The sequence below is a fragment of the Camelus dromedarius genome, chromosome 30 (genome assembly GCF_036321535.1).
Source record: "Camelus dromedarius isolate mCamDro1 chromosome 30, mCamDro1.pat, whole genome shotgun sequence".
Classification (NCBI taxonomy): Eukaryota; Metazoa; Chordata; class Mammalia; order Artiodactyla; family Camelidae; genus Camelus; species Camelus dromedarius.
In genome coordinates this window covers 14,979,588-15,051,676 of record NC_087465.1, presented here as the reverse complement: position 1 = coordinate 15,051,676, position 72,089 = coordinate 14,979,588, and the positions used below count along the sequence as shown (strand labels likewise).

Sequence of the window (72,089 nt, the reverse complement as noted above, 5' to 3'; positions counted from 1 at the left end):
TTGTCTTGAAATCTGTCAGTTTCTTAATTATATGAAATGGAGGCTCATTAGGGAGTCACCAATGTTTTCAGGCAGATACAGAAGCTGTAAGATTGGACATTATGATCACTATCTTTAGACTGAGATATAGGTTGAGATAAAACATGACCTTCTTTAGGTTAGGGTCACACATTGATTATAAAAGCAATGAATCCAAAGGGGGATGAATTAATTAATTCATGCATGCATGCAATCTATCCCTCAGGCTTCATTTGGTACCTATACATTGAGGCATGGCACTAAGCAGAATGAAAAGTTATTGTAATGATTTAAAAATTATCTAAACACATGATATAGGAGGGTAGAATTGCCTGCCATTAAAGAATTTGAGAATTTTGGTCAGAATTCCCATGGAAAATCTGAGATCACTGAACAGCGACGAGACATCTACAATGAAAACATAAAAATAATATTTCAGTAGTTTGTTCAAGATGAAAGAGACTATTGCTCTTCCAGGCTTCCAATAGTTTTTTCTCACTGGCAGGATTTTTACTAAGAATCTTGCAAATCAGGTTCAATACTTGCCCATAAAAAGAAAGAAATTGATGTGTCTTTTAATTTTCATTTATTCCCTTCTGAGATTTTTGGCTAAAGTGGACTTATATTATAAAATACCTAGCTGTTTTTATTGTTAATTTTTAAGTAAGGTGATTAGACTATGCAGCCTTACCGAGATTTAATTAATCAGATCTAAGACATTGGAGTATTCAACCTATTGATTTCACCGCTTGTATTTAAGATAGTAATTCTTTTTCCTCCCTAATGTTGCCGACCCTACCAAGTTGGTCCCCAACAAGGCACCTTCCACCTGGTATTGCTCACGCCAACAGAACGAGACATAGGTAGGTTCAGAAGAAAAGGAAAGCTTTATTCTTTGGTCAAAGAACGGAGAGGTACGGGCTCACGCTCTAAAACACTCGCTGTAGGCTTTAATAGGGTTCTTTAAGAGAGGAGTTCTCGCGAGACAGGCGCAGCTGTGCCGCTCAGGGCTCTGGCTCCAGATTGCAGTGCCCGCTGCGGCATCTCTGTGCGCGGCCTACCGCCACCTTGACTGAGCATCGCGCTCAGCACTTCGGCTCAGCCCCGCCGGCCCACCCAGCTGAGGTGTAAGTCGCCACCGTTTTGCACCAATAACTTCAGCGCAAAGCTCTCGGTGCAAGGCCTCTGCACTTGAAACTCCGTGAGCAAGTGACTCAGCACAAAGGAAGAAAAGGTCGGATTTTATTACCCAGATTGTATTTTTATTTCCTGGGAGTGATTCACGAGCTTTGCCGGTGACACTAACTTCGTAAATTTGTTTAAAATGTTGATTTTTTCCCCCAAACTGACAGATTTTATAAAACTGATTATAAGGTCTTCTCTTAGTAGAAGATGGGCATAAATGTTGCCACAGAACGCTCTGGACTGAAAATATACCTCTTGTTTTCGGCTTTTTTTTTTTTTTTTTTTTTTTTTTTTTGTCACTGAGCGTAATTATTTTGAGATTCATCTTTGTTGTGTGTATCACGTAGAACATGTAATTCATGTACATAAAACAATACTGAGGTGAGCACCGAAAGCCAGTCACAGTTGCCTCTGAACAAGAAGGGGGAGGGGAAGCCGCGACAGAGGAGCAGAGGGAATTCTGGGAGCCATGGAGCTGGTCCTTGTCTTGATTGTGCTGACAGTTTCATAGGCACATTCATATGCCGACACTTATCAAGTTGTAATTTTTAAATACAGGATGTTTACTGTATGCTAATTACTGAGCAAAAAAGCTGTTAGAACATTGCTTAAAACACATGAAAATAAGTTTTTCACACTTTTTTTTTTTTAGAAAAATCACTCCAGTACTTCTTACAATTCAGGTCCATTAAATTCATTAATTGCTATCTTATTTTCAGAAATTTTCCCTCTGGGAGTCTATAAAACAAGCAAACAAACGATTCAAGATTTTCATTACATGAGCAAACACACATCCAGATGACAAAACCTCAGTCCAAATCATGGCTCATTTTTAAAAACTAATAAAAGCTGCAAATAACAACTTACACCCACTGAAAGGCATAATAAGCCCCTAAATATGAAGTTTATCGCTATGTGGTCAAGTTCTAGCCCTTGTAATATTTAGGGACACCCGCTTCTGTTCAAGCCTTTTCTAGGAAAGCACTGTTGAAATCAAAACCAAAACAGACCATGGCTAACTTCAGGCATCAGAATTTCTCCTCTGGGAATATCCAGCTTTTATTAAATACCAGTTCTCTCACTGACATCATCAAAATTAATTAATAAGTAGATTAGTTAATAACTAGCTTGCAATGCCTTAATTTCAAATTTAAAAAATCTTGGAGTGTTTTGCCATATATTGGTATTGCCATTAAAATATATTTATTTATATATTAATATAAACTTTAAATAAATTTAAATGTAAATTTTAATGCATTTTTAATAGTAACACCAATGTACTCTTGGTATATACAATGCAAACATATTTGATTTTTAAAACATTCTGTGCAGTCTTAACATGTGCATTTTTGGCTAGTGGATACTTCTGGCCAATAGAAATTTCTTGATTCTTTGTTATGAAATGGCCCTCATGCCCCGGATACAGCCCACCTTAACAGTCCATCACCTGTCTCTCTCTCTCTCACGGAACCCTTGCTTCAGTCACATTATGCTACTTGCTGTTTCACAAGTGCAATGTACATTTCTTTGGTTCTATCTCTTTTCCTATGCTGTTTTCTTTCCCAAGTCACAAAGCATACTTGAAAAAGCATTTTTCAAAAAATAGATTTAAATACTGAATGAAATAATTTAACAACAACAAAAACCAGTGTCCAGTGGCTCTATACAGAGTGCACAATAAATGGTAGTTAGGTAATATTTTCACTGTTCCTTCTTGGCTTTTACATAACAATAACAACAGAATTATCATAGTATATTTGGTATGAATTTTAGTTGTCCTTTTTAGTGTATTTAATCCTCTATTAGACTCTATCCTTGCAAAAGCGCAGGGGCAGACTGTACCTAATTCACCTGTACCCTTGACAGCTAACTGCATTATGCCTGCTACTGAGCACTTAAGATGACGGATTTAATTGACTTGAAATATATAAAGGGTTTGGAGATACTCAGTGACTCGTAGGGCACATCACCTTGGTGGATTATAAGATATCAAGTCATACCCTCCTAGTTTTTCCCTTTTGTTACAAACAGTAACTGAACCAAGTACAAGAGTATTAAAAGACGAGATGCGTTTACACACTTAGGGAAGTGTAATTCATGCGAAAGTCTCAGGGAAAGAGTTCCAAGGAGAATAGGTCCAGAACTGAGGATGGAAAATCCTGAAACAACGTTCTGGACTATTGTTAGCTCAGGGTATGCTATGAGATACGCAGATCAACCCAAGAAATTGCTATCTTTTCTTCAGGGGCAAAGATCATGTGAAACAGCCAATACTTCTGGAGATATTTCTGTGGGTGAGACATTGTTTGAAGTCCTTGATAGATAACTTTCTTAATAATCCCAGCAGCCCTATGTGGTTATTATTACCCCTGTTTTATGGACGAGGAAACTGAGACACAATGAGAATAAATGACTTCCCAAAGTCTCAAAGCTATATTCAAATAAGGATTCTGTCCTCAGAGTCCTAACCACTCTATTTTGCATCTGCAATGTCTTGGAGCTTTCAGAAAGCTGGTATGATAGTAAGTGTGGCAGACCCCACTGGAAAAACTTCCCAGGCTCTCTTCTTTATCTTTAACACCCAAAGAGGCTATTTTTTGTGCTGCTATGTAAGCTGAGACCACAGAAGTGCCACAGAGATGTCCCTGAGATAGTTGTACATGCAAAAAGACAGACTATGAGGACAGGGTATTATCTGCAGTGTGTGGAAAAATCTCACGGAGGTATTCCTTAGAAACAGTGTGGCAAGAACACCGAATGGGCCAGGGAGACCGGGATCATGAAACCAGCACTCCGCTCAGGGAGTGAGCAAGGCCTCAGCACCGTGTTTAAACTTAGAAACAGAGCAAATCGCTCAGGCACTCAAACACTTTTCCAATCACCATTTCAATAAACTAAGTGGTTCCTTAAAGAGCATGAGGCGCTAATGGAACTTTAGAGAGTACAGGCTGTCCAATTTTACATTCAATGCAGTGGAGAGAGTGGGGAAGGCAGGGAGCTAATATATTAAAATCAGGTGAGCCCACAGTCATCGCTGCCACAGGCTGAGGGAGAGTCTCTTGCTTTTTAAGTTCTCCAAGAGTTAATGAACTAATATCCTGAATGCAGACATGCATTATACACAGGTCAGAGAGAGTGTAAACTTTTTTCCCTCAAGTTCTCTCTAAGCCAGAAACTGGTTTTCTACCTTTTGAAAAATTATTGAGTTGAAGCAGGCACTAAGACCTCTGCTCAGGAACCAGCCAAACTGCCGACGGTGGTTAGTGGAAATGCTTATTTGTTCTGGGAAGCAACGCTAGTGGGAGAAAAAAAGGGCAACTTTTGAACAAAATGCTAAAAAGAACCAGATCTGAGGAAACTGGTGAAACTGAAACTTTCAATCCAAAGAAGATAATAATGACTGAATGGAAAATAATCTTCATACTCTCCTATTTTGATTTCAAGCATTGGAAATTCTTTTATGGTCTAGAATTGCTGCCATCACAGTGGATAATTGTGCCCGATTGGCCGTTGTTTATTGAAGTTATTTCTTCTCTTAACCTCGCTTTAACTGATTGTAGCACACACACACACAAAATTAATTGGGGAAATTACTCTAAAGATAACTATTTCAAGTGAAAGCCCCTCAGCTAACATTGGACTCCTCTGGCTTCAAGTGGGAGAACCATCTCGTTTTAGAACGAGGAAGTGAACTAGAGGTAGGCGTGGCTACTTTCTAAACTGAGCATCTGAACTCTGCTCAAGAGGATGTCTTCTGGGTACTGATATGACCTTGCTGATGAACAGGCTGGTTTACGTTTTAGAGGAAATATCATTGTAGATAGGTGCCCATTCATAATCCATGTCCAAAAGTGCCATGTTCCCCATTCACCAAATCCGGGTGGGGGAAAAAAAGATCCTACAAATTAGAACTAGAAAGATAGACTTTCTGACCTACTGCTGGTCCTGAGTAAGGTGTTTCCTACGTTTGTAGTTTAATAGATTCCTCTTCCCTCCAGCAGGCACAATCTCTTGGTTATATGTTTTAAAGTAGGAATTTTAATTTTTCTTTGAACTTCTCTCAATCCTCCATGGAAACCTCTTGGAACTCTTTGCTTTTTTGTCCAAGTGAAAACCATAAGTGAGAGTGCAGTGAAAATTGTATCCACTTTTTTAAGTGAATTAATGTTTTATAACATGAAGTAATAGCAATAAAGGTATCTTACGTTCTTTCCTTTCATTGTTTCTGAAACTCTTTGCTTTATCAAAGCATTTATTTGAACTATTCATCAATGTAAAGTGTAGTGCCTCCAAAGCAAGCCTCAAAATTCAACTTTTTCTTTTTTTTTTTTAAACAAAATTCAACTTTTTCTTTGGGTAATTGCGAACCTGAGATAGCCAGTAGAAAAATTCTGTTTCATGATGAAACAACAATGAAAGAGTAATTCCAGAGGAAATGTTAACCTATTTTTTGGAGCAAGAGTTAACAATTTTTTTTAATTACAAAAATATTACCTTGCTCATTCTTTGGCTTCTATTTAATGTTCCTCAACTCTCAGTCTACTAACCCTTTGTCCAACTCCAGACATCCAATTAGTCTTTTGGAATAACAATCTACCACTTAGCCAAAAATCTAAAGCTACCTATATTGTAAGCCATTGTACTTAAATTACATATTATTTCCATTTCTGTATTCATATTGGAATCTAGCTAGTTCCAGCATCTAGAATTGTGATTTTGGAAACTATTTCTACTCTCTCAAAATTTTAGAATGAAAAAAGATATTCGAAACAACTAAAACCAGGTTTTAGTTAAGTGCTAAAGGTTTTTAAACTGTAGATAAATGTGAATACACTTTAATTATCATATTAAAATACTATATATTGGGATTTTTTTTCTCAACTATCTATCTATGAATGCTCAAATTACCAGAACATATAGTAAGCTTTTAAACTTGGGGAAAATCTCTGCTTGACAAGACTATTAGAAATTTGATAAGAACTCTAAATGGGAAAAGTTTAATTAGCAGAATTACCTACCAATATTTCAATGGAGAGTGGGGGCAAACTATGGTAGTTTCATAAATATTTTACAGAATTCAAATTGCAAAACTGAAAGATTTATTTTGATTTAGGAGGAGGAAAGTCAAAATGTAAAAAATATTTTATACTACAAATAATACGAGTACATCAGAAATTAAATTATATACAGCAAAATGCCTAACTTTAGGGAAGGATCAAAAACATTGCATAAGGGTTTGATGATATAGTGTCAGAGGGTGGATCCAAAAGCAAGATCATTTCTCTCTCTGTCTCTAATTTAATTTAATTAATTAATTTATATTTGGGGGGATAATTAGGTTTACTTAGTTAATATTTTTAGTGGAGGTACCGGGGATTGAACCCAGGAACTTGTGCATGCTAAGCATGCACTCTACCATTGAGCTATACCCTCCTCCCCAAGATCATTTCTCTTGGTGCAATCATGGGTGAACATTGCAATATATGGAGAATCCATCTAAGACATGGTTCTTGGGTTTCTGTGCTCCAGCTACTTTCACTTCTATAATCACTTGTGTTATTACTTATTTTAAAAATGTTTACTGTTGTTATTGCTTATAACCAGTTACTCAGTCTTTAACTAGGAGCAATGCCATTATTCAATATTTATCGAATTTCTGCTAATTCACTAGCAATCATGTCAAGAAATCTACATACAAAATTCAGCAGTGGTTAAGAACACAGTCTGGAGTTAATTTGCCTGGATTCCAATCCTGTCTCTGCCACTTACCTTGTTTATGTTGCACAACGATTCCTCCAAATCCTCTTCAGATGTAACATTAGAGCAAAGACACAACCCTGATTCTAGCAGATCAGTAACATAAATACCTTGAAAACCCCTCATATTTAAAATTACTAAAATTCTATATAGAATATTTATTTGCTTTAATTTGTCACTGAGCTGACATAGAAGAAAGGAATCTGAGAAATATTATAATAAAAGAGGAAGCAGGTGGGCAGTCTCACAGGAGACTTCGCATAATGCTGGACCCCATCGGTGTGTGTAAGAGAGGGTGAGAAATAAACCCACCACACAGGAGGGGACAGCTGGAAAACTTGCCTGACTTGAGCTTGGCACTAAGTGGTCAGAACATAAAATCGTCCTTGAGAATTTGTAACCACAAGCTAGTTCTTGCACGACAGATGTTTCTAGTCCAAATCCACTTTGTCTTTGCGGTCTGAAAAATCTGAATCAAGGAACTTAATTTAAGATAGTTTCAGATTGATATCCTCCCTGTGGGACTAACTGGAGCAAAAGAAGCTCCTCTTAGAAGGACTGGGCTTCAACCCAGGCCTCAAATAATCTACAGATAACGTTTCTGGTTGTGTGAAGAGGGTCGGGAGAGGGGAGCTTTAAGTCAAAACCACAACAAAAACAAACCAGAAAGAAATTCATATATTTGAATTAGCAGATGTAGAGCATAAAATAACTATATTTAATTTCATCAAGCAATAAAAGAAGCCTATAAATATATAAAGGGAATAAGATGCTATAAATAATAACCAAGCAGTTATGAGTAAAAACCAATTATATCTTTGAAAATAAAAATTCAAGTGCTCGCTTCAGCAGCACATACACTAAAATTGGAATGAAAATAAAAATTCAAATGGATTGTCATTGTTTAGAATTTTAAGTCTATCTTTTTCTAATTGATTTATTCAATAATTCTGGATATAAAAACTTCCAGAAGTGCATCATAAACTGTTTTTTCCAGATCATGCTTTGCCTTTTTTTTTATGATTGAAGTTGATTTACTATATTATATTAGTTTCAGGTGTACAGTATTGTGATTCATTATTTTTTAGCTTATACTCCATTTGAAGTTATTACACTGTAATGGCTATATTTCCCTGTGCTGTACAATATATCTTGTAGCTTATTCATTTTATATCTAGTAATTTGTACCCTTAATCCACTACTCCCATCTTGCTCCCTCTTACCTCTCCCTACTAGTAACCATTAGTTTGTTCTCTCTGAGTCTGTTTCTGTTTGTTATATACATTTGTTATATTTTTTATATTACACATATAAATGATAACATACAGTATTTATCTTTCTCTGACTTATTTTACTAAGCATAATACCCTCCAAGTCCATCCATATTGTTGCAAATGGCAAAATTTTATTCTTTTTTATGGCTGAGTATTAGTCCATATATATATATATCACAATTTTTTAATGCATTCATCTGTTGATGGACACTTGGATTGTTTCTATATCTTGGCTATTATAAATAATTCTGCTATAAACATTTGAGTGCATGTATCTTTTCGAATTTGTGTTCTCATTTTTTTTCAGATATTTATCCAGGACTGGAACTGCTGGATCATATAGTAGTTCTATTTTTAGCTTTTTGAGACCTCCACATTGTGTTCTTTGGTGGATGCACCAATTTATATTCCCACCAATAGTGTACAAGGGTTCCCTTCTCTCCACACCCTCACCAGTATTTGTTATTTGTAGGCTTATTGATGATGGCCATTCTGGCAGCCATGACGTGTGATACCTTGCAGTTTTGACTTGCATTTCTCTAATCATTGGCCATGTTGAGCATCTTTTCATGTGCCTGTTAGCCATCTGTATATCTTCTTTGGAAAAAAAAAATGTCTGTTCAGTTGTTCTGCCCATTTGTTTGGGTTTTGTTTTGTTTTGTTTTGATATTGACTTGTATGAGCTGTTTATATAGCTTGAATATTAACTCCTTATTGGCCATATCATTTGCAAACATTTTCTCCCATTCAGTAGGTTGTCTTCATTTTGTCGATGGTTTCCATTGCTGTGCACAAGTTTTTAAGTTTAATTACGTACCATTTGTTTATTTTTACTTTTACTTCTTTTGCCTTAGGAGATTGATCCCAAGAAAATATTGCTGTGATTTATGTCAAAGAACTTTCTGCCTGTGTTCTCTTCTAGGAGCTTTATGGTTTCAGTTTTCACATTTGGGTGTTTAATCCATTTTGAGTTTATTTTTGTATATGGTATTAGGAAATGTTCTAATTTTATTATTTTACATGTAGCTGTCCAGTTCTACCAGCACCATTTAAAGAGACTGTCTTCATTATTTGCCTTTTCATTCTCTTGATGCCATCTTTTGATAAGCAGAAGGTCTTACTTTTAATAAAGTTCGATTTATTAATCCATTTGTTTAGGTTTAATATTTCTTGTGCCCTGTTTAAGAAATGTTTGTCTACCCCAAAGTTATGAAGATTCTCTTAGGTTTCTTTCTAGAAACTTGATTATTGTTCTTTTCACTTGTCTATGAATCTGTCTCAACTTAATTTCGGTGTATCATGAGAGGTAGGGCTTAAAAATTTTTTCAAATGGATATTAAATTGACAAGGAACCATTTATAGAAAAATATCAGCCTTTTCCTAATGAACTGCATTGGTGCCTGTGTCATAAATCAGGAAGCATATATGTTTCTGGACATTCCATTCATTTTGATTTTTCTATCCTTGTGCCAATACCACCCTGGAGTTGCAGTAGTTGTAAAATTAGTCCTGAGATCTGGTAGTGTATTTCTTCCATTTCATTGCTCCTTCAATTCAAGATTTTCATGGGCATTCTAGGTTTTTTGCCTTTTCATATACATTTTAGATTCACCTGATCAATTTTCACAAAAATACACACTGGAATTTTATATGGATTGCATTGAATTTGGAGATCAATATGGAGGGTACTAGTATCTTAAAAACGTTGTTTTCCAATGCATGAAAAAGATACGTACATTTCAATCAACTATTGAATGAAACTTCTCTCAGCATTTGTGTTTTGTATGTTTTTAGGTAAATTATAAGTGAATTTTAAAAATTTCATTTAGTTTTTGTTGCTAATAAGAAGAAAATCAAGCTGACATTTAAATATCTAGTAACCTTGTCTCATTTACTTATCAGTTCTAATTATTGGTAAATTCTTTAGGATTTTTATGTATGCAATCATGCCTTGCATTAATAATGGCAGTTTTAATTTGTCTCTTCTATATTTTATGTATTTTTTCCTTTTGGTTTATTGCAGTGCCTAAGACTCAAGTACAAATATTGACTAGAAGTGATGATAATGTACATTGTTGTTTTATTCTTACCTCAGTAGAAAATTGTATTCAGTATTTAACCACATAAATATGATGATAGCAGTTAAGGCATTAGTCAAAAGCCTTTATCAACTTTAGGAATTTCTCTTCTTTTCCAAAACAATGAAAGATTACTTTTTTTTTTTTGATAGTGTGCTAATTTTTATCAAATGATCTTTCTGATTCTATTCAGATGGTATATGAATTTTCTTCTTTATACTAATAACTGATAATTATATTGATTGATTTCTGAATGGTAAAGTTTAAATTACTGAAGTGAATACCTACTGGTCATAATAACATACTATCATACACACACACACACACACACACACTCTCACACACACACACACACACATACATATATAAAACTGGATTCTATTTGAATACTTTAGTTAGGTTTTGTCTCTTGTGTTGAAATAACTTCCTAGACCCAAGATGGAGCAGCTACTGTTGGGACACCAAATCAGCAAACCTAAACTTAGGTAACACCCGTGTTTCGTGTTTCCCTGAAAATGCTCCCCTTAACCAGAAACAGAGTACATTCAGTCAGCCAGTCCCCAAACACCAAGCCAAGTCTGAGCCTTCTTACCCCAAACAAGATTGACATGTGGCCCCAGCTATCAGATATTTTCTATTTGTCTCTTCCTTGTTCTTAATTCTCTACCCCATAAAATCATCTTGGCTTCTGCCCAATTTTGTAGTTCTCTGAAAGGAGACTGTCCACTTTACAAAGTGTTAAATAAATTTTGCTTGTATCACCTAAACTTTTTTCTTTAATCTTTTTTTCTGATGTGTATTTTTTGAGAAGTACTGGCCTATAATTATTATTTCTGGTAATGTCCTTGACAGGTTGATGTATCAAGATTATGCTGGCCACATAAAACAAATTGGAAAGTATTCTTCATTTTACATTTTTTGGAAGAGTTTATGGAATTTTACTATTACTTCTTTCTCAAATGCTTGGATAATTCGCCTGAAGTGTTCTTTGAAGGAATGTTTTTAATTGCCAATTCAATTCAGTTAGTTGATGTGTTGTTATTAAGCTTTTCCATTTTTTCCTATGGAAGTTTTGTTATTTTTTTTTTAAGTATTTTACATATTCTATCAGAATTTTCAAATGCATTGCTATTTATTTTTCATTTTATTTTAATATTTGCAGGATCATAGGGTTTCCAGTTTTTCATTCTTAATATACCTTGTTAAAGGGGTATCACTTTAATTAATCTTTTCAAATAAGGGCTTTTTAATGTGTCTATGCTTTCCATCATTACCTGATATCTTTCATCAGTTTTTGCTCTTATATTTATTCTTTTTTCTTCTATAATCTTTGAGTTTACATTGTTGTTTCTCTATGAGATTCTTGTGATAGAAGCTTAAATCATTAATTTTTAACTTTTTTCTTTTCTACTATATGCATGTAAAGCTATACCTTTATTATTGAGCCATTACTATCACCCAAATGTTTTCATCATTTTTTCATTATTGTTCAGTTAAAAATATTGTATTTTTTTCTTTTTCCTTTCTTATTGAAGTATAGTTGATTAAGAATGTTGTGTTAGTTTCTGATGTACAGAAAAGTGTTTCAGATTTACATGTATATACATATTCTTTTTTATATTCTTTTCGCTTATGATTCATTACAGGATGTTGAACATAGTTCCCTGTGCTATACAGTAGGAACTTGTCATAATCTATTTTATACATAGTAGTTTGTATCTGCTAGTCCCAAACTCCTGCTTTGTCCCTCTCCCACCCACTTTTCCCTTTGGTAACCATAAGTTTGTTTTCTACATATGTGAGTCTGTTTCTGTTTTGTAAATAAGTTATTTGTATCATATTTTAGATCCCGCATGTAAGTAATATCATATGGTATTTGTCTTTCTCTTTCTGATTTACTTCACTTAGTATGATAACCTCTAGGTCCATCCATGATGCTGCAAATGGCAGTATTTCATTTATTTTTTTGGCTGAGTAGTTTTCTATTGTGTGTGTATACTACATCTTCTTTATCTGTCCCTGGACACCCAGGTCAATTCTATGTCTTGGCTATTGTACATACAGTTGATATGAACATTGGGGTGCATGTATATTTTCAAATTATAGTTTCTCCAGATATATGCCCAGGAGTGAGATTCCTGGATCATATGGTTAACTCTTGTTTTTAGTTTTATAAGGAACTTTCATACTGTTTTCCATAGTGGCTGCACCAGTTTACATTCCTACCAACAGTGTAGGAGGTTTCCCTTTCTCCACATCCTCTCTAGCATTTGTTACTTTTAGACTTTTTAATGATGGCCATTCTGACAGGTGTGAAGTGATACCTCATTGTAGTTTTGATTTGCATTTCTCCAATAATTAGCGATGCTGAGCATCTTTTCATGTGCCTATTGGGCATCTGTATGTCTTCTTTGGAGAAATATCTGTTTAGGTCTGTTGTTCATTTTTTGTTTGGGTTATTTGGGTTTTTTTTTTAACATGGAGTCATATGAGCTGTTTGTATATTTTGGAAATTAATCCATTGTCAGTCATTTGCAAATATTTTCTCCCATTATATAGGTTGTTTTTTCATTTTGTTTATGGTTTCCTTTGCTGTTCAAAAGCTCATGTTTGTTGATTAGGTCCCATTTGTTTATTTTTGCTTTTATTTTGATTGCCTTGAGAGACTGACATAAGAAAGCATTGGTACAATTTATGTCAGAGAGTGTTCTGCCTATGTTCTCTTCCAGAAGTTTTATGGTGTTTTGTCTTATACTTATAAATCTTAAAGCCATTTTGAGTTTATTTTTGTCTATGGTGTGAGGGTGTGTTCTAACTTACTTGATTTACAGGCAGCTGTACAGCTTTCCTAACACCACTAGCTGAAGAGACTGTCTTTTCTTGATTGTATATTGTTGCCTCCTTTGTCAAAGACTAATTGACAGTCAAGTGTGTGAGTTTATTTCTGGGCTCTCTGTTCTCTTCTGTTGATCTGTATGTGTGTTTTTGTGCCAATACCACAATGTTTTGATTTGCTTTATAGTACTGTCTGAAGTCTGGGAGGGTTATGTCTCCTGCTTTGTTCTTCTCCCTCATGATTGCTTTGGCAATTCTGGTTCTTTTATGGTTCCATATTAATTTTAGGATTATTTGTTCTAGTTCTATGAAAAATGTCACGAATAATTTGATAGGGATCACATTAAATCTGTAGATTACTTTGGATAGTATGGCTGTTTTAGCATTATTAATTCTTCCAATCCAAGAGTATGGTATAACTTCCATTTCTTTGAATTATCTTCAATTTCCTTTATCAATGTTTTATAGTTTTCAGCATACAAACCTTTCACTTCCTTGGTCAGTTTTATTCCTAGGTATTTTTGATGCAATTTGAAAAAGAGGTTGCTTTTTATTTACTTTCTCTTTCTGATATTTCATTGTTATTATAAAGAAATGCAGCAGATTTCTGTATGTTAATCTTGTATCCTGCTACCTTGCTGAATTTGTTTATCAGTTCTAGAAGTTTTTGTGCAGAATCTTTAGGGTTTTCTATATATATAGTGCCATGTCATCTGCATGTAATGAGAATTTTACCTCTTCTTTTCCAACTTAGATACCTTTTTTTTTTTCTATTTTTTCTTGTCTGACTGCTATGGCTTGGACTACCAATACTATGTTGAATAGACATGGTGGGAATGGGCTTCCTTGTCTTGTTCTAGATTTTAGCAGGAAAGTTTCACCTTTTCACCATTGAGTATTATGTTAGCTGTCGGTTTGTCATAAATAGCTTTTATTATGTTGAGATATGTCCCCTCTATACCCACTTTGGTAAGAGTTTTTGTCATGAATGGATATTGAATTTTATCAAATGCTTTTTCGGCATCTACTGAGGTCTTGTGGATTTTTTCTTTTCTTTTGTTTATGTGGTGTATCATGTTGATTGAGTTGCACATATTGAACTATCCTTATGACCCTAGGATGACTCCAACTTGATCATAATGTATGATCTTTTTTATGTGTTGTTGGATTCAGCTTGCTAACATTTTGTTGAGAACTTTTGCATCTACATTCACTGAAGATATTGGCCTCTAATTTTCTTTTTTGGTATTACCTTTGCCTGGTTTTGGTATCAGGGTGATGGTGGTTTTATAGAATGACTTTGGGAGTGTTCCCAAAGTTTTTTGGAAGAGTTTGAGAAGGATTGGTTTAAGTTCTTTGTGTGTTTGGTAGAATTCCCCAGTGAATCCATCTGGTCCTGGACTTTTGTTTGCAGGGAAGTTTTTTAAACTACAGATTCTATTTCACTTCTAGTGATTGGTCTGGTCAAATTGTCTAATTCTTCTTGGTTCAGTTTCTGTGGGCTGTATGTTTCTAGAAACTTGTCCATTCCTTCTTGGTTGTCCAATTTTTTGGCATCTAATTGTTCATAGTATTCTTTTACGGTTTTTTGTATTTTTGTGATATTGGTTGTTATTTCTCCTCTTTCATTTTTACTTGGTTTATTTGGGTCCTCTGTTTTCTTTTCTTGGTGAGCCTGACCAGAGATTTGCTGATTTTGTTTACCGTTTCAAAGAACCAGCTCTTGGTTTTATTTATTTTTCTACTGTTTTAAAATCTCTGTTTTATTTCCTCTCTGGTCTCTATTATTTCCTTCCTTCTACCAACTTTGGTTTTCTTTTTCTTTTTCTAATTCTTTTAGGTTGTAGGAGTTGTTTATTTGAGATTTTTCTTATTTTTTGAGGAAGGCCTGTATCACTATGAACTTCCCTCTAAGAACTGCTTTTGCTTCATGCCTTAGAGTTTGTATGGTTGTGTTTTCATTGTCATTTGTCTCAAGGCATTTTTATATTTCTCCTTTGATTTCATTGTTGACCCATTTTTTCTTTCTTTCTTTTTTTTTAGTAGCATGTTGTTTAGTGTCCATGTAATCATTTACTTCTTGTTTCTCTTTCTCTGGTTGATTTCTAGTTTCATGCTGTTGCAGTCAAAAAAGATGCTTGAAATAATTTCTATCCTCTTAAATTTGTTGAGGCTTGTTTTGCTTCCTAGTATATGGTCAGTCCTAGAGAATGTTCCATGTGCACTTGAAAAGAATGTGTATTCTAGGGTTTATGGATATAATGTCCTGAAAATATCAATTGTCTAACTGTTCTGTTGTACCATTTAGAATCTCTGTTACCTTATTGATTTTCTGTCTAGAAGATTTGTCCATCGATGTGAGTGGGGTGTTAAAGTCTCCTTTTATTATTGTATTCCATCAGTTTCTCCCTTTATGTCTGTTAATATTTTTTAATGTATTTAGGTGCTCCTGTGTTGGATGCATATATGTTAATGAGTGTAAAATCCTTTTCTTATGTTGATCTTTTTATCATTATATAGTATCCTTTGTGTTTCTTTATGGCATTTGTTTTAAAGTCTATTTTGTCTGATACGAGTATTGCTACAGCTGCTTTCTCATCATTTCCATCTGCAAGAAATTTTTTTTTTCCATCTCCTCACTTTCAGTCCATATGTGTCCTTCGCCCTAAAGGGGTATCTTTTAGGCAGCATATTGTAGGTTGTTATTTTTTATCCAATCTGCCACTCTGTGCCTTTTGACTGGAGCATTTAGTCCATTGACATTTAAGGTAATTATTGATAGATATGTATTTATTGCCATTTTAAACCTTGTTTTCCAGTTGATTTTGTATTTCTTCTTTGTTTCTTTCTTTTTCTTTTTAACCTTTGTGGTTTGATGGTTTTCTTCTGTATTATGCATGTATTCTCTTCTTTTTAGTTTTTTTGAATCTACTATATGTTTTTGATTTGTAGTTACCCTGTTTTTCAAATATTTTAACCTATTACTGTATCTACTTGCTTTAGACTGGTAGTTATATAAGCTCAAACACTTTCTAAAAAAAAAATCTACATTTTCTTATTCTCTTTCCCCACATTTTATGATTTTTATGTCCTCTTTTACATCTTTATGTTTTTTCTTTTGCTGTTCATTGCAGTTATCATTGCTTTCACAGATTTTTTTTTATTTTAATCTATGTACCAGCTTATTTAAGTGATTTACTTTCCAATTGTGATTTTCTCTTTCCTATAGATTTTTTTCTTGTCTTCTATTTAGAGAAAACCTTTCAATATTTCTTTTAGGATAGGTTTAGTATGGCTGTATTCTTTTAGTTTTTGCTTGTCTGAGAAATTCTTTCTCTCTCCTATTCTAAATGATAATCTTGCTGGATAGAGTTTCCAAGGGTTGTTAAAATATTTTGTAATTTTCATGAGATTTCATCTTTGACCAATGGATAAATTACTTAATTTCCAAACATTTAGGATTGGTCTATTCTTTTTTTTTTTTTTCTAGTTTAATTTCATTATGATCAAAGAACATACTCTGTGTGATTTCAGTCTTTTGAAATTTGCTAAGTCTCACTTTCTGGCCCAGTATATGGTCCAAATTGATAAACACACATATAGAACATTATTATGATGTTGGATGAACTTTTCTATATGTTTCTATATGTATCAAATAATTTATATTGGTTGATCAGATCTTCTGTGTCTTTTCTGAATTTTTTGCCTGACAATTCTGTAACTTACTATGACATGTGTTAAAACCCCCCTCTAAACTGATGTATGGTCTCTTTTTTCTTTTAGTTGCTATTTCTTGATTTTGAAGCAATGTTATTTGGTGCACAGAATTGATAACTTATATCTTCCTGTGGAATAAAGATAAAAGTGAATCTTTGTACAGTTTATTTAGTTAGATTTAAAACTAACATCCAACCATTTATTTTCTATTTGTCCATCTCTTCTTTGTTCCTTAATTCCTGCTTTCTTGACTTCTTTCAGTTAATCAGTTTATTTCCATTTTCCTGTTCTTTTTGGCTTCCATTTTTACATTCTTTATCTGCCCTAGAGATTATAATATGATTTCTTAAATCACTACATAAATTAATACTGCTAACATTTCCTAATCAATGCAAGAACTTTATAACAGTTTAATTCTGTTTGTCCCCCTTTGCCTAATTGTTGTCACTTAACATTATTGTATATACATTATAAACTTCCCAAAGAATCATTATTATTGTCATTTTAAACAGATAATTTTTCATACTTCCTCCCATATTCACCTTTCTGGTGTTCTTCATTCCTTCCTGCAATTTCATTGTTTCAGCTAGGATCCCCTTTCTTATAGCTAAAGAACTCCTGATAGGACTTCTCACAATACGGGTATTTGTGAAACGGTTCTCTCAACCCTGTTTTCTTTTAATCTGCAAGCATTTTTATTTCTTCCTCATTTTTGAAGGCTGGTTTCTATAGGTATTGAATTCAAGTTTTGAGGATTTCTCCTTTTAATACCTTGAGGACATTATTCCCTTGCAGTCCATCTCCCAGAATTTCTATTGAAAAGTCATCCATCAGCTTTATTTTTGTTCCCTTAATGACGATGAGCCTTTATTTTCAATTACTTTTAAGACTTTTCCTTATCGTTGACCTTCAGCATTTTGACTACGATGTGCTTTGGTGTGATTTTCTTTTTATGTTATGATAGGGGTTGTAGAACTTTTAAAATCTGTTGGCAAACGTCTTACATCACTTTGGGAAAAAAAAATCTCAGTAAATCAGATGGTTGTATAAGTTGGGTTATGACTATGGATTAAGGGGAAGGGATTTAATTTGGTTACCATCTCCTTCAGAAAACCTCTGAAGAGCTCAAACCCACTCACAATCCTCAGGTCTCCCCTACGTGCTCTCTCTCAGAAGATTGCATTACCACAAATTTCATACTACATTGTCACCTCTTTTCAGTAGTGAAATGAGCAGAATGAAAAATAACCTGAACACTATTCTTTAAATATTTACAAATGTGTATGTATGTGAAACATACACAAATTATTTTGTTATGGTAATACATTAATAAAATAATTTTATTGTAGCATTATATTTTTATCAGATCAGTTTTTGTTTGTGTATTTTGCTTGTTTAAATTAAAAACCCAGAGAATTGAATTGGTGCTTTAAATTGACCTGAGCATTACTTAAATACTAGAGTTGATTAAGAATGAATTATTTATATTATAAAGTTATATTTTATCAAAAATCATTAAATTTACTTAAGGGGATCAACTCTTACATTGTAATTGGTTTCTGAATTTTTATTAAGTAGAAGTTACTTATAGTCAATTCAGCTTTTAAAATACTTTTAATTAAACATAAAGTATAGCACTGAGCACTTTTTTAATATTTATGATTCAGTGTTAATTACTCAAAGTCTTACTTGGTGTTTCTCCTCAACTTTATTCTGAAATATCTTCAAGTAAATCACCACCCACTTGCTTGTCCACCTGAAGGATGAATTGCATTACTTTGTCCAAGATTGGGAAGCATAAAATCCTTCACATAGTCTCTGCGTAGATTTTGTTAACATGCATTGACTATTGCTTCTATATTTAATATCAATAATGCAAAAGAAGCATTAGATGTTCCTATGATATAATTCTTCTAAGTTCTAGTAAGTTTTCAACAGAAGTATGCTTCTACAGATAGTTACAAGAGTGGCATCTGTTGGTCACTCGTGTACCTGCGGGTACGTGACTGTAGCAGAAATAATGTGGCAGCTTGACCACAGTCTTGCATAAAAGCATTGACTATTTCATTAGTGAATATAAAGGTGACCCTAGCACAGACCTTGCAGTAAAATAAAAAACATTTCAGAAAGTTTATAAATATGCAATAATGGAGGGTAGGAAGTAAGTAGAGATATAATTCAGTATTACTGGTTTTCAAAGGAGAGAGAACAAGGTTTTAGTGAGGGAAAAACAAAAATCTCCAAAGCATAAAATTAAAGCCATGTGAGAAGGGTTTGTGTTATGGAGGACTCACACATACACACACACATACACATCCAGATGACGTAAATCACTTAAGACCAGACAGATGTTGGGAAGTGTAGGTTAGGGTACCAGTGATATCACAAAGTTTTGATCATCTGTAGAAGAGGTGTGTGAAGCTTAGCAGGGTAAAACTATGAATATAAGCCTTCTTAGCGTAGGGGAAGTTAAATGTGAGGAAAGGCTGTTTGCATTTCTATACGAGGCCAGAAGCAAAGGAAAGTTTTATGAACAGGTGAGTTACATGTCAGGGTTAGCGTCAGAAAGAGTAATTTAGTAATAAATCCAATTTTATAACCATAGTTAAGAACCTCATTATTTCTCAGTTGAACCACTCAAAATCCCAGAAATAATATGGACCAAGGAGAGTACAGAGCCCGAGGAGAAGAGTGTTAAAAAAGGGAATGAATTACTGTCTTGGATGCAACAGAAAGACTGAAGAAAGTAAATGAGAGCCATTTTCAGTATCTGGATCACAGAAATCTTCCCAAAGCAGATCCATCTGATGAAGAACAAACATCATGAAGATATTTGCCCACATTTCACCCCCCAGTGAGACACTTCACCATCATCTGAAGCCATCTTCCTCCTCTCTCCTTTCCCTGTTCCTTTTTCTTCATAACAGTTACCTCCACTGGGCTTTTCATTATGTATTTATTGGTTTCTTTACTTTCTTCTTTGTCACTGCAATGTAAGCTTCTGGTGGGCAGGTGCTTGGTCTGATTTTTATCTTGCTTAGTACCTGACATGTGGAAAGTGCTTGATAAATTCTTGTGGAACACATGAATTGAAAGGCACCGAGGAATAAGTGGGTAGCCAGGATCTGAAATCAGTCAACAGAGATGGCACGTCATGAATCTGAGTAGTGAGGGGCTAGAAAGAGGTAAGACGGTGACTATTTGTTGTGTTATGCTGGGCTTGGAAGAAGAGTGAAGATACAAGAAGGATGATTGATGGGACAGGAGCTCAATGAAGGTGGCCCCCCTGATGCTCTATAGCCTATTTGAACATAGTGGCCAGAGAGACCCTTCTGAATGTGTCAGATCATGGCACTTTTCTGCTCAGAATCTCAGTGGCTTCCCATTTCATTCAGAGTAAAAGCCAAAGCCCTGACAGTGGTCTGCCCCATACAACCTGGGCTTCTGTGACCTCCCTGGCCTCATTTCAACAGTTTTGTTTCCTTACTCTGCTGCAAGTCTGTGGATGCAGCAGGCCTTTACCCTCCCTTTTTTCCTGCCTGGAAACTTCTTCCCCAGGGGTCCACAGGATATATGCCTAGGTATAGATTCCACATGCTTATCTCCCTCAAATCTTTCCTATCTTTGCTAAAATGTTACTGTACTTAGGACTCAATCAGAGGGAAGAACAAGTGAAAAAGTCCAGGGTGGGGGTGACCTTGGCAAAAGGAAAGCAAAGGTGGTTGGTGCAGAGTGAGCTGCAGGGAGAGTAGGAGAGAAGGATGTCAGAGAATCAGGCAGAAGTCAGTCCAGTAGAGTGTTATAAGTAGTGCTAAAGCACTGGATTTTATTAAACACACAAGAATGTCATTGGAAGGTTTTGTGCAGAAAAGTCATAAAATGTGCTTTACTTTCAAAAAGACAATCCAGATGTAGTTTAGTGTAGCCATTATGGAAAACAGTATGGAGGTTCCTTAAAAAAAAACAACAAAAAACTGAAAATAGACTTACCCTACAATTCAGCAATCCCACTCCTGGGCATATATCCAGAGGAAACTCTAGTTTGAAGAGATACATGCACCCCAGTGTTCATAGCAGCACTATTTACAATAGCCAAGACATGGAAGCAACTTAAATGTCCAATAACAGATGAATGGATAAAGAAGTTGTGGGAGATATAGATATAGATATAGATATAATGGAATACTACTTGGCCATGAAAAAGAATAAAGTAATGCCATTTGCAGCAACATATATGGACCTAGAGATCATCATACTAAGTGAAATAAGCCAGAAAGATAAAGAAAAATATCATATCACTTATATGTGGAATCTTAAAATAAAAAAAAAGACACAAATGAACTTATTTACAAAACAGAGATAGACTCACAGACATAGAAAACATACAGTTATCAGTGGGGAAAGGTGGGGTGGAGAGGGATAAACTGGGAGTTGGGGATTTCCAGACACTAACTACTATACATAAAATAGATAAACAGCAGTGTCCTGTGTAGCACAGGGAACTATATTCAATACCTTGTAATGGGCTATAGTGAAAAAAAATATGAAAAGGAATATATATACACACACACACGTATAACTGAATCACAATGCTGTTCACCAGAAACTTAACACAACACTGTAAATCGACTATACTTCAATTTAAAAAACAAACAAAAATAAAACAAAACAAAAAATAAGATCAATCTAGATGCTGTGTGGTGGTGGACTATCAGAGAGCAGAAGTGGAAAAAGAGACACATGCTTGGAAGCTGCCAGCCTCCAAACTTTTTGGTTGTGAATCCTTATTTGTAGAAAGTTCTGAATCTTGTACCCTCACTATATACAATATAAATATACCACATGCTAATATGTACTAGACATTATGCCAGGAAGTAATATATTGTGTGCATTATGAAATAGAAATAAATAAAATATTTAAATAAGCAAATGCATATTTAAATTAAAATCTTTAAAAAATATTTTATTATGTTTAAGTGTTATGGAAACATTTTGCCTTTTGGAGAATATGGCAGATTCTAAGGCTTGTAGAATTTTTCACATACCATTTAATTTTTTGCAATTGACTTTTTAATGTTAGAAAAATGATAATTAAGGACATCATTCAATTTATTATGTAGAAACTCAGAGGACAAATCCCTGTCTGCATTCAGGTTTAGTAAAACTCATGTGCCCCTTGAGCAATGGGCACATTGACTTCAATCAATAGGCTATCAATAAAAGTAACATGCCAAGACCTCACTCCTTTTTCATCAAGAGAGACAGCTGGGGCCAGAGAGATTCAGCTAGGCTGGTGCCACCTCTCCAGTTTGCTAAGACAGAGCCAGTCACTCCTGCAGTGTTGGCTCAACAGTGCAAGCACAGCTCAGGAAGAAGTCTGTGCCCCTGGCACCACAATGCCAAGGTTACTGTCTCAGAAGGAACTGGATGAGAGTCACTGACAGTGGGAATAGGCTTCACTTCCAAGAGCATAGTCAGCTGGATCTGGGAAAGCTGATGTTTGCCTTGTCAGGGTGTGCTTGTTCTCATGAGGTGGTCAGCCACAGCTCTTAGTGTTGAGGAAGACTGGATGGGATCAGACACCCACCATAGCCACATTTCTTCACCATCAGCACTGTGCAAGACTTAGGGCACAAGACTTATTTTGCTTCCATCAGGTCTAGTCTGAGGGGCTAGAATATGCAAAACACACACACAACGCACACACACACACACACACACACACACACATATCAATGAATGGATTCCCATCTCCTGAGAGATGAATGCAACTTTCCAGACATATGGATGAGAAACTGGAGGCATAAAAGAGGAGGAAGCAAAATGAAAAGGGAAGAGGAGCAAGAGAGGGAGGAACTGAGAGAGCGCTACAGAGTTCTAGGGGGAGAGGCTTTCTTGTCTTGCATGAAATACCCTAAGGAGAAATTTTAATAAGTCCTAGGTCTGAGTGCTTCTCAGTGAACTGGCCTGGGAGACCTACCATCTCACCAGAGAGCAAGGAGTTACCGTCTGCAAGGCAGAGCCGCCCTGTTAACTCCTAGCCTTAGGTCATCCAGTAACTGGAGATGCTGCCTCTCCCCCAGGAATGCCTATGGTTCCTCTTCATGCCCTCAGTATGAGGAAGCATAAACATAATTATGTTCAATGGCTGCAATTTCCCAGCCAGAACATCTTGATATACTGTTCTTTTCCTCTTTTTCCATGGAAATGTCTTTCATACTGGTACTTGAAAATAGTTTTTGGAATTAAATAGAAAAAGAATGGAAGAAGGAAGGAAGGAGGCAGATAAGTGAAGAAAGAAAGGGAAAAAAGGAAAACGAAGATTTGATGTATTTCAGTGATGTATTAAAGATATAATCATTGCTGCCTTAGAACAGTTCATTTCTTATCAAACTATCATGCCATCTAGTTCTGATTCTATTGTAAAACTTGAAAACAAGAAAACAATTAGATTACTTGTTTTAATTAAACCTTAAAAGCAGAACAATTATTTATAATGTTTTATTGAAATAAAAAACAATATAGCAGAGCTCAAAAAGCTACACTTGTTATGCTTTATAAAGACAGAGGTTTACACAGGTTTTATGTATGTACACATTCATGACAATATATCACAACAAAGGCACCTTTTACTGCCACAGTATTAGGTAATGAATAAAAAATCAAATTAACCTTTTTTTTAAAAAAAATCTAAAATGATACAATACATTTTAGGATTATGTACATATTTGAAACATTTAGATATTTTTAAACACATTATTTTCATGGGTACATGACAATTATCTAATTCTCAAAATAGTTTGGTACTAAAATTGTTTGTCAAATAACAAAACACAACATACTGTAATATATAACCAAGCACCAGTTAAAGTCAGTACGTATTTAATGCTCCATCAAACTAAGAGGCTTCTAACACATGCCAAGTGAAGTGGGTATATAAGATAACCATTGAAATATGTTTAGAGTCTCAATTTTTTTGTCTTTAATAAGCTGATTATTTTATAGAAAATGGGGAGAACTAGATGATTTAGAGCAGTTTTTCTAATGGTTTGATGGAATCCTAGGGCTCTCAGAAGAAATTTCAAGGCACTGAGGAAGATTTGGGGAATAAGCAGGTCCATTTTATGTGTATTATATGTTAGAGTTTTGTATATGATTGAGATCATACAAAGCTTTCTATTGCTTTAAAGTAAGTTTGAAAATAATAATTTGGAAAACTGCTTCAAAGCATATTTCATTTGGCTATGTTAACATAGCTTAAGAAATATCTTTGTCAAAGCAGATTATCACACTTAGTCAACTGCACAACTCAAGTGTAAGTTTACCTAAAAACATTGCCTTCATTAGTTACAGGGGTATAATTCCAAGTTTTTATGTATGTTTTTTAGTCTAGAAAGACTTTTAATGGAATAATAAAATGTTATTAGCTCAACTGTATGACCAAAGAGCATTATCAAATTATAGATCAACAAGTAAAAGTGGAGAGATAATCCTCCAATATATGGAATTAATTACTTTAAAACAAAAATAAAATACCACTTCTGAAAGTGAGACACACTTAGAAAATTGTTTGCTAATTTTAATTCTTATTGTATTTATGATGTAAACAAAATTAAAAATATGTTTCATTAATACCTGGTTCAAAAAAAGAACACTTTAATAAGCACCTTAGAACTGGAATATCATAAAAAAATTATTATTTAGGAAAGTGGATGTCAAGATATATTATCTTTCTTACACTCTTAGAAAATTATGTCAATAGAGTCATGAATTTTTTTAATGTTGTCAGATTTAAAGAGTATCCAAGAATTCTAATATTGTGCAAATTAAATTTTTATTGAACGGCAGAAATAGCTTTGTTGCAGGCCAAGTAGCCATCAAGAATTTGTTAATTTGTTTTTATAACCACCAGAGGGCACCGGTGCCTGCAGCATGGTTGATGTGGGTGTTCTCTAACCTTTAGGTGACACTTGAATTTGACATTGCCAAGCTAAAAATGCCTTTAAAAAATTGATAATTTCTAAGAAATAAGTTTACATTCTGTAATACCCAAATAAATTTGGATTATTATATAAAAAATAGAGTTTACTGGCCTATTTTTGGTTAAGATTAATTTAACAGGACTTCATATTTTTAAATCAAGAATTGAATGCATAACATTTTTTAACAATGACTAAAGGAGAGTTCCTAAGCTACAAACACTAACAGTTCATTTAGCACCACATATTTAGCACCAGAATAGATATTGATAGTTCACACTTAATAAAAACTTTAATTGCAAAGAAACTTCAAAATTGTAGCACGTATAAGGTGTTTGTTATGCATTTTCAGCACCATTAACTGGTGAATTGTTAAACTGTCTAAGTTTCTCACTGACATCTCGTAAGTCAAAATTAGACCATGACATAATTTTTAAAAATCATTTTGCATGTGTTTAAATGTCTTCCCTCACACATATAATGACAATACAAAAAATATATATAAAAACAAAGATAATATTAGACGTTAATAGAAATATAACTTTACTCTCCCTAAACACTTTCATAGGTAAAGTCTCCTATCTGTGTCAAGATCTGTGTCCCATGACACTGCAGAACAGAGGGAATGCTGTTACACAAGAGGGAGAACCCAGACCACAATTTAAGCATGACTTTTCTGGACACCTTCAAATTACCTGATTAGCTGATGCATTCATTTAATAAGCAGGATATGAATACAAAACACTTAAACTGGCCTAAACATGTTTTAGATTTGTTTATGTAGATGTTATACGTTGATCTAACACAAGCATGTATTAATGAGAAAAATATGCATTGTTTCAATTAAGAAATTCTGAGTGAATTGTATTGGTTGAACTTTCCCTAGTGTTTGGTCAACTCCGTACTAAAGTTGCATGGAGCTTTCAAATGAATGCCTCCATGAAGATTCAAATACATATTACAGCGCTGCCAGCTGAATCTCGTAGGGGTGCTCTGATGGACCACAGAAGTGACACAGCTTAGACTACTGAACAGAAAATTAAAATAATAATAATAATAAAAACTGTTTCTGACACATTTTAAAAGCAAGCTTATCTGTCATAACCAGGAACATTAAGACTCTGCCTACACAACTCAAATACAATTCTGTAAAGAAATCCATCCGCTTAACAGCTAAAATTATCACTTTCCCAGTCTTTTGATGACATGGAAGCCCTCCTCAAAGTCTATATTGTGACAGAATTTAAGAAAAAACTCTTCTACTGAATAAAGGATGATATGAAAAATCTTACCATAAAGAGAATCAATGCCACTGAATATATATGCCAGTTACTGTTTCTCTTGAGTGAAACCTTTTGAAATGAAAACCTCAGTACTGACTATTTAAGCTGCTCTTAGGAAATAGCTTATACCTGGACCCTTTCTGACTGTGGGGGTTACAGTGAGAAATAGCTCTCCTAGCACCACGGTTTCATGCTGTGAAAAGATGTGACATGCTGTGTTGATCCTAGCAAACTTCCGTTTGCCTTAGCCTGGAAAATGAAACATTTCACATGGCCACTTTGTATTACTAACTTTAAAAAGTACAGACAGAATAACAAATATACCCGTTATATTTTCAGCTGAGTTGCTACGTTATAAATAAACTTACAGTTCTCATTGTGATTTGGAAAGGACTATTGAGTGCAAGTTATGAGTGTGTAGACCCTAGTCTTAACGTGATATGTTTGATGATTTATCTTAATCGTTGATGCATTCAAAGCTTTGTATTTAAGACATGTTTGTCTTAAAAAACATGGAAAGGTGGGATTCTTCTAAATTCTTGCAATTCTAGACTTTTTAGTTAATTCTAAAAATCCATACAGATGAACATTTATTACATTACCACCACTGTATTAGAAGCTGGGATAAATACAAAGATAAGACAGAATTTCTGCCAAAGAGGAGCTCATGAAAGACTTAATTTTATCTCAAATAAAAGTTTCACAACATTAGTGATAATTTTAATATTCATAAATTTCTGTTAACCTGGTAATTTTAAGTTCACATGAACCTCTGTGAAATATGTGGCAAATAGCATTATTCTTTTTGAGAACTAAGAAACCAAGCCACACAAGTAAACCAGCAACAGAACTGGAACTGATCGTAGCCTGTTTTGGTTTAAAAGTGCTTTTTCTACTTCTCTAGAACTGGTTTAGCAAAATCAAGGATGGAAACACTTTCTAGAAAAATCAAGTGAATTATCTCGCTGATGAGCTTTCTCTCCAGTTGCCGATATATGTTAGCTAACAATTGGATTGGGGCCTGACTCTTAGAATCATTTCTGTTCTCCATTTTAGTCTCCAGAAATATTTATTTTTAATAAAGCCCATGTAAGTTCCCACAAAAGCAAAGCAGTATGATTTGAAAACATTTGGTCAGATTCAGTTTGTGAAAGGAATCAGGCCAATTGTTTGTCATCATGTAAACCTAAACTCCAGATGGTGCATGTCTCCCCCGCTGGATTCAATTAACTGTCATCTTTCAATGCAGCTACCCCAAGAAATCGCAAATGTGTAGAGAATTTTAAACAAGTAGCTTCCTTCTGTTATTTGTACTCTGGAACTAACCATGTTTACTTATTTCTGTAATTCTATTGAAGCATTACATAACCTGCATCACACACACACACACACACACACACACACACACACACACACACACACACGAAATGTAATGTGTTAAGTGTCTTGACCCAGATGTTGAGTTCTCCTCTCTAGAAAGTGATTCCCTGATTTGGAAATAAGCTTTTCCAAAATTGCATGAGAGAAATTTTCATAGTGATTTTGATTTGATTTCCACCAAACTTAATGGAGAACTGAAAATTATTCTTCTCCTTACACAGGGGAATAAAGGTTGGCAATTAGTCCTTAGAAAATAATCTGAGGAGGACCCCTTTAACAAAACCTTAGCTGTCTGTGGTGTGCACATGAGATATTTAACTTGATGCTCAAGGCCAGGATGATTACATTGATTCTCACCAAAAAAGGACAGGGAAACAATGGACAGCTGGAGGTGTCCTTGGCACCTCCAAGGTTTCTTTCCAGCATCCCTCACCTCCTGCTAACTGGCCTCAAGGTGTATTAGACCTTCAGGATATGCCCTTCTGAAGCACTCCATTTGTGTGTGTGTGTGTGTGCACGCTCATTAACCCTATTTCTGTGCCTTTTCATATGTGTCTCTTAAATCTCACTTTTCTTGGGCCTCATCAGTTTTAGGTCTTGCTCTCTGCCTTCCAAAATCGTAACTATTTACTCTTACTCAGTAATCCCTGGGCAGTGATGAATCCTTCCCTGCCTCTTCGAATTCTAAGCACTGTCGCTACACATTCATGCTAATCAGAAGCCTCATGTATTACACAGTGTGGCTTATCACCTACACCACCTACATGTGAACACTGTTGCACCCACTTCCTCCAAGCTGCATGAAAAATAACTTTGTTAAAAAATAATAATTTTACAGCAAAATAATTAGGCTGTTATTATTTCCTGAATATTTTCATGAGCTTCTTGAAGGCAGGAATCCTATCTTCTTACCTTCGCATTATCAGAAGATAACAAGCAGTGTGCCTTGCCCATGATTACTGACTCAGTAAAAGAGATTAAGCAAAAGGCATGATTTGAACCTTACGTAAGTCAAGCATATCCTTTGGTGAACCTAAATAAGATAAAATATCCCAAGAATGAAATCTGCATTTGCTTAATTAAATTATCATACCCAGTTATCACTGTTATTTTGCAAATGATCACTTTTTGATTATTATAGAAATGGGTGCTGAAGATGTCCCACCACCTCACATATATTTTAGAAGAGGATTTTTTAAAAAATTCCCCTTGAGTTTGCTACAGAATCGTATTATCTATGTATTACGTCATCTATGTGTGTGTATACACACACATGTGCATTACAGGCCAAATATATATTCTATTCCTTAGAAACATAATTTCTTTGGAAAACGAGTTTTGGAATTGGATGCATCAACTATGTCAATAATACATACACAATATTTTAATTTAGGTTTAAAAGTCAGAAAATAGACATGGGTGTTTTGATTACCACAAAGGGGTAAACACACTAGACAAACACTTATTTATACAATGAATAATAAAAGGAAAACAAGATTATCGTAAAATATGTATAATATGTGCAAAACTCAATATATATATATGCCTATGATTTCCAGAAACCATTATATTTCCTGGAGGAAAAGATAAGCTTATTTAAACCAGTATAGGTAGTTTGACGTGACTCCTGGGAAACAAAGATTGTCAGTACAAGAGCCCCCATAACTTGGAGGGCAGGCAGAACATGGTACCCCTACTTTATATGGTGCTTCTCCAATCCAGTTGCCCCTGGTAAAAAAAGAAGAAGACAGCATTAGTGCTACTTGCCCATGAAGAAAATCTGGTTGCCCTTTAGCACATGACCACGTGTTGACATGTGATGATATTTTTGAGAAGTTTGTCTTTTTAGACAAACACTGAAAGTTATATCCATTTCTTATTTCTACAGTAACTTACACTATGTGTCTTACTTTTAAAATATTGCCTTTCTTTTTATATTATTTTTATTGAGTTATAGTCAGTTTACAGTGTTGTGTCAATTTCCAATGTAGAGCACAATTTTTCAGTTACACATGAACATCCATGTATTCATTGTCACATTCTTTTTCGCTGTGAGCTACCACCAGATCTTGTATATATTTTCCTGTGCTATATATAGTATAATCTTACTTATCTATTCTACATCTGCCTGTCAGTATCTACAAATTTCGAACTCCCAACCTGTTCCTTCCCATCCCCCTCCCCCGACAACCACGTTTGTATTCTGTGTCTGAGTCTGTTTCTGTTTTGTATTTATGTTCTTTTTTTTTTTTTAGATTCTACATATGAGCAATCTCATATGGTATTTTTCTTTCTCTTTCTGGCTTACTTCACTTAGAATGACATTCTCCAGAGACATCCATGTTGCTGAAAATGCTGTTATGTTGTCATTTCTTATGGCTGAATAGTATTCCATTGTATAAATATACCACATCTTCTTTATCCAGTCATCTGTCAATGGACATTTAGGCTGTTTCCATATCTTGGCTATTGTAAATAGTGCTGCTATGAACATTGGGGTGCAGGTGTCTTTTTGAAGTAGGGTTCCTTCTGGATATATACCCAGGAGTGGGATTCCTGGGTCATACGGTTAAGTCTATTCCTAGTCTTCTGAGTAAGTTAAAATTATGTTAACTTACAGATAAGAAGTGAGGCACCACAATGCATGGTGACATTAATGAGTCATCTGACACCGGGTTTGACACTCCATCCACTTACCATAGCTGCCTCTTTCCTATAGCAGCCTCCTAGAGCATGTGGGCCATGTGCACTTCACCTCACTTTTCCTTAACTCATGCTCATTTTATAAAGACAGTAAAATAGATACAGATATATATCTGTCTATATAAATATATACATATGTAATACACATATTATATGTATATATAAAATTTTAGGAGGCTAAAAATGGATTTCGAATGGAGCAAGAAGTTGTCCTAAGCCCCCCAAAAATAGATTTTTAAATGTTCAAAATATGTAAGCACAAAAAATAGATTTTAAGTGTTCAAAATATCTCCAAAGTTGAAAAATATTTTAGACTCTCCATCTTCATAAAATGAGATATGGAAAATCCAGTAAGAGAATAAGGGCTCAAAGAAGCAGCAATTGAAGGTGATTCCAAAACATTGTCCCATATGTAAATCATAGTTTTCTTTTTAGTAATGCTATTAGTTTTTTTTTATAGCACTGAACCCATTTAACTGAATTATTTTGTGTTGTCAGTGTTTTTCTTCATCTGTAATGATGGCTATGATTATAAGGATAGCCCAGATTCACCACATAGGAGCCTTAAAAACAGCCATAATGCCTTACTGTTATTAAGCTTTTTTAACTATGAAGGGGGAGGTAATAAATGTATTTTCAGTAGCATGGTGAGTGGTAACTACAGGACAAAGAAATAGCAATATAGCCAGCAATGTGAAGGAAATTGAATGGTGAGAAGAAAACTTGGCTGTCAATAGTAAAAAGTCAGGGTTGAAGATAAGATAATGGTAGGTGAAGGCTAAAATATGAAACAGGTGGGTCTTGTCTTCTTTAAGACCTAAATAAGGCCAAGCAGGTGACTCATAAAATGTATCTACATAAAAATATCCTCTTATTCAGTCAGCTGAAAATTCACAGTTTTATCTATAATAACCTATAAAGGAGAATTTATCTATAAAATGAAAAGCATGCTAATTATTCATATTATAAAATGAGATGAAAGTCCAAGACTGTCCACTTCTATATAGTTTATTCTACACTCTGCCTTCCAGAGAAGCTGCCTCAAGCATCATTTTGATAATGTCATGTTTGCTTATAAACATTCAAGGAGGCCCATTCTCCAAGGGTACAGCTCTCTCCCCATCCTAATCTCTCTCATTCTGTAATCTTACTTCCCTCTATATCTTTACCCAAAGCTGTAAAAGTGTATGAATCCAGCCTTTGCTATTTTAGCTTCACATGTTTCAATTTATTCTACATAACTTTTGGAAATTACACACAGCACATATTTTTGGTAGTATTAACTTAGAAATACAATGCTACTATACGCAAAAATTACTATATGTTATATTATAAACTTTTCCATGAATGGAGGATAATTATATTCAATAGCAAACCAGTCAATTGATGAACATATTTACCCTTTTAATTTTTATCCTATTTCATCTAATTCAATTCCTTCTCGTTCTCTCTCTCTCTTTCTCTGCTTTTTCCCCTGAAAAACAGGCTTAAGATAACTTCATTCTGGGATAGGAAGAAATGTATTCAGCTATCAGTCAGGATTTTAAAATCTGCTTCATTGCCTAGGTTTCAAAAGAATGGTTCTTTATTCCAGCTGATATAGCATACTAACACAGTATATCTTAATCTCATAGACTTATAAAACAATCAAGCATCTCATAAATAATATTAGAAAATTCTAATCATTGGCCCAAACCAGAATAGTTAAATGAATGTAATAAAAACCTCTTTCACCATTTGGGTATCACTTGGCCTATTTATGTCAGAAAGAAGGATAAAGGTTTAGTAGGAAAATATTAGGTATAAAACTGAAAATATTGAACAAATGCAGTTTTAATGCATTTCCTAATGCAGCCACAATCTACTTTCCAAATCTTACTATTCTAATAACTGTGAAGAGGGGACCATCGGGAAAATCACTATTTTTCTAACTTTGCAAAAACACTGCCACTGGCATACTACCATATAAATGAGTAATGTAGTTATTTGTGAAACATTTTCTCATTCCCTCCCCATAATGGCAAAGCTGGAGAAAATCTTTGTTTGGGACTTATTTTGGAAGACACCAAGAGTGTCATAAATCCTTTGCACATGGTGGTATTTACTCCAAATGGGAACCGACTCATGTATAAATACTGGAACAGTTTATCTGAAGAGTTATTGTTATCAAAAAGGCATTTTATCAAATGTTAACGAGTGCTTATTTACCCATATCTTTTAAAGAATGTTCATACATATAACCATATTTTATCATCTTTGATCAATTTTCACATTACCTTTTTTATGTATGCCATAGGATGAAATTACTGAATATTTTTTATACTGAAATTTAAGTCATGGCAAACTTTTCATCAAAAAGAAGTCATAGCATTTAAAATTTCCCTATGGATTTTGAATGCCTCTTTGGCCATCTGTAGAAAAAGTAAACTATGATTTTTCATTTTACCCTTAAAAGAAGAAAGAAGAACTTGTTTTGCTTTCCTAGTGAAAAAGCTAAGCCAGCATTCTAGTACTGACTAATGAGGATATTGTGTTGATATATTCCCTAGAAGATCCTTTCCTGATGCCTTTTATACAGCTATCAAAAGCCTGAGAGTGCACTGTTTATTTTACAATTACAATGTCTAAAGAAAGATGGTGAGGAGAATTTAGTGAACATCCAAATCTCATGTTGGTTTGCCTGCAATTTTAATTTTTAGATCCTTGTGAAAAGAAACCTTTCAGCTCATAATTTTTCAGGCACATGAGAATGATGGAAGATTTGAGGATTAGAGGTAATTAGTTAAGTCTTAACTCTATTACTTTCCTGTTAAAAATATCTATCAGATTAAAGATATTTAACATCATCAAAGATTCCAGCTGTAGAATCCCAGCTGATACTCACTTAGGGGCATAGTTGCACACCAAATAAACTGCACGTTGCCATACAGCTCCCCAAACATTCATGTTTTGACAAGTATGAATTGCACATCCTATTCGATTGGAGGTGGCCCAAACCATCTGTGAAAGTAAACCGATGCAACGTTACTGAAGTCAGAGCTAAAAAAAGATTGCATGTTCACCAAAATACTAAGAGCATTTTTTAAAAGTATGAATCAAAAATGAACAACTAAAATAACCTGTGTATAATGTGTGCACATGGGGCCAAAACATCTCATGGGACATCTGGGGTTGCAATCCTGGGGATACGGAAAAGCATAATCCTTCACTTCATCATACCATGGCTTGACCAGCTGGAGAATAGAGCGATATCTAGAGGTCAAGAGAAACGATGAGAACTTAGAATACAGAGGTGGCAGTATGTAGTGGACTCAGGTTAAACTGCAAGTTAGTTATTCTTTTTGCAGATTATTCATGGTAAAACAAGAGCATACCCATGCCCTACAATTACCATCACCACCTAGTAGAATCCTCTATTCCTCTAAGCGTAAAAATGCCTGGGATTGGAGCAAGTGATCCTGTATTTGTCTAAGTATGTGTCTGGTTGTTTCAAAAAGAGAAATGCAAATCTTTCAGGAATTAGCATCTTTATCTTGTTTTACCAACATCAAGAATTTCTTCCATCAAAGTCTTATACACAATTAAGAATTAGATACATAAAAGAAGCAATACTACTAGACCCAGGGTAGTTTTTTCTTCCTTAAACTTGAATCATTTTAATTTTACTAATAGCACACCTGACTTTCCTCTGCTATGTGGAAGAGAACAGGCCTTTGGAATGTTGGATGATGACATTCACAGTGGTAGAAAAATTATCCTATCACTGGGAACAACTTTTTCTGTAGTTGCATATACATGCGTGTGTATGTGTATATACACATATATGTAAATATATACAATTTGTACACACACACACACGTATGTGCAAACATGGGAAAGCAGCAGACACACAATACTGACTTCTGCCACCATCAAGGGATTTTTCTGAGGCAGAAGAGACGGGATATAGGATGTAGCCCGATCCTTTCAAAGATTCTGTGAGACAAGTGCAGAAGACAGGCTCAGGGGGGGTATTCCAAGGAAAAGGAAAGCTGGGCTTTTTAGGCCCTTTTAACAAATTAATTAATCTTTGAAGAGATCTAAAACAGTCATAGACCAAGCATCCGTGCCTGGCACATAGTGAGGCCTCAATAAATACTTGCAGGGATTATTTGAAATTGGTGTCACTCACCCTGGGAGTTCATAAGCAATAAAATTGTATGGATGAACAGTACTGGTGAAACTGCTTCCTACCTTCCAGTTCGTACAGATAGATTCTGGCCCAAAAATCTCAGTAAGTAAGAAGGTCCATGGTCCCAAATGCACGTAGCTGCCCAAGCCTCTGCAGATTTTGCAAGATTTTCATCCCAAACCTGTGGAAAGGGGGAAAAAAAACCTTCAGCTTTACTGGGTTTGCTGCTAACAAATGAAAAGCAAGAAGGAAGAAATGGTACCATTTCCTAAAGTACTTCCAATTCTGGTTCCTGACCAAAAGAAAGCATTTAGGCCATTGTTATTCAAAGTTCTACAATGCAGTATGTTTAATCCTCAAAAATCTTTATTGTTTTCACAGTGCCATTTAGATCCAAAGTCCAATATCAGTTTTAGTAAAGGATAGGTTAACAAAAATACAGTATCTAGGTATAACTTGGAGACACTTCATACTGACCATTGAAGTTTGAATCCACTAAAGTCAACTGAATTCCCTGGAGTTTATTTAGAGCAACAAGGAGCCATGCTATTACTATATCTTAAAAATTAACATGATCAAAGTTATTCAGATCAATGCACCAAAATTAACAATGTCTAAGATTATAGTCTAACTTTTTAATTGAGATATAATTGGAATAGAATATTATATTAGTTTCAGGTGTACAACTTAATGATTTGATATATGTATATATTGTGAAATGATCACAAGTCTAGTTAACATCCATCACCACATTCAGTTCCAGACTTTTTTCTTGTGAAGAGGACTTTTAAGATTTATTCTCCTAGCAACATTCAAATATACACATACAGTATTATTAATTATAGTCACCATGCTGTATATTATATTCCCAGGATTTACTTTATAACTGAAAGTTTGTTCCTTTTGACCACCTTCACATATTTCACCCACCCCCACCTCTGGCAACCACCAATCTGCTCTCTATGAGCTCAGTATTGTCTTCGTTGTTGTTTTTAGATTCCACATATACATGAGATCACACAGTATTTGTTTTTTTTCTGACTTATATCACTTAGCAGAATGCACTTAAGTTCCATCCATGTTTTTAAAAATGGCAACATTTCATTTTTTATGGCTGAGTAATAGTCTGTTGTGTAGATTTATGCCACACCTTCTTTATCCATTCATCTGTTGATGGACATTTAGGTTGCTTCTATGTCTTGGCTATTATAAATAATGCTGCAATGAACATGGGGGTGCAGACATCTTTTTTACTAAGTGTTTTTGTTTCCTTCAGATTAATATTCAGGAGTGGAATGACTGGACCATATGGTACCTCTAATATTAATCTTTTGAAGAATCTCATACTGTTTTCTATAGTGGCCACACCAATTTACATTCCCATCAACAGTGCACAAGGATTCCCTTTCTCTACACCCTCTCCAACACTTGTTAGTTCTTATTTTTTTGACAGTAGCCAATCTAGCAGGTGTGAGGTGATGTCCCATTGTGGTTTTGATTTGCATTTACTCCACCTTCTAAATTAAACTATGTTAAAGTATAATAAATCCCATGAAGCCTTCATATTTTATATTATTCACATATTTGATAGTAATAATAATATGAAAAATTGCATTTTAATTTTTATAAACTGAAAACAAACCAACAGAAAAATCAGTTGACCATGCTATAAAAATATAGTACATTATGGGTCAAATAAATTAAGAAAAATGACTATTCTTGAAAAAGTTTTTAAAGTTGATAAGGATGTTATTGATAAATAATAATTCACTTAATTGAAACAATTATCGAATAAAATTTAAATGAGCCTCAGATTTAATATACATTCGTATTAGTTATCATATGGATTTGCATTATCATCTCCAAAGCTGCATAGGGAAGTTAAATGGCCAATAATAAATCAACTCTGTAGTGATCATCTCTTTTCTAGCAAGTTATAAGGTACAAAACCACAAAAGAGAGAATATTTATAGTTCTTGTATACAGATATAGAAAAATGCCTTTCAACATTTCTCCCTAGTGAGACAATAATTTAGTGATGTATTTATCTGTTGAAAAAAATGATTTTAATTGTTTTATAGTTCAATGTCATGACATTATTCCCTAAATTATTTATATTTATCTGTTATTCTGTCTGAATAAAATTTTTCAAATTGTGACTAGACAGTGGTTAGTAGTATGCTTTAGAAAGTGAGACCTTATATGAAGAAGTGGCAGTTTTATAATTACTCAAATTCACATGGAGCTCCGTATGAGAAGGCATATAGATGTTCTTCTACTGATCTGAGTTTGCCTAATTTTCACAGTCTCTCTCATTTTATTCTTCTTTTGGTGACTTTCTCCTCCACCAGGCTGTGTAGATTTAAACAAGACTTACCTACATTGGGGTTAATAACCATGAGTTCACTATGAGTTAAAAGTTTTCAAAGAAAGCATGAGATAAAGCTTGACCATAACACAGAAAAGACAGTTTTTCCCAAAGATGTTGGGATACTTATATTTAGAAAAGGAAATTAATTTAGTGACTCTGAAATAAAATAGGAAAAAACCAAATTAATTGATGAACCCTTCAAGAGACAGTTTCACCCAGGAGACCATGCACCCACCTTCAAATGAGATTGGTTAGTTACCCAGAAATCATTTTAAATTAGAAAAACACATTCATCTTACAAAAGATGACATCTTACCAAACACTTTGTTTGGCTGATAATGGATTCATCTAGTATTTATTCTTCTGGTGTTTTTAAATGAAATATGGATTTATAAAATCTGGATTATAATTCACCAAAGTGCAAAATAGCACAGATTAACTTATAAATGCATTTCAGCTAGAATAGCATGAACAAATTATGTCCCCTGAACTAACTGTGGTCACTTGGGGAAAAAATAGCTAAGTTTTATTTACATCTTGAAGTACAGTGTGCCCTCAGATCAATAACCACTAAAAACCAGTTTTTCTGTGTTTTTACAGTCTTTCTAAAGACAGTCTTACAGTCTTGTTCTAAAATATCACCACAGGTGGCACAAATAATAATGAAAAAGGAAATGAAAAATCTTGTCTTCTAACCCTACGTCTACTGCTAAGATCATCTGTGACTGAGGACATGTCAATTATTCTGTCTCCTAGTTAACTCATCTGTAAAAAAAGGAGATTGGATGAAGTCATCTCCAGGGCCCCTTTCCTCTTCAGTGTCCCATGATTTAGTACACCTGAGCAGCCCAAGCATCAGAGCCAGCAAGATCTGTGTTGTATTGGCCTATGACTTACTCAGTTATAGCCTTTTCCATACCACAGAGAATATAACCCTAGATTCTTTTCAAAATAATTTAAAACATTTTAGGCTGTTAACAATTTAAAAAGTAATTTAGCATATGTAAGTCTATCTTTATGCTCACTCATATAGTTAATAAGTACTGTGTATGTCAAAGAGATAAACCAAAGATTTCATGCCTTAAAAACAGCTTATGTGAGCATGATTTTTTAATTATTATGAAAGATTTTGATAGGAAGACCATGTATTTAGCATTACTGAAGCCTAACGTTTTTAGATGTCTCTATGTACAGATATCATCATTAAAATTTTGGAGATGATAGTTGTGAGAGATAAGGGATAACCACTCCTTTTTTTTTTTTTTTATCTCTCCATGTTTATTTTTAGGGAACTGATGGGAAGGATTTCTGTCTGCCCCTAAAGGAAGGTGCTGGAGGGACCATTTGCTTTCCGGTGGGAGACTTCCACTGTCTCTGATGCCTACTGCACAGGAAGTCAGACGGTCCTGTTCTCTTTCTTGCCTGTTTGTTCCCAGGCAGGACTCATACCCATTCAGCAGAGAAGAGAAGCTCCAGCTCTGAAATTTAAGAATTACATATCTGCTGGTAAAGCTGAGCTCTTCATTTGCTGTCTTTGTCTTTCTCCATCGGTTACAACTGCCAGGAGAATACGGGTGAGTGATATTTAAATTCATCAGTACAAATGAGAGGTCTTTGAGGTTTGAAAATAGCAAGCAATGATAGCTTCTTTCCTATTCATAAATTGCAATGAATGTTGCCAGTTTAACCATGTGAAAGAATTCTAACAACTTACACAGTTTAAGGAATGAATGAAGTTGCAAATGATGCATGGATACACAAAACATTTACAGAAGCCAGTAGAAGTTAGGTATTATGGTTAAATTAGATAATTCACAAAACAAAGATGGCTTAAAACAGTGTCAGAGGTTGGAGGTGTACCCTATTGCCCCACATGGTTTTCTTCCATGCTTAGTTTTTATGAGCCCTTTAGTTGGTCAGCTCATCAGTTGATTGATTTAGCATTGGACTAAAATGTTTGCCATGAGTTACTCTGCTTATAAATACAGTTAGCACTTTGTCTGTGAAACCACATAGTCAGATTAAGCCATGAGAGATATCCAGAACGCAAACTGATATCACTTAACTAGCTAGAAGAGTGTGGCCCCAAGAGATAGGAGGGATATGAAAAGAATGTAGATCCTTAACAAGTTCAGAGGTCTTTAGAGCTTGGCCCAAAGAAACACAACATTGTGTCAAAGAATGTCTCAGCGTGGGAGAAAGTCGCTGACTTATGTAGTCAACGGAAGAATCAGAGAATGATATAATCCAGACCAAAGATGAGGTTGTTTTATCAGCCATTTCCTTAAATTTTGCTGTCCACAACATGGTGGCCGCCAGGATCATGAGGCACACTGACATCTAAAGCTCCCAACTTAAACCCCAGTCATAATCTCTTGACAATATGAAATGTGTTCAAACTGAAAAGCAACCCTGCAAATTGCTTGAGATTATATCCCCAACATTGTTTGACATGGAATAGTTTTTTTTTTTAAGTAGGTAACATCTTTTAATTTCAAACATAAGAATAAAATTTAGAAGTGTTTGAAAAAATCAAATTTAAGGTGTTAAAAAGGATAAATATTCCTGGATAAGGAACCTGTGCATATTTGATATCATAAATATTTATAGTGGTTATAAGAATGTAATAGCAGGTTATTAAAGCAACAGTTTAGCCTTGTAATTTCAACAAAAAATATATCAATGAGTAATTATTTATAATTTTCAGTTAAAATATATAAGAAAATCTTGATATAATTTTTAAACAGTATTGCAAAATTTAGAACTTAAGAGTCACTGTATTTCTTAGACTTTTAAGACATTTGAATATATGGAAATTATTTTCAATAAACCAATTAAAATACTAAAAAAATCAAATATATTAAATCTACAAATGAAGCTTAAAATTTAAATGAATTAAATCTGTAAGTAGTAACAAACATTAAACAAATGTTATTGTCAAAATTTGGTAGATTTAGGAATAGAAGAAAAATATGTTCTAAATTGAAGCTAAATTAGAGGAGAATCAGAAATACTAATTTTGAAAATGAAAATGACCTCAAAAAATCTATTCTGCACATAGAAACCATCTTCAAAGACACAAAATACAAAAAATAAAAATGTCACACACACTGAGTTTTGAAGACACACTTCTAAACTATTGCCATGGATGCTGTGGAAACAGTACAGCATGTCCTATACACATTTATCTTCTTGGACTTTTATGTGGTCATTTCTCATGTATTTAGATAAAAAGTAAGGACAGTCTAGAAGTTCTTGGTTTTTAACAATAATGCAGCTAGGGCTATTTGTTCTTTTTCTAGGTTAGATTGGAAAGGACTGCTGACTTACAGAAGTGAGAAAGAACCATTAAAAAGATATTAAGTGATGACAAAACTATTTCCCCTGAGGGCAGCCAAAAGCTTTTAAAAAATACTCCCAGGCATGATTGCGGTTCTGTTTTGAAATTCGTAGATTTATTCCCATTAGGTGGAAATGCTTCTGAAATGGCCAATAAAGGATACTGAGAGCTGAATATATAAGACCCAGTGTTAAACCAGAAAGGAAAGCAGGCTAGAGGCGGTGAGGGTGAGGGTGGGGTTGGGACCGAGGAAGACAAAGGGCTTTCACACGGGAAATTTTTGGCACTGATTAGATTAATTAAATGATATTAAACTCATTCTGCTTTATAAGAAAAGTAGTTAAAGGCACTTTATTTTTAAAAAATTCCCTCAAATCTCAAAAATAACTGCAAAACATGGGACCATATTATATCACAAAATATTAAAGTGGGGTAGTAAGCATTTCTTAAATGAAGATAATGAAGACTTCCCTCAGGTGAGATGAGTACTGCCTCATGTGGGTGGGAGAGGTAAATGTTTATAAAGAGATGATGTAAAGTACACATTTTTAGAGGAATTCTGAACTGGATCATTGCCAGCAGCATACATTTCTTAAAAATTCACAAAAAAGGCCCTCTCTTGACCCCTTTCATCTTCATATTCCAATGCACCGTTCCTCTCCTTTCTTTCACAATGAAATTTCCTCAGTGCTGTCTTAATGGAGAATTTTCCATTTTTCTTCTCCTACTCTCTCTTGAGCTCACCCCAGGCAGATTTCCCCCCCTTTACCTCGACTCTACCCAGAGGGCCTTCGTCAGTGTCATCAGTGGTCATTTCCTGGCCACTGTCTTACTTGGTCTATCAGCAGCTTTTATAATGCCTGACCACGTGCTCCTCCTGGACCCTACTTCCATCCCTTGGTTTCATGACCTCACACTTGCCTTATTTATCTCTGGCTGCTGCCCCTCCATATGTTTGCTAATTCTACCTCATCTCCCACACCTTTACATGCTGGAAGGTTCCCAGGATTCAGGCCCTCTCTCTTTCTTTCTCTCTCTTTCTCTCCTCTGTTTCATAGATATTCACTGCCTAGGTAATCACACCTGGTCTCATGGGTTGAAATACCATTTATAAGCTGGAAGTATTACACTAAATTTTATCTTTAGACCTCTCCACTCAATTCCAGACTACTTTATCCACCTACCCACTGCAAGCCTCTACTTAACACGTCCAAAATTGAGGTCCAATATTCACAACTCTACCCCTACTCTGCCCCGCCCCACCACCAACCAGCTACTCCTGTGATCTTCCCATCAGGAATGGCACTGTCCTTTTTCTTTCAGTTCAAGGGTCACCAAATCTGTCCCATTGCCTGCTCATGTGTTATCTATGGCTGTTTCTGCATTATAGTAGCAGCATGGATCAGAAGGCCTGCAAAGTTGAACATATTTACTACCTGGTCCTTTACAGAAAAAGTTTACCAATGGCTGTTGTAGCCACTTAGGCCAAAAATCTAGTAGTCATCTTCATTCTTTCTTTGCTTGGTAGTCTTTACATGCTCTATCAGCAAATCTTGTTGATCCTACCATCAAAATCCTGTCTATCCAGGATATAACCACGGATCATCACCATTATTGACACCACCTTGATCGAGGCCACCATCATGTTATCTGGATTATTGAAAGAGATGCCTGGCTGAGGGAGTGTTCCATATATATAAAGCCTTAATACATAAAATAAGGCATGGATAGAAGAAAAATATTCAGAACTTGAGGGAAGAGTATGTAAACAGGATTGGTGACTAGGAAACAAAGGAGAGAATTTTCCAGTGCTTTAATCTATGCCTGGCTCAACCTGAGCTTCAGTCAAGTGCTTTGAAAAATGCCAAAGTGCCATGTAAATATAACCAAACTCAAATGATTGGGTTGGGGGATAGTCTAGTAATGAAAATGAGTAAAACAGTATTGGGCATAAGATGACAAAGTGCAGCTATTGCTTGAAATCTGGACAATTATATGGGGAGAGAGAGAGAGAGACATGAGTGACGGAAGTTGGCACAACATCTATAAACCTGACCACTTCTCAGGATAATCTGGAAGCGCTGATGTATGTGTGAAATGTATCCACTTTTACACGTTTCCAAATAGCTTTTTTTTAAATGTAAAATTCTCTACAGTTCAGTACTTGCAGAGCAAATTAAACATGACTACTACTAATTGAAATGGTCGATGCACATACAGTTCATGAACTCTGACGTGAGGTGTCATTGTCACAATTACACTTATGTAGATGTGCGGTCTTCCCTCTTAATATCCACGGCTGGTGGCAAGAAAGGGTGACCCTGGAACTACCGTGGCCCTAAACTTCCTTTCAACAAACTTGCCAGATGGGGACTGGGACTTTGTCTTCAACAATGGAAAATGCAAGAAATGTAAATTTCCAGATCAACCAGTAGGATACTAGGTACTTCGTTAGTCTAGACGGTAACTGACTATTTATTGGGATGTCCTGGGTACCGTGAATTCAACAGTCAGCAAGACTGACACGGAGTCTGCCTTAAAGTTTAGGGATGAGACAGGCAATAAAAACACTACTAAGCAAATAAGTGATTACTTGTAAATTATAATGTATTATATAAATTCATTACTATGTAATACATTATGCATGCATAATATATGTGAAACAATTACATAAAGATGCTCAAAAAAATCCTATACTACTTAAAAGAAGTGTCGTTAGTCAAATATATTCCCAAGTAAGGTCCTTGTTGCAGACATGGGTAGCCCACCCACAGTGACCACAGGATGTTTTCTGAAAACAAGTGCTGAATGAGTATTCAAGTGAAATTTTGTGATGATATGGACATTATCACTGGAATAATTCTTCATTTGGTTTAACATATTAATTCTTTCCAGATAGAAGCTCTTGGTAAATAAATGAATTACTTGAGCCACAGAATATTTTCCTCAGCTCAGTTTTGTGTCCTGAACCATGACCTAAGATATCCTTAAAGCACATTTGGGAGTTCTCACCTGGGAGATCACTCCTGGATCTCCAGAGGAACTTTTAGTGAAGGCAGGTTCCCAGCCCAATCCTGGGACTATCAAATCAAAATTTCAGAGTTGGAGACCTTGAATGTATGCTTACAGCATGGTTCTGTGCCCTTCTGGTTAGAAATAATTGTCTAAAGCTTATTTGGTGGAGTGTCATTCTGAGTGCAGAGCATTTGGGCTCTCCCCTCTCCTTTCCTACCCCTATTCACTCCCTCTCCCCCATAGACTCACACTGCATGAGAGGCTTGGGGGAAAAAGGGAGCATTTCTGGAAGTTACTTTTCACTTACAAGCACTTACATCAGAATCTTTCTTCTCAGCTCTGGTATACTGATCCAAGGTTTGATAAAATTAAACCTAGCATTTCATCAGGACACTGTCTTGCTGTCACAGACACTGGCTGCTAAGCTCTGTGAGGATATTTGTTCTGTGTGTTCATGGAAGACAGAATATGGGTGAGAGAGGTGAAGAAACCATCTTGTATGTTGCTGTGCAAATAAGACAACATCATTCATCCTGAGAGTGACAGTTCCAGGGTGAGGGAACCTGTAGTCTGTGACTATGTGGATATGAACACAGAGAGAACAGATCAGGTTCATGGTGCTTATGTATAAATCAAGGGAACTCTAAATGGCTTTATTAACTGAGCTATCAGAAGTAACATGTACATAGTTTTCTGAGAATCCAAAATCTTGGGGGAGGGGGAACGTAAACAATTTTTAAACTAAGGCAATCCCTTTCCATTGTAATAGCACTGAACCTGTATTTAAGATAGACACTTGATCTACAAGTAACTTACTTCATGAGAATGTAATATGACTCAACAGGAGCATATGCTACCTTATCTGCCAACTTAACATAAGGATACATCCACAGAAGCAGAACAAATAGGGAATAATTTCTCATTGCTACTCTGCACTGGTTGGGTCACATCAATTCCAGGCACCACACTGTCAGAAAAGCACACAAATGTTGGAACCCAGCCAAGGGCAAGAGCCTGGTGAAAGGCGTTCCTTGCTCAGAGCCACACTGCTCGCAAATCCCAAGATGATCTTACTGGCACCATTCCTGTGTGCACGTCTAACATAAGGGGTGGGTGTACTCAAGGGGTGTAACTTGATTTTCCACTTCCTTAATGGCACAACTTCTTACCTTTTCCAGGGTTTTCAGAAAGCAAATATCATTGTGCCACCTTCCCTGATAGGCTAAGTTGGCCACAGTCTGGGAGAGATGGTGTGTAGACATATGTGACACAAAAGGGCTGTAGGCTAAGGAAGAGCTGGGTGACTGGGGGATAAGGGTCTAAGGATGCTCACAGCCTTCAAAGACTTGAAACACTATCATAACACAGTTTTCCTTTGTGGTTGCCAAGGTTAGAAAGAGTGCAGGAAGCAAGATTTGATTCCAAATGGAGAAATCCTATCTAATATTCAATGATGTCCTCAGATAAAATGCATATGGAGAAATTCCCTTGCCAGTGAGCTCAAGAGCAGGAGATACACACATTGAAGGAGAATGTGTATCGTACGATTTTTCAAGGCACAGAGAGAACTGTGTTCTCATCCTTTTGACTTAATTGATCTGTGAGCTTGGTGAAGCTACTTATGCTCTCCAAACTTTAAATTTCCTGTCTCTAAATGAGGAAAATCGTCCCCATCTCACAAGACTGTGCTGACGGCTAGGCAAGCTAGTAATTGAATAGAATCTGACGCAGCTCTAGGGCAGGGCATACACTCGAGGGCAGGTGGTAGATGTTACTATTGTTGAAGGATCAGGCACTGGAAGGGTGGTGGTCCATGAACTAGAAAGCTGCCTAAAGTGGAAAGCAATGTGAGGTGCACTTTTGATCACCTTCTCTGGCAGCCTGAAGTTTAAGAGCCCTCAAGATTTAATCTCAACTTAGCAGGCAATCAGATAAAGTGAAAACAGATAAACCCCAAAGCAACTAACTAATCAGGAACAGAGTTGTGTATAGATAATGAAGACCTTGCTTCCAGGAAAAATAACATCAGACAGCAGAAGATAAAAATTAGAGAGCACTTCAGAAGTTTTAAAACTTACTAATTCCCCTCCCTAAATCCTCTCTAACATTTTATCTTTAAATGTTAAGACCATTTATTGATAGATTATAGCAATAGTCCTTCCTAGGGAAATTAATACCCATCAGCTATCATTTAATACTGTAATTATAAGCCAGGAAGACATGTTCGTGTATGGTTAATTTTTTTTTCACCAACTCACTGGTATAATAACCTAAAAACTGATTTCTTAATTATTAAGCTGTCCTGTGATACACATGCAAACCCCCAATCTTACCATTGCCCACTTAGTCAGAAGAATTCAAATGCCTTTCCGCCTACCTACTGCTTGCTGAAAACATGATCTCGCTGGAATGCAGAGACAGATTTGGTAGAATGTTCATATTTAATGAAATTATGAAATGTGAATTCGATGCACTTTGCAGGAGAAAAAAAATATTGTGTCCTTAAGCAACATTGCTGGACTGTTTCAGTTTGGAGTATGTGATGTGAAATTTTAAGAGTCATGAAAAGTTGAATCTAAACACAACTTTTGGGGGCATTCTTCCATATTTGTGTCAAAAAAAATGCTTGGTACCTGACTTTAGATGCTATGGATAATGTAGACTGGAAACATTGAAATCCCATCCCTCCAAACCTCAGTCCATGATGTATTTTATGCCAAACATTTCTCTTGACCACTTTATGCTATTAGCCTTTATCGTCCCTGCCTTCCTCCCACACTATTCTTCGGAAATTCTCATAGACAATTAAACATCTCAAGTTCCTAACTATTTAATGGCCATTGACTGACTATTAAATGGTTTTCAGATACACTCTGTTCAGGACACCAGACCAGCCAGACTACTCAGCTTCTATTTTTCTGAAGTCCTTTGATTAGCGTCTAAGAAAATCTTATCCTGAGTGTGCCCAAAGACTAGATGGGTCCAAAGGGATTACCTAGACCCCTGCAACAGATGTGGATTCATGTTGATTTGAGTCTCAGCACTTACTCTAAAAAAAAAGATACATGAAACTTTCTTGCAAAAATTCTTGAGTAGATTCCCAGACATAAAATCATCCATCCATGCTGTCTCCATGACACTACCCTTCCCCTATTATGAAAAGTGGTCCGTTCTGACTGCTGAAGCATATTCCCATCCAAAATTCTTTGTGTTAGAAGAATGTTCCCTCCCACACACTAGCTACATTTTTCAGCCTCTATAGGTGTGTACCCCGGATGAGAAGCCTTTAGCTACTTACTGACCACTAGAAACCTGCACTGTGTTTCGTGTTATCCAACTTGGAGAAACCTAATCACTCTGGTCAAAACTGGAGGCATCATCCTTGGCTGCTCCCTCTTATAAATCCTCACTCTACTTCCTCATGTAAATCTCTCACTTCTACTGATTTGATCCCCAAATTCATTTTATCACATCCCTACAGCCTTAAATTTTACTGAGGCTTCAGTTATCTCACACCCAGACCATTATAATGGTCTCTTGACTGTTCCTTTACTTCTGCCTCTCTCCAATCTCTTTCTCAATCTGTAGCCAGAATGACCTGTCTGAAATGCAAATTAATAACATAACTTCCCTGCTTAAAACCTTCAACCACTTCCCTTGATCTTAGAATAAAACTCAAACAAGTGTCTGCTTGACTTCCCAGCTGCATTAAATATCACTCTTCCTTTTACACACTAGAGCCAAGCCACAGTGAATTTTACCCATGCCTTCAATGTACTATGCACCTCCTTAGAACACCCTTCCACACCTATATGACACGTTCCCTCCTTCGAACTCCTGCCTGCATAACTTTGTATTTATTTTTCGTATTTAATATTTGAAATCATTTCCTTCTGGAAGCCTTCCCTGCCTCTCTACCCCCAGTCCAAGTCTGGGCTAGGTGTGCCCCCTGTGATCCCAAAGTACCCTTTAGCACTCAGCTCCCTGCTTTGCCCAATTCACAGTAATTCCTCAAAAAGTGTCTTTTTGCTCCTCACTGAGTCCCTCAGCACGGTGCCAGGTATATGAATAAATACTGTGGAACGAGTGGTTGAACATTGAATGACTCTTGCCCACCAGAGTGCCACAGCCAAGCGCTCTTTACAGGGAATGCCTGGCTAAAGTTGAAAGACTTCATTCAGTTGTTCTGCAGGTTTTTACTGAGTGTCCTCTGTGGGACAGATACCATGCTCGGCTCCACAAACAGTGGGCAGGATTATAATAAAATTATTTTCTATACTGTTGTATGTGGTCCAGTATCATCTGCCACCAAAAAAAAAAATCAGTGTTGGATACTAAGGAATACGGTCACCATGTAGGTAGCCTGTGTGTGATTCACAGCTCTTCCCTCTACCAGCTCATGGTGATGTTCTGAATCACCCCATGTTAAAAGCTTTAACACTGGCACTTCTTAGAGCCTGGATCCAAGACGACCACAGACAAAATGTTCTTACCTTCAGCTGGCTCCACAAGTGAGCGGAGAGCTGAACCCTCGTATGTAAGCAGCTCTAAGTAAGTAATACTATGCAACGTGCACCTTGGGAGAAAATTCCTGCAAAATGTGCCCAGTCTCCATTTGAAGCCAAAACACTTAAAAGGTTCTACATGTAGGAGCACAGGAATGTGGAGTTCCAAATGTGCTGGAGAAATGCCGTCCTGTCAGCAATCTTTCTCATTGCCTGCTGGCTGGCAGCGGTTCTCAGGAGGCTTTCGAGTGGTCAGAAAAGCATTCATTGAAAAAATTTAGGTTAGACACATCAAATTTCTCATGTTTATAACAAGAAAATTGAGTTATCCTTCCCAAATGAGAGGAAATGTGCCATCTGGGACAATCCATGGTTTTATTTTTTTTAAAAATGATAAGGATAGACATTGCAAGTGTTTAGTCAACTACTGAGTAAAGAGAAAAAGTAGTTCGCATTATCTACCTTCTCTTCCACGTGAAGCTCAAATAAACAAAATCTGAGTTTTTCATTACTCTTAAGTCATAAATGATTGTAGGCAAGTAGTTTATTGGCTGTTTCCAAGAACGGATTAATCTATTCTCCATTCATTCATCTGAGTCATGCTTTCTGTAATTTTACTGCCTTGTGTGCCTTGGTAACTAGTGTTTTTCCCTTTTCCAGGAAAGTATAGGAAGCCTTACTCCCTTAGCTCTGCAAATAATCATTACAGGCACCAAACAAATAAAAATAGGCCATATTATCAATATAGTTATTTTGGCTTCTTGAAATTACATTACACTTTTATTTTTTTGTCAGTTTTAAGCTGTTCAGTTCATATCCATCATTGTCTTCATGCTGTCTCCCACCCGCCTCTCTTCCATTCTAAACCACCTATGAAGGCTGCTATCACATATCTCACGAACAATTTCCATTAGCTATTCATACCTGTCCCTGTGTGTAGGTATCGTTATCTGGCTCCTTACCTTTGCCTAAAGGAATGACCCTGCTGATTCAGTGGTTGCCAACCTGTGAGGTCACCTTCACTGTCAGTCTAAACTCCATCAATTGCCAGCACCATCTTTCTAAAATGTACCTGTGATCATGCTCTAAAACTTCCTCGGCCTCCCTAATTGCTTTTGTATTAAGCAATCCTTGCTCTAAAACCTCCTCGGCCTCCCTAATTGCTTTTGTATTAAGCAATCCTCAATCTTTTCTCAGAATCCTCAAAAATATGGCTGATGTGTTATGCTTTTTCTCTCCTGGTGATTTTGTTCATGCATTGCTTTAGCTACTATAACAGCCAATCCTGCCCCTTCCTGAGCGTCTGTCTCAAATATCCCTCCTCCAGAGAGCCTTTCATGATTTTGCCAACTAGAGATTATCATTTCTTTCTTTGACTTCTCCACGGTATTTCTCTGTACTCTTTTCTTACATCAGTCTTATGCAGCAGTGTATTACACTAAATTATGTGCTTAGTTTTTTTGTTCCCCCTTGCTTGTCTTTTCCTGTTTGTTTACACTTTAAATATGAAGATTTCTATTATGTTTGGATCTCATCCTCTCACAGAAGGACTTCCATCTTTTTCTAAATTTATTTATTCAATTGACTTGAATTCAGGGAATAGCCTACAAATTTTACTCCATGCGTGAGTCTTGCTATTTCATTCTTTTAGGGATGATTTTTATTCTAAGAAACTAGTGTGGTTTGTGGTTTAGAGTCATGGTTTAAGTTGCCTTTAGGAAGAATGAAAAACAGCTGGTGTCCAAGGAGCTCTGGAAATCTGTCAATAAACTAATTGTAGAACAGAAGCCAAGAGTAAAGAAGTTTGACTTGAATTAAGTTCTATCTATACTATTATTTTTTGAAAGGATACAATGTTTGGAAAATTAAATATTTCAAAGTACTTTTTTTTTTTTACTAAAATCACAGACAATATATCCAAGGAAAATATTATACAACTACAATATGAATGTCAACACCCTGGTGTTCAGTTGTGCCCAGTTAATTTAATCAAACACATGATGATATGACCAAGTCCTTAAAGAAGGTAACATCACTTAATTTTAAGGGGCTTTTTTTTTAGAATTTTGAAAACCTTATTTTGTATTTTAGGTGCACAAGATAAAATATTATTATAAATGATGAAAAACTTAAATATAAATAATAATATCAAAATTGATTCAGCTTATAAATGTACAATTCATAGAGATTTCAACTAAATTAATCAAATGATGGTTGACTATTTTCTATACACAAGAAATTTCCCAAGAAAATAGAGATACACAGACAAATAAACATAGACTTAGCACCCTGAAAGCTTAACATTAGGAGCTTTGCAAGAAATACACAAATAACGGTATCAGGACTGATTTTGATGAGAGCAGTATGAGAGACATGTGGGATGCAGCTGTTCCAAAGAAGGAGAGATCAAAAAAGGTTGTAGTGTAGAAGATACTAGTAAAGGACACAACATTCTGATATAAAACTTGAAGGGTAGGATTATAATACTGGAATAAGTTAAGGAGGAGACATTAGAAGATGAGGAAATGGCACAGGAAAAGGCTCAGAGAGAAAAGTTGTGGATGAAGGGGATTGCAAGTCAGGCTGGTGCAACTAGGAAGAACCTGAGCTGAAGAGCATCTTCTGTGAGACTCCTATGGTGATGTCACCCGCTGATGCAGACAGTTCGAACACAGGGCTGGTAGCCACAGTGAGATAAGTGTCCTAGGTTTTCAAGGTCCATAGTAGAGATTAGGAACTGAACTCACTTTCAAACTGCTCACAATCCAAAGCAATGTTGAACAAATTAAAATAAGGTTAACAGTGTCCAACTGAGAGCTGTATTTTTCTCTTGGCCTGAAGGTTAAAGTCACTTACATTCCTGCTCTGACCTCTTATATTGTACTTTCTTCAAAGTTTCTCTGAGTCTGCATCAGGGATCCAGTGAATGATTTCAGTCGGTCAGTTTACTCAGAGAGCCGTAGGAGTTCGCTAGATGGAGCGCATTGTTCTCACAGCACTCGTCAGTTTTCACCCACCCGGGGACTTTGCCTGTGCTCTTCCCTCCATCTGGAACGGTTTTCTGTCAACTGTGAATGTGGCTCACTCCCTCACTTCCCTCCAGGACACCTCCGTGAACCTGTCCCTGACCACACTATTAAATGTCCCAACCTCAGCCTACTTTAGTTTCCTTCATAATCTTATCACTTTCTAACATACTATGTAATTTATTTATTTATCTTATCACTTTCTAACATAGTATGTATTAATTTATTTATTTATTGTCTGATTCCCCACCCAGGGGGCCACAGGTTGTCTATTGTTTCACAAATTTATCCTTGGTGCTTAGAAGAGTGCTTAACATACAGAAAATGCTGAATAGATATTAAGTGAATAAATACATGTGGGAATGAACTATATGCAGTATTTATATGATAATTTGAAACAGTATTATTTTAATTTATAGAGCTTACTATTCTGACTACTATTCTCTTTAACTTTACTAAGTGAAGGAGGCTTTATAAAGCATTTGTAACCAGCGCTGTATCTTATTCTTACAAAATAAATCATATGTGGTAGCTCCCATATTTGAAAAGTGAATAATAAGAGAGGAATTACAAATAGAATATGAATACTATATGATTTCAGCTTCCATTGTAAAGGAGGAAAGAGAGATAGCCTGACATTTCTAGCAGTTTCCCCCAATGTAGCATTTGCTAAATCTAGGAAATGAAAAGATACTCCTCAACAAGCATGGGCTTTGAAATGACACAGACCTAAATTCTGCTTCCAATGATACCATTCATTATCAAGACCACCTTGGCCTACTCACTAAGTGATTTCATTTGTAAAATGAAATTCACAGCCCTAACCTCATAGGGAAACTGTGAGCTATCAAATGAGATCATCTGTGGAAACAATTAGCCAAGTCCTTGGCACACAGAAACAATTAAATAAATGCATGTGGAATGAATCAATTCTTGATCAGTGGGGGAAAATATAACTAGAAAAATATGGCTTTTTAAAATCTATTTCTACTATGTTGACCCCCACTGTTACTCTTGACGGTCCCCCTTCCCTCAATATTATTAAAATAGTGAATTACATCATATATTGATTGGTTATTATATAAATTGTTCTTCCCATTTCACAGAGACGGAAATGGAGTCTTATGCACATTAGGTAACTTGTACAAGGCCACAGAGTAAGCCGCCGAGTTCAGATTTCAACCCAGATGAGCTCCTCTCCAAAGTTCATGTGTCTTGATCCTCACCTTAGTCTAATAGTGATGTGGTTGCCTCCAGGATGTATTCCCTAAAGCCGCAGTCTGGATAGCATATCCTCTTGAGCTCACATAGCATTTTATGCATATTTCCCTCATAATTTATGACATTTGAAAGCATGTCTGTTCCTCTCCTTTCTATATCCGTACATCACCTTCTAGAAACACCTGTTCAGTGTAACTGTTCGTATTTTTAGATCTTGATTGGGTTTTCATTGGGCACCTGTCACAATAATTTCACAGAAACTTATAAAAGCTAATGTTTACTGAACATTATCTTGCTGTAGGCTCTGGTCTAACTGTCCTTCCCCTCAACTCGTAACAACCCTATGTGTCAGATACCACCTTTATCCTCATATTAGAGATGATGAACATAAAACACAATTAGGTAATGAATTCACTCATCTTATATTCCAGGACTGGGATTTGAACCCAAGCATTTAGATTTCAGAGTCCATATCCTTAATCATGAGACTATACTGCCCCTGGTATGCCAGGATTGATGACATCTTCTTTTCCTCTTTAATTAAAAAAGTCATAGAAAAATGCATTTTCATAGAGTCTAAATTGTACTTCTATGAACCATGATTCTCTTACATTTGAAAAGTCTTTATTTTTTTTTTGACACTGATATCTATAATTAATCAAACTTTAAAAGCTTTTTTAAATAAGATAGGTGAATTTAGAATCTAGTAGAAATCCCAGAATTTTATATTAGCACTTATACAAAGTTGTTAGTGGTACCACCACCCCCACCCCAGCTTAGAAATACCATATCAGTGGTCTTCATTGCCTTAAACAGGCTCCAAGCTGTGCTCTTGGAAGGTGCTGGAAGTTAAATCGTAACCTTGCATAAATTCAAAACCAAAAATAAACTTTAAAAAGACGTCTGTCCTTTTAATACTGACTTTTGAAAAATTTTCTAAGCAAACACAGAGAGCCTATTTTTTATTTTTAAAAGAGAGCAAAGAATGTGTTCATGGCAAGTTGGAACAGTGCACAAGTGTGCTGGCTTCACTGTTATCTGAATGACAAAGCATTAAATCATAAGGAGGAAAAAGTCAGCATGTTCTCTGAGAATACAAATAGATTATTGTCAGGAAGAACTCTGTCCAAGAAAGGGAAGAGACACCTACCCAGAGAATAAATCAGCCATGCAAAACCTATAATTTAAAAAAAAATATTTTCAAGAAATGCTTTAGCTGATAATTATGACTATTAGATAAACAAAGCACAGGAAAAGTTTCATGAGAATTTTTTTAAGCAGAACTTCTAAATGTGATCAGCCAACATACCCCACTCTTTATCTGCTTATTATATAAGATCTGATTCATCAATGGTTATGGAACTCACACAAAAAAATCAGATTTCCCCCCTCCCTTTTAGATCTGTGATGGAATAGTCCTTGTTTACCAGGCACTTAAGAACCTTCCCTAAGTGAAAAGGTGTAAAAAGCCCCATATCCCTTAACATATAAACGCTCTTTAGATTCGTCTAACATACAATTTAAATAAAGTGTCCTCACCCAGAACTCAAAGAAAACAGAATTTCTCTTACCATATATTCCATGTTTGCTGCTGGTGGGAACACCTTGCCCCGAACTTGGTTATGATAATCAAGAATGGCGATCATGTCATTCTGCGAAATGTAGCGCTTCCGCCTGGCTTTGGGGATATCCGCAGAATCTAGCTGTGCTTTTAGAGCTGCTTCAATATCAGTGAAATTATTGGTTGGCGGGGATGAGTCAGTGGAATTGAGTAAGACGACAGCGCTTGCTTCACAGAGAAGGGAGAGCAGGAGTGCACTGCTGACGGCAGAGACTGCAATCATTTTGAGGGGTGGAGAGGGAGAGGCCACCAAGTTTACTTTGCCTTAAAGCAGAAAGATAGAGTTAGGGTCTATGAAAGGAAAAAAAACAAGGCAGAGGTTATTACAAAATCATTGCTTGATTTGATTTTCTTCAAAAAAATCCAAGCAAATGATGAACTCAAGCCTAGGAGACAACCTGGAGTGGTCCTCTATGCATTTTACATGGTGTTATGAGGCAGGTCCCTAAAAGGAACTTCCTATAGCTAGAGAAAAATAAACAGGATGACCACTGACCCTAAAGTGAATGTGAGCCATCTACCCCAAAATACCTGAACCTCAGAATGCATTACTGCATATTTTCAGAGGGAAATCTGAGGAAGTGAAATTCATCTTGAGAGTGAAAAGGAAAAATGCATCACAGGTAATAATAGAGAATGTACTGATAATGTCTCCCAGATATATATGGACCCCAAGTGATAGAGTACATACAAAAAAGTTAGAATCATCCAATCTCATTTCTAAAAAAAAAATAATAAAAATGTGAGCTACTTTAAAAGCAATGCATGCAAAATAAACTTGTTGAGCTAAATGGCTTACCTCTGCACAATGCCAAAATGAATATAGTATTCTTCCAAAAATTTAAAGTTCTTTGCTAGGTTGTAGCATGAACTCTTGTAAGAGGAGTGTGTCTTATTACAAACTCTCAGAGAGCAAAACTCTGCAAGGTTTGAGTGCTGCTGGCTGCAGGAGCAGCTAACAGCTTTTATATGTCACAGTCTGCAACGTCCAGAAAGGGCAGTCTTTCTTAGGGTCTCTTCTAGCCAAAATCAAAGGGGAGGGGTTTTGGATAGAAAAAACAGTGATTGGGTGGCAACCTTTTTATGTGGGTGGTTAGGAAATTGAGTCACACCCACAGCTTACAAAGTACAAACCATAAAAGACAAACCCTTTTTTCTCTGGGCTTCCACCTTTCTGTGAGTGGTTAATTTTCCTCATTTAATGCTTTCTAGTTCCTGGTTCCCATACAAGAAGGAGAAAAAAAAAAAAACAAACTGTGAGTTCTTGAAAACACAGAAGGCTGAGTAACAAGCAGTACATTTTTTAAGACAGTAAATGACATGGGAGCTGAAAAGAGCAAGCTGATATTAAATCAAAAGATCAGCTCACACAGTTAATCTGGGTGGCCACAAATATGACTCAAGAGGAATGCCAGGCAAATGAGTAGTAGCCAGACGATAGCATATGATATTAGGATAATAGATGCTCTAGTGGTTGCACTTTCTGTCTCCATGTGGCTTTATTTCTCTGATTTGTATATTTAGTCTCTTTCTTTCTCTTGTTTCACTCTCTCCTTTTTCCCCCCTTCTCTACAGAGTGAGGCAGCAATTTACCTGCCTTTTACCTGCCTTGTATATAACGCAAATAGAGACGCTTAGGACAAATGACAGCAGCCAAGATAACATCTGTTTCAGGTTTAGAAGCATATAGTTGAAATCTTAAGCAGAGAGCAAGTAGTTCAGCGTCTCAGGAAGCATATTGGAGGGCACAGCTCAGAGGCTCTGAAGTATTTAACAGCAGCTGCAGCTGCTGCCAACATTCTGAAGTGCCTTCTTAGAAAGATGCCATTGGAGCAAAATCTGTCCGGCAAGACAAGAGCCAAGAATGTGACTATTAGGGCAATTTGTAATAAAAGGACCCTCAGAAATACCGTGTATCATGATAACATTAACAAAATGTGGACCATTCACAGTCCATGGCAACAGGAACCTTGGAAACTACATATTACTCAGTTTAGAAACTTGCTTAACATACACCGACTAGTCTAGTTTGATGTGTGTTTGTCTCCTGCATGTTTCAGCAGAAGGAGTACTATGTGAATTTATAGTTGTCAGAAATGATGGTCATGTGGTAAGAAGCACACCAGACTGGGAGCCAAGATTCCTGGGCTCTATTCCCAGCTGGGTCTCCAGTAGTATGTGTGGCCTGATGCATATTGTTCAATTTTCATTGATGCATCTGAAACTGGGAGGGAAAAGATGTGTATTCCATGGTGAGATGGACTTCATCAAACTCCTTGAGAGAGCAGTATGGTGTTTGAAACTGAAAGTGGCACTGAAGTTCGAAGTACAGTGGTGAGATGTGGTCTTTGGTATTGATAACATTTGTCAAAGTTCAGGTTTTGCTCTATTTGGATGAGTATTAAGTTCCTAATTAAATTCAGGTAGTTTTAGAAATTCTCATTGTGCAATACTGAAATCTATAAATAGGAATTAATGAACACTGTAAAAGTGAAATGGCAAGAACATCACATATGAGCATAGGAGGTGAGCAGGAATAGTAGGAAACATCAGAGCAGCTTGAGGGAATGCATGTGGCTACTCACAGCTCCAGTTAACAACTGGAGCTGTCCAGCTAGGGTCGCACCCCTTCAGAAAATACTTATGGCACCTTGAATAAATCTCAAGGAGGCTGCGTCAAGGATTCCCGAATTGAATAGGAAGTTAGACAACATACTATCTGTGGGCCGTCCAACTAAAAGATCCCAAGACCTTTTGAGAAATTAATGCCAGCCTCCATTAGCCTATATTTTTCAGCTCATCTCATATAGCTCTCTGGCATATAGGAGACTAAAAGATTTTTAATGCCTAAGCAGCAGACATAAGCCTTTCTTTGTGGCTGAGTTCTTGCTTAGAATCTCATAAAAATCGACCCTTGCTTTCAAGGTTACCTCTTTGTCATGTGTACAGATATTGTTCATCTGTTGAAGTTTGACTTGAGATAGATACTTCCAAAAATATGTCCCTTGAGAATCTTGTCTGAACCATAAATGAGTTTCCTCTAAGAGAAAGTGGAGGGGAAGAGGAAGAGAAAGAAAGAAGGGATTTCTGAGATGGACCTAAACATACCCAATTACATGAGGACAGACTGATAGTTGCTTAATTCTGAGACCCTGAGGCGTGTCAATGATTTCAGATGTGTTTCAACACACATGAATTATATTGTGGAATTTCAGACTATTAAGAAAACCCACAAGGCTATGAAATCATAAAAGCAAAGACCTGTGGGAGGAGAGTTAAGAATTTTGCTTCCAAGCAGACGTTATTGCCTGAAGAAGTATTTGAAATGCTTTGGAAGTAATTTTAATTTTAAAATACTTGCAAACTTAAGAGGCATACATCCAAGTTGTCAATAAAAGAACTACTAATGAACAACTAACAATGAGGTGGTTCTTTATGAGATCTCTTCTTGAAAAAGACCATTGATATGTTTAGAAACCTTTAGGGGAATGCTTGCCAATACAGACAGAAATGGAATGCAGTTATATTACTGAGAAGAAATACATATACAATTGGCAGTAACTACTGTCTACCTTGAAACCTGTGAGAAAATGGCTGCAATTTTAATATGGAAATCAGATACATTTTAAGTGTCCCAGAATGGCACAATTGCATAAGCAAAGGTACTTTGGGTGTGTGTATGCATGAGAGTGTGTGTGGATACAAATATGCACATGGCTTTCATCTACATCCTTTCTAATCAAAATGTGTTCCATGGACTAGTAGCGTTGACATCATAGGGAGCTTGTTAGAAATGCAGAATTTCAGGCTCTGTCCAAGACCTTCTGAATTAGAATCTGCATTTTATCAGGATCCTCAGATGATTCATATCCTCAAAGTTTCAGAAGTACTACCTACTGATTTTTTTTTCAGAGACATAGAGGTACAACTCACTTTACACATGCCCATTGAATAAGCTATTGCAAAAGTCCACTTATGTAGTAACATGGGGAGAGTCAAAGACAGTATAGGATCTTTGAAAGGGTGAACCCAAGTCAACCTCTGCTTTATAAGGAGAAAAAGGAAAGGCTAAGTAGAGCATCTCATGAAGAAATGATTTAGCAGTGCTCAGAGTCTTTTTAAGATTGTTATAAAAACTCTATTTGTTGTTTAATAATACTGATTTATCACAAGGTTGTTGAAATAATTGAATACAGTATACATAACAGTGTTTTGTAAATTGTGAGTTGCCGTATAAATAGAACTATAACCTTACTCTGTGATTCCCAGGGCAGTAACCCATATCATCCTTTGTTCCTTGTTCTCTCTTGCTTTGCTTTATACATCTATTAGCAAGACATGTGGATTTTTATCCCTGAAATGTCTTGCCTACCTACCCTTCCCTTTTTAATTATTATTATAACTGCTTCAAGTTAATTCCATGATCTTTTTCTAGTGTTACTCCAGTCTCTCCTGTCATTCATTATCAGTGCTGCCTTTTGTTACCGTCTGAAAAAGTGAACTGAATCATTTCACTCATTGACATATAGCATTCTGTTTGTCCTCCAGTGCCCATGGAATCATGGCAAGTGCCTTAACCTGCCTTACAAGGGCCTTGAGAATACAAATCTACTTACCTTTTAAGCTTTATTTGCTGTAACCAATTGTTTCTATTTCTGTACCTGGCCACACTTGATACCCCAACTACACTTAACCACTCTCTTATTTTCTGTTAGCTTCAGTTAACTTAACAAGTCCATGTATGTTTATTCATTGGATAGGGTGGCAGCCTTTTTGCCTCTGATAGTGTAATTGTTACAGATAATTATATATGTTATTCTAAAAAGAGCTTAGCAAACAGCAAAATAGCACTGCATTAGTTGTGAACTGACCTCTCTTTAGTAAGTTATTTTCTTCTTAATTAAAAGTCTCATATAGCATTCTAGAGTCATCACCAGTTACAGATATCTAAATAAGCTTTGCAAACATTTGTCCCCATATTTAGCCATTAGTAACTACTAATCAATCTAGAGTGTACACAGGAGGTAATTTGATGAAAGGTAATGATTCTGTGAGAATGGAAAAATGTTTTGATGTTTAATGTGTATTTCCATTTGTAATGTGGTAGAGGATGGTGAATTTATAGAATTCAGAAAATATACAGAATAAACATACAAAATATTTTGAAATATTTAGCTGATACCATATATAAATATACAGTATACATATAGGTTGTATATGATATATAAGTTTTATATATTATGTAGTAAATATATATATTTATGATACGTAATATCAAAATACATTATTTTCAATGCATTTGAGAAATTCTGTAAAATACATATGGACTACCACCTTCACATAATTATAATTTTTTATTATATTATCTAGTATTATGAAACCAGATTCAGCTATCTGTATTTTAACTCACCAATATGTCTTCTTTTTCTCTTTCTTACCACAAGGGCTTAGGAACTAAATATCACATGATGATATTTGTGTGATTACTCCAACTTCTGTGTGTTTATTTTTCCTCAAATAAAAACTGGGATTTCAAAATGTAGAATAGATAAACAAGACTGTACTGTGTAGCACAGAGAAATATATACAGGATCTTGTGTTGGCTCACAGTGAAAGAGAATGTGACAATGAATGTATGTATGTGCATGTATAACTGAAAAATTGTACTCTACACTGGAATTTGACACAACATTGTAAAATGACTATAACTCAATTAAAAAAAGTTTTAAAAAAATAAATAATAAATAAATAAAATAAAAATAAATTATTTAAAAAAAAAATCAAAAGCACTTTTAGGTTTTCTTCAATAAAAAGTTTAAACATTCATAATTGTAAGTGTGACCAAACTTGAGCTTTCTCATTGCTCTGAAAAGCATGGTTCCAAAGCAGCCTTTTGAGTCCCTGTGTAGACAAATAACTGGAACTTAAATGGGGCTGGAGGGTCAACTTCCAAGATGGCACATTCACTTGGTTGACAGGTTGGTGCTGTTGGCAGGAGGCCAAACATATGGATCTCACCACATGGACCTCTCTATAAAACTTCTTAAGTGTCCTCACAACATTGAAGCTGGTTTCCCCCGGAGTGAGTGATCCAAGATTGAGCAAGGTAGAAGATCCACTGTGTTTTGTGACCTATCTATGGAACTCACACACCAGCATTTCCACAATATCTTGTTGGTTACATGAGCCACTCAGACCTATTCAGTGAGGGAGAAGACTCCAGAAGACCATGAACCAGTAGATGAGAATTACTGAGGGGCATAATGAACGCTGGCTACCACAGGAAATTTTTGGAAAATAGCTACTTTTTTAAAAAAATCAAGAAGTATGCATATTAATTGACAATACAGAGTTAACTACCAAGAAGAAGCTATTAAAAGTGGTGAAAGCGGTTGCCTCTGGGGAGCAGAAAAGTAGGTGGAAGTAAGGTACATGATGCCAAGGTATTTTTAAAATTTTGAATTTATAGAACTATTTGACTTTTTAAAGTATATGCAATTGCAACCTAGTTAAAGTAAAACATACTTAGTAAAAATCAATTTGGCAAATAGTGCAGATAAAAGTGTATCTACTGAGCAAATAAATGGATAACAAAACTGGAGATGAAGGTCAAAGTGAAACCACGTTTGAGTTTGCCTGGACTCTCTTAGTGATTATGTTACAGGAGCTTCTAACTGACTGGACCCTTTTATCTTAATTCAATAGCCTCGCCCCTAGAATAACCTTCCTATCAGTCCTTGTCTACCTTCTTCGTCCTACTGAGTTTGAGGCTATGTTTTCATCTTCCTGTGTTTCAACAAAGAAAATGAGGCCCTGAATGAACATATATGTAGTAGTTGTTACTGTGGATATTTCATAGCCATGGATAAAGAGGAAGTAGATGTAACTCTCATCTCAGGTATAGCTTTAAAACAAAGTGTATGAATACCATAGTCCATGATTTCTTTAGAATCAGTAAAAATAGAAGGCATCCCTTAAGTTATCTAATCAATCCATAAAATCTCTACCTCCACTAGACATCCTTTGGAAATCTTGGGTAATCATCTCAAGGTTCTTAAGACCAAAAGATCTGGTGGATAAAGAAGAATCTCATAGCTTAACTACACTTCATCACTGTATGGACTTCGCCAGCCCTGAAGGAGGACAAGCACAAAGAGACTCATCAAACAGCTAATGGGCTTGTGTTGGTGTCAGCAAAACTACCAGCTGGGGAGAGCTCCAGTAGAAGACTTCAAGGCATCTAACAGATTGTATAACTGAATTTATAACCATCCAGCTTCAGAAGGTATAAAAATCACATTCATGGTTGGTAGATAAGAGATAAAATTAAAGTGGTAAATTCTGGTATGAAATATTGGTTATACCTGGTGAAACACACAAAGAAACCAAACTTAGGTTAGAGGGAGTTGGTTGGAAGTAGAGTATGAGTGTTGGTTATTTAGTGAAGGGAAAATGGACTTGGATATTAGGACCATCCAGAAATTATATGGTTACCCTACAGAGATGAAAAACCCTAAACTTCTATTATAGTCAGGGAAATGTCTAGGACATTATCCTAATGTTTAGGATAAAGTTGGTTCTAGGAAAGAAGAATAGCACAGTGACCCAAGGTAATGATATTTATTTTCCATGTGCCAAGAGTACATCAAAATAAAGCCCAAAAGGTCTATGCTGTGGTCAAGTAGACTGAGACATTTTAAAGCACTTATTCATGGCATCATTTCAGACTTTGCCTATAGTCGGTATTCAAAAGATGTTTGTTAAATTTGATAAATAAACAAATGCTATAACAGCATAGCCTTTTTCTAATCCAGGACCTCAGCACACAGCCAGAAAAAACTTGGGCTCTCCAAAAGCCATCTGCACTCTGGCCAGAGTCATTAATTCTGTTTGGTCCTTCCACTGTGAAGAAGGTCTGGATAAACTTTGTGGGAAAGTCTCGTCAGCTGCCCAGTAAAAAATTTAGAAATGAACATATGAGATGGTGGTATTAGGATGTCTCGAGCCATTAGGCAGATTATATATCACAGCGTCCATCATTTGCCATTTGCAGACCATGATTAGAGGTGTGCAATCAGGCAGCCCTTGTGAAGGGTGATGAAAAGCCAATTAAAATCTCTTGAATATGTACCATTCCAGACATTTGATGGTAACCTCAGGCTATCTGGTAATCAACAGTTATGAAAAATTCTGCTGAGTAAAACTACACATAATAGGTTAATATTCTGAAAATAATAAACTGAAGTAATTATTATGTTTTTCCTAAATTATGTTCCCACAACTGCCTGACTGCCACTATGGCCCCAAGGAAGGGAATGAGTTAATGATACCTCAAGGATGAGAACGTTATCATGTAACACAGGTCCCTTCTAGACAAGAGAGGAAGGAAAAGAAAACCTTCCTTGTTCCAGAGAATATAAGAAGAGAAATAGGAAGATAGATGCAGTAGCTGTAACTCATCATTCTAGGTTGCAATCCTGGGGAATGAAGCATAGGTGGCAAAGGATAGATACTTCATATATACAGAGCAGGAAGCCAAAAGTAGAAATACTTTGATTCACTTCTAATTGGGGCTTATAGATGGAGAACAATTGCAGGGCGCCTCTCACCAATGTGCCATTCCCACGGCTGAATGGAGTGATGGCATTGACAACATGGCGTATCTGAGCAGAGAAAAGAGCAGATATAGTACCTGCCAAATCTCCCACTGATCACGGTATCACAGAAAGCAATCTTCAGAATTGCTTACTCAATTTTCAATCCTCTGTTCAATCCTCTGTTAACTGAAGATAACAACAGAAATACAAATAAAAAATCAATCATCTTGTGCTCTTAAGGGTGTTATATATTAGTTATAGAAATAAGACATATGTATTGAATTATTTAAAATTATAGAAGATAATTTATAACTAAATATATTCATATACTAGGTAGTAGAATAAAATCATCTGGAAATTTTTGAATGGAGGGAAATCTATAAATATTAAGTTAATTGTGAATTTCTTGTCTAGAGATGAAAATGAAGCTGAATATAAAGGATGGTTAAGAATAGACTGATGTAGGTGAAGACAGAAATTTCCACATTAAAAATAAATGGAAATTAGGCACAGGGACAAAAATAAAAGATACCATTTTTGTGGGACAGAGCAGTTACATGTAGTCAAAGGATAGAATTTAATAAGTAGATCAATGATAAAATTTAAATGTCTCAAAAGTTCTAAGCTTGGAAAAAAAAAAATCTTTGACCAAGAATTTGGGAAGAAAATCCCAACTGGGGAGAAAGATGAAAAGCTTAATTTGCATGTGTTGAGTTTGAAATGATACTCAATAGGAAATATCATGCTGTGTAGTTGGAAACATAGTATTGGAAACTGGGTAATGGTCAAGATTTATTACACTGGGACAGATGAGAGTAGGATGTAGAATATACTGCAGGTCAGGCTCTGTCCAGAAAACAATCAGCACTAGAGAAATTAGTTAATACGTGAAAATAACTTAGTATATCTTCTTAGTTCAGGCAAAGAAGCAGGTATAAAGTTTGAGAAGTCTATATAAATGAAAGGAAGAAGTGGAAATAAATATAGGGGAAAAAAGCAAAACCAGAAGATAGAGTCCCTGTTGTGAAGTCCTAGTTCTATGTTGCTAGCTATAGAGTGTGTGCATTTGGAAGTAAACAAAGACTGAGTCCCATGAGATCTAGTAGGCTATCATCATAAAAAGGAGCACCAGATCTTCAAAATACTCTTAGAAGACCAGAAATAAATCTAATCTTCAAAATCTAGGTGCAAGTGAAATCCTTGAAAGTATATTAGCTATTTAAGCTGTGTAATGATGGTAAAGAGAGAAATATGTAGGTCAGAAAATCATCCTTGGAAAATGACAGGTGTCAGGAAGTAAATCAAGGAAAATAAAGAAAAGAGATGAAGGAATGGGTAAGACAAGGAGAAGAAGGAACTATGCTGGCATTCTTTTAACTAGGTTATACACAATATGTTTCACCCTAAATTAACTGCATTTAAGGAGCATATAAAAATAAGTAAGTATAAGCGACACAGTCTAATATGATAGAATATAAAGGCCTTGACTAATTTGAAGATGTCATTGTGTAAGGCTGGTGTTCCATGCACATACTGTGGCTGAATATAACATGTTCTGAAGAAATTTCAAGACCTCTTATCACTTAATCTCCTTACTCTCTACTGCGGTGTAACCTCCTGGCCCTTCTCTGATGAGAATGCTCAAACTGGAACTGCTAACAAAACAGGCAACAAATGCAAGTCAAATGTGTCCACAGGCCATTGGTAACGTGCATTTATGATGCCTAAAAGCAACTTTTTATCTTCTTTTCCAATCAGCACACTCATATCGTAAGTTGATTTTGCCATGTAACCCTTGAAAGGTATAGGTGGTTTGCTCCGAGGACCTCCCCAACACCACCCTACTCTACTCCTTGTAATTCTCCTTATCTTCCTAATTCTCTTAGAACAGAGGCTCTCAAATTTTAGCATTATTAGAATCACCCAGAGGGCAAGTTAAACCATAGATTACTGGGCCAGAGTTTCTGACTCAGTAGGACTGGAGTAGGCTAAAAAAATTGCTTTTCTAATATATTCTCAGGTCATAGTGATTCTGCTGATCGGGGAGAACCATTAGCTTAGAAGAAGATTGTAGGTATTTGTATAGTTAGAGTTGCTAGTTAATTTCATAGTGCTTTCCCTCACAAGATGATGCAGTAAGGAGAACACTGTCTGGTTCATCTCTGAACTCCCACTGTGATGGTACACCACCCAACACAACAACAAACATGGACTGAATGGATGGATTCACCCTCTCCATCTGAACTTTAATCACCCCATCTTAGGCACTCATGAAATGGATGCGCAAATAAATGCTTAACTGCTTGACTTCACTTTTTCCTAATGCCTATATAAGTAACCCATTGTTTACCAGAATTTTATAAACATCCTTATTACTTAATTATTACAGTTATTATTAATTTCATAAATACTCTTATCTTATTATTCTCCTATTTAAAATTCTAAAAGACTCTTACTCCATGATTATAAATCCTTCTTTCTCCATCATCTATTCCTATTTACCATTAGTATTTAGGCTACTATCAAACCAGTTGCATCAGTGAGAGATGATGCCTATGCTCATTCCAGCTTTGCTTAGAGTGTGTCCCCAGCGGCACAAACTCACTCCCTCTTCACCTCTGCAAATCTTCGCTAGAGTACTTTTACAAATAGTCTCAAATCCTTTTGGAGACAAGATGAAGAAGACAAAAGAAAAGTTATAGGTGATCTCACCTATAACTGATGCCATATTTATTCTGTATTAGATTATACACTTTAATTTTTTTATTTTGTTTTTCAGTGATGATTTTTTTAAATGAAGTGTAGTTGATTTACAATATTGTGTTAGTTTCAGGTGTGCAACAAAGTGATTTGGCTACACATATGCATGTATATGTCTATATTCTTTTTAAATTCTTTTTATTGTAGGTTATTATGAGATATTGAATGTAGTTCCCTGTGCTATCCAGTAGAACCTTGTTGTTTATCTATTTTATATATAGTAGTTTGTATCTGCTAATCCCAGACACCTAATCTATCCCTCCCCACTTCCCCTTTGGTAGCCATAAATTTATTTTCTATGTCTGTAAGTCTGTTTCTGTTCTGTAAATAAATTCATTTGTACTGTTTTTTTAGAGTCCATATATAAGTGATATCACATAATTGTCTTTGTCTGATTTACTTCACTTAGTATGATAATCTATAGGTCCATCCATGTTGCTGAAAATGGCACTGTTTCCTTTTTTATGGCTGAGTAATAGTCTATTGTATATACATATACCATATCTTCTCTACCGATTCATCTGTTGATGGACAGACATTGCTTTCATGTCTTGACTAATGTAAATAGTGCCACTGTGAACACTGGGATGCAAGTGTCTTTTGATTACATCCTTTATTATTACTTCTCTGTCTAGTATACATTAATCATAAGTTCCTTGTGGGCAAGGACTGTATCATCTATAGCCCCACAGTACCTAGAAAATAATGTTTACGTAGTATGGATCAACAAATACTTTTTGGCTGTTGAGTTACTTAAACATCTCAAAGTTAAGAAGAACCTATCTTACCTTAATGGAAAGTACAGATTATAATATAAGTGGGAAAAAAAACTATATAAAAAGTTTTGAATTGTGATTAATACAAACCCTTAAAAACTCAAATAAAAGGTACCTTTTAAAAAAGTGATTGCCCTTTAATATTTGAAGTGAAATTGTCTTGCACAAACCACTATGTGCAATCTCTATCTCTGACTAGAAGTAATTAAAGCAAAGAGAACAATTTCCCAACATTGTGGTGGGAAAATCATCCCATAATACTGACTTTTCTGCAATTTTCTGTTGTTTATTAAACAGTATTTTTGATGTGTACGTACTCCCACTGCAGTATAACGTCAGCTCTGTAATCTCTTAACTCCTCCAAGTTTGTGTTTTTGGCCCAGGGCCACATCTTCAAGCCAACTTTTCAAAGATCTGAAAAGTAACAAGTGGTACCCAAAGCTGAAAAGCCCTCTAACACAGAAAATTATATTTTTCCTTTCCAGAAAATGGTGGGAATTAAGCCATGAGACATACAGTAAGGCTTCTTCCTTCTTATCTCTTCCCAGCTCTGAAAAACCTCAAGTTTGTACAAACACAGGCTCACATTTACCACAAGTGTTCCATATATTGTGGGGAGAAAAGTGAGATGATACGGTGGGCCGTTGAGAGCATGTACTCTGGAAATACACAGCATACATCTGGCTCCATGACTTCCTAGTTCTAGGATTGTCAGCAAATGATCTAATCTTCCCTCAGCCTATATATTTTTTAATCTTTAAAAGAGGGATAGTAATCTATTTCACAGTGTTGTCGTGAGAATTAAAAAGAAACCTGTGGATAGTATTTAACACTTAATTTTATACATATGCACGGGCACGTACACACACACACACGTTCCGTAGCACATTTAGGGCATTTCTGCTTATGCCTAAGAATTGTGAGAGTGGGGAGGTGACGAGGGCAAGGGACGAGAAGCGGGAGAATACCCAAATTGTTGATAAAAGGGAAAAAAGAATAATGTTCTTACAATAGTCTACTTTTCTTTACACGGTATATAGTTGAGAAGATAATCATAAACAGAGTAATAGAATCAAAATGTGAATTTAATCTGTGTGAATTTAAAGTGTGAATTTGAAAGAGAGAAGAAAGAAGGTCAAAACGAAACAGCTATGACTAAAAGACAGACTCCCACAGCTGTTCATAAATGCCATTCTCAGCCTTAGTGTGAGGTGTGCAGACCAGCTGCCATAGAAGCATGTGCCAAATCCCGAAGAAGGCTGAGATGGGAAAGGTGGGGATGGCACTGATAGGGGGAAAGTAAGCAGGAATGTAAAGTACACATGGGCAGTAACAGGAAGTGAAGCAATTCGGTCAGAATGTCTGGGAAAAGCCCGGATGGCTGAACACACCAGGGAGTTCTTGATGTCACACCCCCTTAGCACATTGAGTAACAGTTAGAACAGGACAGACTCAGATGTCCTTTGGTTTTTCCCCTTGTTCCATTTTCCCACCATAGTGATTGCCTCTGTACTTACAGATTATCTGTGCATCATCTGAGCTACATGAGCCCATTGAATGATGCACTTGTTCAGAAAGAGATACATGTGACTGTCCAAATGTTCGGGCCAACTTTAGAGGGCGCCAAGCAAGATTCACTTCAACAGATCATAATTTATACTGGCAGCTGGACAAACAAAAGCAGAGTGACGCATGAACCAGCTTAAGAAAATTGCCAATTCTCCACCAACTGCTTGTTATATTACTCTTAAATGTTTCTAAATAGGTCAGTTAGAGTAACATCATGTGGGCCATAGTAAGTCAGAAGAAACTAAATGTCACTTTTAGCAAGTTGAATTCTATCTCTAAATGCCTTCTCTTCAGTCCTTTTCTTTAACCATCATCTGGCAAAGAGTAAAAAACAAAACTGTCATGGTTTTGTAGTGGTCAGCACTTTCAGTGATTCACATTTCATTGTGGCCCTGTGACAACTGTGGGTCTTTTCCAGGTGGTTTTTGGCATTACCTACGTGGCTGGTCACACAGTGTAGTTTGCCTTGGAGACTGGAAGAATAATAACAATGACCCCATCTCTCAGAGAACCACAGCCTCACTCTGGCAGAGGTTCTGAGCCAAATGCTCTGACATTGGGGGCTCTAGGATAGTAAGGAATTCCAGTGTCTTGGGTCACCCAGCCTCTCCTTCCTCAGCGTTCAAAGGACAAGATAATCCCTGGAAGTATCCCAGATCAGTGCTTCTGGCTGAGGTCGGGCCTCATGTCAGAGGTGATCTCTAATAAGATTTTAGCCAGTTGGAGCTGGGTGGATGGTTTTGCACATCTGGAAATGCAACCAGAGGAAATCTGTCAGCAAGGATAAATAACCATAAAGGGCGGTTGACTTCTTTTTGCTCGTATGTGCTATTGTGGGGAAGGAGGGGAGTAGAAATGACCAGGGTCCATCTTTGAGGTAAGGAAATAGCAAAACAACAGCAAATAGTGTCATTTTTCCTTTTGCTCTGTGAAGGTGGTGTATGATAATCATGTCCTCTTTTCAATGTGGGGAGACGGTGGTCTCTAAGCGTCCCTAAATACCACTAGTTCAAAAGTTTTACTGACAATTGTTAAGTGCCAATTTTCAGAGCATAAAACTTTTCTGTATTCTACATTTTTGCTAAAAATGCATGTGTAAGCAAGAGCTAGCACAGACCTACAGAATTAGTTTAAAACTGTGCTATGGCTTTTCTTTAACCTTTTCTACAGTCAAGGGAGCACTATTGACAGCACAACAGACAGTGAATGGTTTGTACTTCACAGATTCTTCTAGGTCAAGCCACGCTTATTAGTGTGACTGCTTTTCAATAGATAAGCTATTCTTTACTATGTTTCTTGCCAAAATGGTTAATATATATTGAAAATACGATATCTTTGAAAAGTAGCACTTAAAAAGGAATTGGAAACTTTCAGCAAATGTGCATTGACAGTCTTCTATGAATTAGAAACAAGTGCTGGCCACTGGAGAGACACTCGTGGACAGACTCAATCTATTCCTTCAACCCGCTCACACTCTGGTAAAGCAAAAGCCACATGACTGCTGCAGTCACGGGTCAAGCTGAGCTCAGTTTATGGAATAGTAAAAGTACTAACATCGTGTTACCAAAAACATGAACGACCATTTCTGACTAGTACAGTAGGGTTAGTTCATAGGAAAGAATTTGACCTGAAATCTTGAGAGAAAAGTAGAATTTGGACAAGTAGGGGGTCTGGATCAATGGCAGAAACAAAAATAGGAAGCTTTAAAGAAACCGGAGTGTTCTGGGCATAGAAAGTAGGATTGTGTGATTAGAATGTAAGGTGTATAGAGAAGTAGAAGGTGGGGAGCTGAGACTGGAAAATTATACCAGATCCAAATCACAAAAGGACTTTCTGTTAAGCCAAGACATTGGAACTTTATTCTCTTCCAAATGAGGAACCATTGACAGTTTTGAGTGAGTAAATGCCATGATGACAATTGTGTTAAAAGAAGGTAACTCGTGTGACAACATGAACAATGGATTGAGAGAGAAAGAGACAGGCAAGAAGGCATTTTAAGGGATTATTGTAATGGTCCAGGTGATGGATCATGAATGATTAAAGCAAGAAAGTGAATTTGTTGAAGGTAGAGTGGATTTAAGAAAAAGTTATCTGAATGAATGAAACAAAAACAAAGGAAAAGTTCAACGAACAGCTGAATGAGAAGACAGTACTTCTTAGATAAAATGCAGGAGAAGCTGACTAGGGCAGGGGCATCAGAATTTGACTTGGATCCTATTGGGTAACATTTGAAAGAAGGACGATTGTACTTAGAAATAACTTCTTTTAAAAATTTAGCATCAGAGAATTAGCAGATGAAAACCAGATTTCAGTGAGTGTAAGAAATGAAGAGCAGACGTGAAGGCAGCAGATGTGAAGTCTTTTGAGAGATGTACAACTAGGTATTCTTGTAATACATTCTTGGACCTGCTTGTCACATATATTCTTGATATTCTTTTATCGTAAAATTACTTTGAGTGAGGTTGATAGGGAATAGTTAAGCCCAATAATGGACTGGAAAAAAGTATGAGGTTAGACAAAAAGAAGTCCAGACAACAATAAGCTTAGGAAGACACTGATATCAAAACCACAGCTGCTTAGCTAATGCCACTGAGTTTGTTTGCATGAGATGAAGAATGGAAAGTTATTGTACTTTCATAGAAAAAGAAAGGAAACCTACTTTGCATTCACCTTAAACAATTATATATGAGATCTAGAAATTACCTTAGAGATTACTCCATCTCGTTCTACTTGGGAAACCTGAGGCAAACAAACATCTCTACCAAATTCATTTTAAATTTCTCTCCATAATATAAAAGAACTGCATGTGATGCATACCCAATAAATGTTAATAAATGGGAAAAAATTAAGACACAGAAGCTTCTGAAGGTTTGTTCCATCTTTATCTATAGATGGGATATAAACGATAAGACAATTATACTGTATGATAAGGAGACAGAAGAAAACCTGAGACACAACCTCCAGTTATGCTGTCCAAAGAAACAGCAGCTTCGGACAAAACTGCGTGACCCGAGGAAATGGGAGATCAAGATGCGGAGAGGAGACTAGAGTGATTTGGTGACCAGAGTTTATTTGACATTGTATGATGCTGAAGTTTCATCTAGGAGTATTTTAGGAAGTATATTCATTTACATACAATTCAGGTTAAGGAATTAGGGAAGATTTAGTGATAGGTTAAGGGGACATTCCATATAAAGAAGATAGCATGCTTATGACCCAGGTGGATAGAAAAGAAATGATGAAAAGTGGGCAGTAAATTGTTAATCTTGGTACTAGTTTACAGCGTGGAATGTGATGTTATCAGATGAAAAGGAATGATTGCTATAGTGTCAGCATATAGAATGTTGCTAAGCATATAACTGGGTTAAAACAGGGTGTGAAAGTTGCTTATACATTTTCAACAGAACCATGCTGTTTAATAAAAAAATCATGTTGAAGAAGAAAATCTGCTGAATGTAGAAGGCTACAAAGGTAATCATTACAGGACTGAGGAAATGACCGACAGAAAGGCAAAAATAGAAAAGTCAAACACTCTTAGAGGATTCCCGGTAAATTCTTTGAATAAATCAATTATTCAATGATAAATTCATTCAATTAAAAAATTGAATAATGAAGAAATTATTGAAAACTAATGATAAAAGCATTTGCTTTCGAAGCCAAGGAATACTTGGCTTCCCTCAACATCAATCACTGTCATGTTCTGACCTCCCGGCAATTTACCTTCATCCACTGAGAAACTGGTCCATGATTTACTGCCTTTCTTTCCATTCAAATTTCTGATATACTTCCTAGAAGGGTCTGTCATTTTAATTGAAAATTTGTCCCTATATCTTTTCTTTATAAAGTATCTTCACTAAGTCTAATATCCTTGCTTCTTACTGACCTTAGCAGCTTTCACCTTCATTCCACATTCTAACACCTCCCACTCCCAGAGTCACATTTCATGTCTTGTTGTCAACAGGAACTGTTGTATGTCAAATCATAATCTCCAGTACCTCATTTTCTGACAACTGTTCATGTAGCTAAAAACCTCAAGATGTATGAAAGAAAAGCTAAACAACAAAGCTAAAACAATCCTGGATTGCACTGTGAATAGCATTATGTCCAGACTGAGAAATATTATAATCTTACCTATTTAATAACTTAAAATTGTTACAATGTTGACTGTTACTACTATTTATTTTTCTTATGATAGTTATGAAGCTAAATTTTAAAAAATTGAAGTATAGTTTGTTTACGATATTATATTAGTTTCAGGTATACAAAATCATAATTATATATATTTTATAGACTATATGTCATAAAAAGTTGTTATAAAATATTGACTTTATTCCCTGTGCTGTACATTACATATCTTTAATTTATTTATTTTATACCTAGCAGTTTGTACCTCTTAATTCTCTTCACTTATTTTCCCCTCCCCCACCCCCTTCCCTCTGGTAACCACTAGCTTGTACTTTATATTTATGGGTCTGTTTCTATTTTGTTACAGTTATTCATTTGTTTTATTTATTAGATTACACATATAAGTGAAAGCACAGTATTTACATTTCTCTGTCTGATTTATTTCACTAAGCATTATTCCTTCCAGGTCCATCCATGTTGTCCAAATGGCAAAATTTCATTCTTTTTTTGTATGGTTGAGTAATATTAATATATATAAACACACACCATATCTTCTCTATCCACTCATCTGTTGATGGACACTTAGTTTGCTCTCATATCTTGGCTTCTGTAAATAATGCTGCTATGAACTTTGGAGTGCAAGTACCTTTTTGAGTTAGTGTTTTAGTTTCCTTTAGATAAATACCCTGAACTGGCATTGCTGGGTCATATGGTAGTTCTAGTTTTGATTTTTTGAGGAGCCTCCATTACTGTTTTCCATAGTGGCTGCACCAGTTTACTTTC

At 35.9% G+C, this 72,089-nt stretch overlaps 1 protein-coding gene across 1 annotated transcript; it reads right to left on the bottom strand.

Annotated features, from left to right (window-relative positions):
• Positions 1-24,614: 24,614 nt before the first annotated feature.
• On the bottom strand, positions 24,615-53,875 carry PI15 (peptidase inhibitor 15). Its single transcript, XM_010979413.3, has 5 exons — positions 53,430-53,875; positions 34,443-34,561; positions 33,329-33,461; positions 33,094-33,209; positions 24,615-29,234 (listed from the first exon to the last, which is right to left on the bottom strand). Exons 1-5 carry the CDS (start codon positions 53,700-53,702, stop codon positions 29,099-29,101), a joined length of 777 nt encoding a protein of 258 aa, XP_010977715.1. The 5' UTR covers positions 53,703-53,875; the 3' UTR covers positions 24,615-29,098.
• Between the last annotated feature and the right edge of the window lie 18,214 nt (positions 53,876-72,089).

Excerpts from the sequence above, each read along its gene's own strand:
- PI15 (XM_010979413.3), bottom strand. The coding sequence starts at position 53,702 with ATGATTGCAGTCTCTGCCGTCAGCAGTGCACTCCTGCTCTCCCTTCTC. Across the intron at positions 34,562-53,429 it reads CAGCAAACATGGAATATATG|GTTTGGGATGAAAATCTTGC; the intron begins GTAAGAGAAATT and ends CCCTTTCCACAG. Across the intron at positions 33,462-34,442 it reads CTATCTGTACGAACTGGAAG|ATATCGCTCTATTCTCCAGC; the intron begins GTAGGAAGCAGT and ends CTTGACCTCTAG.